This window comes from Sinocyclocheilus grahami, unplaced genomic scaffold (assembly GCF_001515645.1).
Source record: "Sinocyclocheilus grahami isolate Dianchi unplaced genomic scaffold, SAMN03320097.WGS_v1.1 scaffold455.1, whole genome shotgun sequence".
In the NCBI taxonomy this organism is placed as follows: Eukaryota; Metazoa; Chordata; class Actinopteri; order Cypriniformes; family Cyprinidae; genus Sinocyclocheilus; species Sinocyclocheilus grahami.
The window spans coordinates 431,069-495,741 of NW_015505634.1; the positions used below are offsets into that span (position 1 = coordinate 431,069).

At 38.6% G+C, this 64,673-nt stretch overlaps 1 protein-coding gene and 1 long non-coding RNA gene across 2 annotated transcripts; both read left to right on the forward strand.

Annotated features, from left to right (window-relative positions):
• Positions 1–214: 214 nt before the first annotated feature.
• On the forward strand, positions 215–664 carry LOC107552660 (uncharacterized). The gene is made up of 3 exons (XR_001604882.1): positions 215–277; positions 364–417; positions 588–664. It is a non-coding gene; the product is annotated as an uncharacterized lncRNA (long non-coding RNA).
• A 14,259-nt stretch (positions 665–14,923) lies between these two features.
• LOC107552658 (chorion-specific transcription factor GCMb-like) lies at positions 14,924–22,727 on the forward strand. The gene is made up of 5 exons (XM_016234594.1): positions 14,924–15,019; positions 15,261–15,513; positions 16,060–16,172; positions 16,555–16,680; positions 21,807–22,727. The coding sequence occupies exons 1-5, from the start codon at positions 14,924–14,926 to the stop codon at positions 22,710–22,712; spliced, it is 1,494 nt and encodes a 497-aa protein (XP_016090080.1). The 3' UTR covers positions 22,713–22,727.
• The last annotated feature ends 41,946 nt before the right edge of the window (positions 22,728–64,673 follow it).

Consider the following 64,673-nt stretch of genomic DNA (forward strand, 5'->3'; position numbering starts at 1 on the left):
TTATTGGTGTGATTATTTAGTTGTTAAATAAGGAACAAGGAAGGTTTTTTGTGCCATTTACAGGGAGAATATTCTTATTTTTGTACATCTTGTCTTGGGAGCACCTTTTGATTTTGCATCTGTAAGTAGTTATCAGTTAAAGTAATTTACCTTTATGATGTTGTAGCAGTTGATATTTAAATTTGTATCTGTGTTTGTGTATCCAGTGTGACATTCCAATCATACGGAGATGGTGGACTCTTATTCTTCTGGAGAACTGTGGAGTTTTCTCTGAAAGGTACTGGACATTTCCTCCAGTCTACCATTACATTTGCACCCCCTTCTGACCAATTTGAAATGAACCAAGATACACGTATATTACAGTGCAGAAACCCTACAAGAAGCCCTTCCAATTGGATAACAGGCTACGCTTGTGAGGTATGTCTCAAATCTATCTATCTATCTATCTATCTATCTATCTATCTACGTGTGTGTCTGTCTATCTATATCTATTTTATATATATATATATATATATATATACACACACACACACACATTAATAAGAAATATTGAAGTTACATGTGCCTTTTAATATTCTGTAATGAAGGAGATCCCAGTAATCCCAGACAGAAGTTGTGAAATGGCTCCATTACAACAGACATCTGCTCAGGGGGCCAGTGGAAGAGCCTTTTTTCCTTATAATGGAGGAAGAGGACAAGGAAAAGGCCCTCAACAATCTCCTGGAACAATCAGAAGCTTCCAGAGTGCCCTTCTTATTTTATCTTGTGTTCAGGGGAGTTATTTTTGTAGGATTGTCATAACAAAATGGGCCTAAGAGTGAAGTGTTCATTTGATTGTAATGCTCTCTTGGCGGGCCTTCCCGCATGTACTGTCAAGCCTCTGCAACTGATCCAGAATGCAGCAGCGAGAGTGGTCTTCAATGAGCCAAAAAAAGCTAATGTTACTCCTCTCTTAATCAGGTTACACTGGCTACCAGTAGCCGCTCGCATCAAATTCAAGGTACTGATGCTTGCTTACAAGACAACCACTGGCACTGCACCGATATACCTAAACTCGCTAGTTCAAACTTATGCGCCCTCCAGAAGCTTCCGTTCTGCAAGTGAACGGTGTCTTGTGGTGCCATCCCAAAGAGGCTCAAAATCACTCTCAAGGACCTTTTCCTGGACTGTGCCCAGCTGGTGGAATGACCTCCCGATCTCAATTCGAACAGCTGAGTCTTTAGCCATTTTCAAAAAACAACTAAAAACATATATAAAAACTAAATTTTTTCGCCATCACCTGACCAACTAATACTAGCACTTACCTATTCTATTCTGTTCTGTTCTATTCCATTCTATTATTTAAAGGGGTCATATGATGCGATTTCAATTTTTCCTTTCTCTTTGAAGTGTTACAAGCTCTTGGTGCATGAAGAAGATCTGTAAAGTTGCAAAGACTAAAGTCTCAAATCCAAAGAGATATTCTTTATAAAAGTTAAGAGTCAGCCATGCCCTACCTAAAACGGCTCATTCGAACACGCCCCCACATGTCTATGTTATGATGTGGGAAGATTTGCATAACGCCGCCCAAATGTTCACGCTCTCAATTCGAACAGCTGAGTCTTTAGCCATTTTCAAAAAACAACTAAAAACATATATAAAAACTAAATTTTTTCGCCATCACCTGACCAACTAATACTAGCACTTACCTATTCTATTCTGTTCTGTTCTATTCCATTCTATTATTTAAAGGGGTCATATGATGCGATTTCAATTTTTCCTTTCTCTTTGAAGTGTTACAAGCTCTTGGTGCATGAAGAAGATCTGTAAAGTTGCAAAGACTAAAGTCTCAAATCCAAAGAGATATTCTTTATAAAAGTTAAGAGTCAGCCATGCCCTACCTAAAACGGCTCATTCGAACACGCCCCCACATGTCTATGTTATGATGTGGGAAGATTTGCATAACGCCGCCCAAATGTTCACGCAAATGTAGCACACCCGCCGTGCTGCAGTAAGTTTTCTGTTTAAATAAACAAAGAGAGACACAGACCTAAAACGGCTCATTCGAACACGCCCCCACATGTCTATGTTATGATGTGGGAAGATTTGCATAACGCCGCCCAAATGTTCACGCAAATGTAGCACACCCGCCGTGCTGCAGTAAGTTTTCTGTTTAAATAAACAAAGAGAGACACAGTTGTGCTGCTTTCAGTCATGGAGTCGCTCTTATAATGCTTTATTACAATAATTCAAAGATTGTATAATTAAATCACAATGTCTTATGTCACCTTACATGTGACTCACTTAAACCAAACACTAATAAACATGTTGCATAACTCTTGTAAGAGTTTTCTTACACTCAATCTGTATTTCTGTCATCTAACTCAATACCTTTTTCCTTTACATCACAATATATTACAGTCTCTCTCGTATGTGCAAATGACCACTGTATAATCAATCACTGTATAACTGAATACTTGAGCGAACCATTGGTTACACAATATGAACATTTAAACTGAATTACTATATACAGCGAATATACTTAATCAGAAGAAAGATCATTAAAACATATTATAATATCCAAACATCAACAGTATATACTATTCAAAAATGATATAGGCAATATATATATATATATTTATACATAGAGATCTTAACACACATGGCGATTGCTCAATACATCGCTCTTAATGCTATAAACACAATAAACATTACATTACTTTGGGTATTCAGTGTGTTGGAGCCTCTAACCATTTGGATTGTATTATTTTAATACCAGGCATGACGCGGAATGTTCGCGAATGAAACGACATTTTCATAAACACAAACACTGTCCCTTTTAAACATTTTAACTCGACTCAGGAAATGTATATTACCCTCCTGAAATAACATACACACGAAATCGACATATTTTGTTATGTTTTATGTCCTAGGTGATCGATTTCACCCACCTTTAAATAAACAAAGAAGTCATGGAGTCGTTCTGGTAATGGCCTCTTCTCCGGGACTCACTGTTAACCACACAGTCCTTAATCAGCACAGCGTCACCCCCTACTGTCCACTGAGATTACTACACATCACCATTAAGCAATATCAGCAAACACATTGGGATACATCAATCAAATACATGGGAAAAAACAAATTATTCCTGTGACTACACATACAGGGTGTCACACAAAGAAAGAAGGCGTAACTTTTATTCTCGCTGTAGTATTGTTTTTGCCGCCATGTCGTAAATACACTGTGTGTGTTCGTTGTGAAAGTGAAACTACTTTGTTTGGCCTTCCAAAAGAGGACGATATCCGCTTCGAATCCGTCGAATCCACCGGCCGCACCGTTCTCAAGCCCGCCTCAAGTTCCTCACTCTAGCCCGTGTGTGTGATGCTGTGTGTTTCGTTGTGAAAGTGAAACTAATTTGTTTGGCCTTCCAAAAGAGGACACAACTAGAAATCAGTGGTTAAGTTGTATTTACAACAACGTTCCAGAACAGTTCAACCCAAATATTCAGATGTGTGCAGCCCATTTTATGGAGGACTGTTTCCTGATCCTGGAAGAGTGGACTACAATGCCGGCTGTTCTGACTCACAGTCTGTAAGTAAGTTTTCATATTTAAAGAATTTGCCACTGACGATTCAAACGTGAGTTTTGAGGAGTGTAGAGTAGCGCTTGTTGTTTGTCGTTTCTCCGATCACAAATACAGACATGGTTATATGTTTACGCGGCACAATGCAATGTGTAAAAAGACAGTATAAGTCATTATAATCCATAATTATGTCCCCACTGGATGCAACAAATGCCTCGTTTATAATGGGTTTTAATGTTTTTGTCTCGTCGCTCTGGCTGGACAGGGCATCACAGTATGGTAAGGGGCATAACATTTCCGTCACACGCTTGAGGTATTCGGTCAATCACAACGCACTGGATAGCTGGCCAATCAGAGCACACCTCGCTTTTCAGACCGATGAGCTTTGTAAAAATCGACGCATTTCAGAACGACAATAATGTACAGTATGTGGAAAATAATGTGTTTTTTTAACCTTAAACCGCATAAACACATTTCATTACACCAAATACACAAAATAATATTCTTTTTAGCAAAAGCATATGACCCCTTTAAAAAAAATAACCCTAGTTACGTGTACTGTGCTAGACTAACTGAGATTTGTCATGGCACTTGTATACTGTTGTTGTTCTCTTGTTGGTCTGATTGCTTCTATTGTCCTCATTTGTAAGTTGCTTTGGATAAAAGCGTCTGCTAAATGATTAAATGTCAATATTTGATACATTTTCATTTGAATTTAGGCAAGATTGTCATGACAAAATGTGCCCTAAAGTGAAGTGTTCATTTTGTAAATTTTCATGCAGGATTGTGATGAAAAAATGGGCTTAATAGTGAATTGTTCATTTTATAAACTTCAGTTTAATTATTGTGTACATTTTGATTGTTACTTTTAAAATTATGCTGCTGTGTGTGTTTTACTGAAATGTTTTAGTTTTCATATAGAAAAATGTATGATGCACGTGTTCTTGACTTTGGAGTAAACATTTATTTTGAATCTTGTGATTAAAGTATATTTCATATAAAATGCCCTGAAGTTTCAAACATTATTTTTAATATCACAAACAGGAAATAACTCGCATAATACACTGAACAAAATTATAAATGCAACACTTTTGTTTTTGTCCCCATTTTTCATGAGCTGAACTCAAAGATCTAAGACTTTTTCTATGTACACAAAAGGCCTATTTCTCTCAAATATTGTTCACAGTCCATAACATACGCCTGCCCATAACATAACCCCACTGCCACCATGGGCCACTCGATCGACAACGTTGACATCAGCAAACCGCTCACCCACACATACACGCTGCCTGCCATCTGCCCTGTACAGTGAACACCGGGATTCATACGTGAAGAGAACACCTCTCCAAAGTGCCAGACGCCATCTAATGTGAGCATTTGCCCACTCAAGTCGGTTACGATGACGAACTCCAATCAGGTCTTAGATCTTTGAGTTCAGCTCATGAAAAATGGGGGCAAAAACAAAAGTGTTGCGTTTATAATTTTGTTCAGTGTACAATGAAACTGTATAGGCCTACAAATAAATTACACAAGATTAATGTTTATATAATGCTTAATATATCATTATAAAATGTATACATACATAAAAAATGACATATCGTGTGTGTAATAAAAACAAATTACCCCTTAAAAAGCGTAAGGTGGTGCTACTCTGTTAAGAACGTAAGCTCCGCCCCTCACTTCCGGTTCTGTGGCTGCGGTTCTGAAACTGCTGGTGCTGCAGGTCTGCAGCTGGATACTATAATGTTCTTATAATAAATCCAATCCAGATATGTCAGAACAACTCAACTTTTATTTCGTCTCTCCAACAAACCCCCCAATCTTACCAACTCCTCTTTGCTGTTATCCTTTTCTTTAGTTCCTCACCCCTGTCCTTGCCTGCCCCCTAGTGTTCTTTAAAGAGTTTTAAACATTACAATCCTCTTCACCTTCAGATATTTTCATATAAATCAACTACGCACATATTAACAGTGAACAGTAAACATTCCACTCTGTAACCAAAAAATTTGTCAAAGTTTATATACGTTGTATTTCATAATCTGCTAATCTCCTTGGAGGTCCTCTGTTCTCTCTCTCCGGATATCTTCTGATCTCTGAAGTAGGTGGCTGTGCACCAGCTGCTTGGGATGGTGGTGTTACCGTTTTGGTTTGACCTGGGGTGTTAAGTTCCCAACCATCATCCATTGTATTTCCGAATGCTTTTTTTTCTGTGTGACTTTTTGAGGAACACAGCACCTTGAAGTGTGATGAATTTCTTGTGACCTTATGAGTGCCAGACAATGCTGTGATCATTGGCGCTTTTATAGAGATCACCTTGTACGGTTGAGGCTCAAAAGCTGAACAGAGCTTTCCACTCTTCTGTTGTCGACACAGAACAATGTCATCCACCTTTAGGCTTGAAGATTTAGCACGATCTGAATGCCATTTCATTTTTGTTTTTGCTGCAGCATCTGCATGGCGAAGTGTGTCATCACAGCTTGGTTGTTTTGGATAAAACTCTGGAAGCTTGGTGCGTAAAGGCCTTCCAAATAAAACTTCAGCAGGTGACTTTTTTGATGAACAATGTGGGGTGGCACGATAATTGCGAAGGAAAGTATACAGAACTTGCTTCCATGGTAAATTATCCACATGGGCTGCTTGAATGGCTTTCTCCAACATCCTCATAAACCGTTCTGCTTCTGCATTTGCTTGTGGGGTGATTTTTCTGTGTTTGAAACCTAAATATGAGGAAAAATCAGCAAAATCATGTCCATTAAAGGGTGGGCCATTGTCTGTCTTGACCTCTGAAGGCACGCTAAAAGATGAGAAAATCGTATCTTACTTCGGAATGGTGCTTTGTGCTGATGTGGACTGAACAATCTCAACCTCGGGGTACCTGGAATATTCATCAGTCACAACAAGGAGGTAATCTCCTGCGGGAAATGGGCCACAAAAATCAACTCCAACTTTATCTCATGGTTTGAATGACAGCTCCGACATTTCCAATGGTTCTCTGTTATTAGTAGGCACAGTAGCTTGACATGGAATGCAGGTTTCTATCCTTCTCTCAACCACTCGATCAATACCAGGAAACCGCACTTTTTCGCGGATTAATTGTTTTGTTTTCACGATCCCTTGATGTCCTTCGTGTGCAAGGGAGACCGCTTTTTCCTGCAATGACAGTGGCACTATTATCTTAGTCCCTCTCAGCACCACATGTCCTGCTGTTGTAACAGATAACTCCTGTTGTATCTTGTACAACGAGATCAGTGTATGTCTGTCAATATTATCGTCCACTGACTTTTTTACAGCATCTTCCCACCCACCTTGTTTAATGAGATCCGCAACTTTTGACAGGGTTGCATCATTTTTCGTGGCAATATGTATGTCTTGCAGTGTCATGGCTTTAGGTACAGCGCTGGCAGTAAGGAAATTGTCATAATCCTCAGTACACTTTGCTGCATTTGACTGTGATGTAGAAGAATATAGTAGGGGGTGGCGAGACATGTAGTCTGCTGGATTGTCTTTTCCTGACTTGTACTGAACAGTGAAATTGTAGAACTGTAAGCGTAGACCCCACCGTTCTATTCTTGCGGGTGGCTTTGACTTTGGGTTGTTGAATATCCATTCAAGGGGTTTATGATCAGTTACCAGGGTAAACTGTGATCCATAGAGATACATATGAAAATGTTCAGATCCCCACACAATGGCCAATGCCTCACGTTCAGTTTGAGAATACTTTTGTTCTGTATCAGAAAGCGCCTGTATCATGTGCTTTCCTGTCAGTTCACGGAGTGGCTGTGTGATGGAAGCAAAGTCTTTGATGAAAAATCCAGCGATGTCTGCCTATACACACACTTTGCCTTGTTCAGCGTTAAGTTTTTTTTCCTTTAGTCTCTGGAATGTGTTTCTCAAAGCTTCATCATGCTCCTGCAATGTTTTGCCAAACACCAGGATGTCATCGCTCAAATTGATTACCTCTGGGATACCATCCTAGTCGCCAGTGTAATGTTCTTATAATAAATCCAATCCAGATATGTCAGAACAACTCAACTTTTATTTCGTCTCTACAACAAAACCCCCCAAATTTACTAACTCCTCTTTGCGGTTATTATGCTTTTCTTTAGTTCCTCACCCCCATCCTTGCCTGCCCCCTAGTGTTCATTAAACAGTATTAAACATTACAGATACTATTGTGAACAACTGAAATGCTTCTCTGCAAACTGTGCGTTCATCATTAGTTGCTGGACAGACACATTGAAAACTTTCTCATTCAGCCCTACATCTGGAGAGTCTTGTGTTCAAAGAGAAAATGTGAGCTCCTATGTTTTAAACCACACAGGTTTGTTTACCGTGCGCTGCGCTCGTGTGAAAGGGCTTTAACGGCGCATATTTATTCTGCATTAGCATGAAGCTGCAGTTTCACAATACTTCACAATCACAATCATTTTTTCTTACGCTTAAAACGCGTTTTATACTTTTACAAAGCTTCGCTTGCGCATGCCAATTTTATTTACGCTTACAGTCTTATGTACACTTCCACAACTCTTACCCTGCGTATGCAAATCTGTTAAATAATTAACATTAATTAAATTACCTTCATACAAATTCCTTTTAAGACAAGTAATGTCACTCGGCGGCCATCTTTGAAACGCCTCTCGTGCCTGCAAGTGCAGCTCCCTCTTTGAATGAGGAAACATCAAATTAAACTGTTCACTAAGCTTACAATTAAATTTCATATTTTAAATCACCAAAGAAATCTGACAACAACTGTGTCATAAATGTTGTTACTTTTGTTCAAATAGCATTATAAAAAGCTTATTTTTCAGGTTAGATCAGCCAGTTGCGCATGTCCTAAGAGCACGTCTCAGAACGCTGACTGTTTCTATAGCAACCAGGTCTTCTAAGGGCAGCTGCAGTGACACGCTGACTTTACCGATTAGCGATTGGCTCTTTCATTCAGAAGGCGGGGCTTCCTGCAATTGAGCGGCCATATTGAGCGTTGCATTTTTCCATATTCAAAACTATAGGAGTGACACGTCTTAGGTATTCTATAGTCTTTGCTAATACTTCTTATGAAATTGATTTCATTATAATTGCTATTAGTATTATAAACAGTGCAAAATACTTATTTGTATATTCAAATATGTGTTGGCCTTTGTAAAATACGGGACAAATCGCGTCCAGTATTGATTTGATATGGGACACATCATTTTACCTTTAAATACGGGACGATTCTGTATTTTAAGGGACGGGTGGCAACCCTAAATTCACCACTCACCTCCACACCAAAACAAACAGTGGAAAGGGAGCGCGGGCTTCACTTCTGTGGCTCTAGGGGCTACATTTACATGCAACCAAATAAACCATTTGTAATCGGATTGACGGCTCAATCGGACTGAAAAACCTTCATGTAAACACCTTAATCGATCCGATTGAGCTCGATCGGAATGAAATTTCGATTGGCTTGAAGGGGGTGGTTTATTCCTTTTCTAATATGATTGAGAGTGCATGTAAACACTCGATCGGATTGAACCCCGAAACTAAAAGAACTGCGCAATGTGCAATGACGCAGGAATGGCGTAATGACGTGCAGAACCAGCGGTTCTTCTTTTTGAATAAAGTGTTGTATAAATGCGTGTCCTGTCATTATAAAACTCTCATTTCACTCGGCAACTGTGAAGTGGAGCAGGACAACCTCCCACCAGTCCTTGTTTTGTTTTCTCATCCACAGACAACCCTTTTTGGGCCCGGGGAGGGGCATTTTTACTGTGTGATAAATATGAGCAGCACGGCACAGCGGTTTATATGTATAGCTTATTTATCCATAAATTAATAAATATTAATTCTGCTGTTAAAAAACAAACACATTTTTGTAGGAGAGTGGTTATGTGCAAACAGTGAGAAACTCTATATTTGTGCAGTGTGCGCATGTAAAAAAAAAAATCAATTCCGATTTGAAGCTTGTGACATATAAACACGCACATCAACCCTATCACTTTCTTTAGCGTTCATATAAACACTACATTCAGATTCATAAATCGGAATGAATCCAGTCTGATTGAACCAAAAATTGTGCATGTAAACGTAGCTGATGTGCATGTGCCGATCATGTGTGCTACACACTGTTGTACTGCGTGGAGGTGAGAAAGTCTCAACATTTCCCGACCCGACCTAATATTTAGATTTTTTTATTTGTTTGACAGGGAAAGCTGTGCACAAACAGAAACACACACACACACACACACACACGCGCGCGCGCGCACGCATATATACATACTGTATATTCAGTTATTAAAAAAAAAAAAAAAACTCCCCAGAAAAAAGAGCACTTTTCCTACCCCCTTAGCCTGACCACACACACACACACACACACACAAACACACACACAGCATTCCTACGAATCTGAATTATCCTTAAATTGAAAGATGTCTTGGCCTTGAGTTCCTTTGACTCTTCACTCACCAAAGAAAGAAAAGCATAAAACCACTTAGTTTTTTCTATCAGAGTACATGTACATATCTGCTTGGTCCACTCAAAGGGGAACGCTGAAAATATGACTGGAAGTTGGTGAAACTGGGTGCCCATACAACCTCTTTAATTTGCTATCTGGATTATATTTACCTGATGGATGACTTTGGGTTCTGCAGCAGATGGACTACAAAAGAAAAGAAAAGAAAAGAAAAGAAAAGAAAAACATTTCCATGAGAGAATCAGATACTAATCTGTCTTATCAAATGAAATGCAGAAATCAAGATGCGTGCTGCTCTCTCAATGCAAACACTGAGATTTACAGAAATTTTACACAGTTAGGTAAACATGCCTGGTAAAAGTCTGTGGCACGGATGTTTGTTCATGCTGGTTTCCTGTATAAGACAATATTTCATATTTATAAATAAGGAGCAATGTACTATAAATGAACTTCAACAAAGCATATTTGTTAGAGAGTGTAAGGTGTGTGTGCCTTCTATCTTGGTGAAGCAATCCCCTAATTACAGAGCTTAGTAATAAAAAAGGACATGTAATTTATAACCACTGGTATGTATGTGATATATTTAAACATGACCATGCTTCTTTAAAAACTGGGAAACAGTCCATGCCAACACCTTTGAAACTGAGGAAGACTGTGGTGGAAACACTTTTGTCATGGCTGTTTGGATGTTGTGCTCTGCACTAAAGATGATTTTGACAATTTTGCCAGTGATCTCTCCATGGGAGAGTGGGGTACTCCTGTAAACTTCCAATATCTTCCGATCATCACGCTCTAAAGCAATAAGATAAAATAGACATTTGAAGAAATAAGATTAATGAACTGTGAGATTTAAAAGCAATTCCAAATCACATTTAATCTACTTCAGGTTTGTACTTAGTTTTAATACTAATAAGGAAAGCCATGATAAACATTTTATGAACTAAAGAAATGCTAGTGGTCATTGCCATTTGTGATTAATCCCACCTTGAAGATCATACATGTTGACAACATCTTTAGGCAGGAGAAACAACTCCCACAGTGTGTTCTACCACAAATGGAAGCTAAGTTTAGTTACACTACTGATTGAAAAAAAAGTACATTTTTGTACATTAAAACATATTTTGGGCACACCTTTGGGTTATTTACAAAGAAACTAATGGTTGATGTTCCAATGTTGAATCCACTCATTTAGAAACTCATCTTCAGGCTTGAACAGCTAAAAAGAATCAAACACTGGTTGGTGGGAGAAATCGCAGTGTACAAGTAGCTTATTGGGGGGGAAAAACACCTTGTAGAAAAATGTTTCATGCTTATCTCAGCTGAATCAAGAAATGCCTGAATATAAGGGAAATAGAAGACTCTAGGACAGAGGGACAAGATCATGCAAACATGTCAAAACTTTACGGACAACGCTGACAGGATAAAGCCTGCTTGTAAAAAAAATAAACAAAACTCAAATATACCCTCTTGAGTTGCCAACATAACAGTTGAGTTCATTCAGAAATGTCCTACAGTCCTTTAAAAAAAATAACAATAGAAGAACTCCAATACCTGAAAAATATGGTTTAAAACCAAAACATGCTTGGCGATTCTAGTACTTTGAACAGTGAAAAATAAATGCCTAAACATAGTTTAAAAATCTTTGTCATGAATTGAAGTAAAAGCTGAAGCAAAGCTTCTGAAATGGAACCAGCAAAGTCTTCTCTTGGTTTCCTTGGTGTCATCCTACAGAGTGCTTCAGAAATGGCCACCTGCATTTCATAATCTGGTGACAGCATCAAATATTACAAAATGAACATTGTATCAAACACAAAGTCCCTATTATTCTTTACAAATAGACTGTCTGTCAGCGCTTTTGCAAAGTCCACTCTGTAAGAAATGACAACGCAAAAGTGTTTGCCACGAAATTCTCCCTTTTCCTAATGTGAACTCGGTCTGCTTGTGTTGTACAGAAATCTGTTGTCCACTAGAGCGCAGCCTTGCTTGCAATGGGATGGGAGCGTCGCTCATTTGAAGTGTAGTGTAACCACCGTACTCTGTAATGGCAATTAATGTATGCTTACAAGAGCCCGACATGGTCATCTTACTGGGAGAGTTTCTTCCTTATATCTTTGGGACTGCTGTCTAACATAGAATTTATGGTTCTGATGGCCTGTGTACAAATAATGTCAAATTATTTCAAAGGGTAAAGGTTTTAGGCATATATATATATATATATATATATATATATATATATATATATATATATATATATATATATATATATGGCTTTATTTATTTTTTATTTTTTTGCATTTTTAACAGCTTCATGGCAATTACCTCTTGACGCAGACAGAAAGGCACTTCATAATCCAAAACAACAGCCCCAAACCGCAGCAAAAAAATTGATCAAAAGTTCTCTGTTGCGAAAATGTAGGCTATTACAGAAAAATGTATTACCATGGCAACCTCGTAGAAAACTTCAGTGAGATTCATGGCGTCCTTGGGTGGTTTGTGCTGTTCTTTGAGATGCTCTGACGAAATCTCAAACCAATTCAGCATTTAAAAAGCGAGCAGATTATAAATTGTCATACTGACCATCAATTTAGAGGTTTAGCCTATATCAGAATTATATCAGAATTAGAAGGCCTACGTAAATTCACGTCATTTGCGCTGTGCATGGACTTGCCTAAAACGCCGACTTGGCATCGAGTTAAAATACCAGTGGAAAATACTATTTCTCTACATATAAAACACATATAAATGTGTATGTGTGTGTGTGTGTGTGTGTGTATGTATGCATGTATGCATTTATCTATTCATTTATACATGCATGCAACATTTGCTTTCATGGTTACAGGCGTCTGTGCCCGGTAATTGACTAATATGATGTGCTATGAAATTACAGTCTATTCCTGAAATGCTTCAGGCGATTCTATGAAGGTACATTTTAGGTAGATGTATACACTTTCATTGTTGCGTTTATTGAAAATACAGGAACATTGCGCACCACAATTTCAGACACTTTCATGAAATCAGACGTTAATGGTGGTAAAGTAAAAAGTAAAAATAAAATCAAGTGAGACTAAAATAATCCTTTCTGAATTTGTGTGTACGCGTGCGCAAATTACATCTACAACGTTTTACATTTGCCAACTGTACTACTTTGTAATATATATATATATATATATATATATATATATATATATATATATATATATATATATATATATATATATATCGGTGACGACAAAAAGTAATTTAGTGATCAAAACAGCAATGATAAGTGATCAGTGCACTGTTGCTCTGTTCTTCTTAGAATGACAAAATAGTAATGCAAATCCAAAGGAACGGCAATAATACAAAGAAAAGAATGAACAAACGATAGGCTGCAATAGCTTTATAAAATGAAATAATAGGCCTAATAATAATAATAATGACGATAATAATAATGACGACGACAACAACAATAATAATAATAATTGCAACCACGAATGCGTAACCGGTACTCGTACTTGAGTGATAAGTGTCTCGTTAATATTACGGCAAATTTATAAAATAAAACAGCTTGCCTTCATATGTATGTATGAATGAGTATCATTATCGTCTTAAGAAAAACGCATTATTGTTTGTGAAAAATTAGGACATTTTCTGCAAAAAGAAGATTCCAACTAAAAAAAATACGTATGCATTTATACTTGCACTGTAAATATATTTTTAGACTGAACAACCACAATGGATAAAAAAAAACACACGATTAGCTTACATTTGCACCGTGCAGCCCAAAAGGTACATTTAACTAAATTAAAAACACATTAATGTAGCTTACAGTACGCCTATCATTTAGTATATGGTATCTTGAATTCTTGTATAGATAGACTGTCATTTTTCAGACGTCAGACACTGTATGTATTTTAGCAGGAGACTCGCTTGCTTTTCAAGATACCAGTTACATTTGTTTAATGATGAATTTTGGAATATTTGAAATGAGATTACTTTGAGACTCTAGATGACAGATAATAGATTACCTAATTACAAGGGTATTGCAGTCTGTTATTATTATTATTATTATTATTATTATTATTTGAATCCTTATGTTACAAACGAAAAAAAAACAAAAAAAACAACGCCATTCATTTAAACTTCGTGTCCAGGGTGGATGCATCACCTGAAAATCACTTGCATTTGTAATTTTCAATCAATGATCATCGGTGATCGCAAAGATACATAAAAGGTGCGTATTTATGAGCTGCGTTGTGTTTGTTGTGTTAACGACCGGTCCGTGTTGTGTCAGCAGTGCGGCTTTTCGTTTACACACAACAACTAATGACCTGCAGTAGATCGCATTACCTTACCAATTGGACCAGTCCTGTTGTGTGACCATCAGCCTCGGCTCAGTCCCAGTGAAAGTCGCTCGCATAAATTTCGCTGACTACTCATGAAATACCACACCGTCGGGTTCACTTTTAAAAGAGGCTGTACTTTTCACCTTAAAACTGTTAACGCAAAGATAAAATCTGGAATGTGTAAGGAAAATGTATTTAACACAAACTGTGCCACTTCCACCCTGTAGTCAAATATCGAGCTTTCGTTATTGAGAAGCGCAAGGATCATTTAAAGTGAAGGAACTCAGTGTTTGAGGTACTGCGTGCGTGTGTGTGTGTGTGTGTGTGTGTGTGTGTAAGTCCAGCCTTCTTCTTTACATATATACAGCAGCATTTACCTGAGACCATTACCTGTGTGAAGCGCACCTGGACGGACTGGATTTTTACAAGAGAAAATAAAGACGCTTTCTGGAAGTAAAAAACTAAAAGACGTGACTTAGAGATGTACGATATATATTTTTTAATTATCTAAACTCCGAGCAGAATTTTGTCTTCAAGCTGATTTTTAATTCTTATGGTTGCTATGATCCGGAGTTGACTCGCATCATGTCCAAATCCTCAGATCAGTTTGACAGCTCAGATTGCGTTTGTTCATTCGGGATGAAGCTGACTTGGGATATAAACGACCCCAAGCTTCCACAGGTAAATATTTAATATTTTTCCGCATTTGTAGGCAAAGCGGAACAGAATATTTCCTTTTATTTTGGTATAGCTACTATTCATTCTTGTTTCAGTGTTTAATTTGTACAAAGTATGCTACACAAAAATAATTTTATAGTTTCTATATGTCTGTCCAAATTTTTTAATTGCATAATGATTAGATGTCCTCTCGCAAAATAAACATCTGAATATGGTAATAATAATGAAAACATTATTTTTCCAGGACACGAAGCAGTATGATACGTTCCAGGAGTGGACGGATGGATATGTACGTTATATCTACAGCAGTGAAGATAAGAACGCACAAAGACACCTGAGCGGATGGGCCATGAGAAACACCAACAACCATAACTGTCAGATCCTGAAGAAGTCCTGTCTTGGTGTGGTGGTGTGTTCACGAAACTGCTCTCTCCCAGACGGGTTTAAACTTCAGCTGAGACCGGCCATCTGTGACAAAGCACGACAGAAACAACAAAGTACGCTCAGGAAATTTTTCTCCTAACAACCAGCATCTACCAAACGAGTTGGTCGTGTTAGAAACGAATCTGATAAGAACGAACAAACATATTTTACACTACAGGCTTGTTGTAGCGCGTAGTGTGAAGAAACTAGAACGAAAGAAAAAAAAAGATTATTTTGCAGCATTAAGCTGTGAATTATTTTAGGAACATTTATTTCTAAGAGTGTAGGCTTTGCAGTGACTCATGTTAATCAGTCTTAATAGATTTTCCAGTGAGAATGCTCAATAGACTGACAGACCCTGGCAGACACTATTATGTCAGTATAGCCTGACCCTCTCACTCATGACCTTGACTGTTTGGCTCAGTCAAAACACTTGTTGTACACTTGTCAAAACACTGAGTCAAAACCTCTTGTGTTCAGTTGATAAAGCTACACATGAGCATTCCATTAAAATATAAAAATAAAATCGGTAATTGTTTGCATATCTGTAAAATGCACAGTAAGAAATATTTATTCATACAAAATAGTTTTAGTAATACTGTTTATTCATACATTTGCAGAAAAGCTATGTCCAAACTGTAACTCAGCTCTCGAGTTGATTCCGTGCCGAGGTCACAGTGGCTATCCAGTAACCAATTTTTGGAGAGTAGATGGGAAGGCAATTTTTTTCCAGGTGAGTTTAATTGATTTTATTTTTTTGGCAAACGTCATTTTAGAAATGTTTTGTCAAATAACCAAAAAATGACATATTTTTTTACTTATTCAAGACCTTGGGGGGCTGGAGCCTAAAGTCAAAAATATAATTTAATATTACTGAATAAACTTTTATACTTGGAGTACACCAAGTCATTTTTGATGAATCAGAGAAGGTAGAAATAAACATCAAGTAGACATAGGTAAACAACTAATTTGACAGTTTACTAAGTATTAAATACTTTAGAAAAACCATAAGCTTTAAATGCACATATTGATCTCACTGTAAATAGTTATGATTTATGAATATAAATGTGAGATTTTCCCCTATTCCCAATTCACTCCACGCTGTTTGTTTTAAGGCTAAAGGAGCACATGACCACCCCAGACCAGAGAGTAAGTCTGAAACAGAGGCAAGAAGGAGTGCAGTGAAGAGAAGGATGTCTTCACCTCACTTTTCACAGAAAAGAAGACTGGTGGAGCCAGAGGTAACACACACATATTCAAGTTTTTTTTTAAATCATATAATAAATAAAAAGAAAACAGACAGAATAGAAAAAGAATAGAGCAAGCTAGTGTTAGACGCCTTTTTTGCTTTTGTTAATTGTATAATAAATAAAAAGAAAACAAATAGATATAATACAAAAAGATTAGAGAAGCAAGTCTTAGTTTTTTTTAAGAAAACAGGCAGTTAGTAAATAAATAGAATGCAAGTCTAAAAGGTGCAATTTTTTGTTGTAAAGAATAGAATTAGAATAGAGAGTGCTAGAGTTAGAGGGTCAAATAAAGATGGAGCATTTCATTATTATGTAGCAATTAGAAAACATTTTTCAGACACACAACTATACCTTCTTTGTAGCCATTTTATTATGCATTAGAAGGGCATTCTTAAGACATTATAACATATTAACCTACTCACCTTGTGGTTACAACTTTAAGAGTATGATGATTTCTAACACACAACGAACACAATATATCCTGTTAAGGGATTTGTATAATGCTTCTATAGTGTTTTATATGTTGCATATATTGACATTGTTTAAGATCTGCACAGTATCTTTCTATATCTTATGAGTGGCTTTTTACTGTAACATTACAAAAATATTCTTGTAAACATCAAAAAGGCTTTATAATGTGGCCATAATATTTATAAGTGTTCTTTGTCTGCTTCAGGTAAAGAAACATAAATTAAGTTTTCTTTAAACAACCATAAGATATCATGAATGAGTAACAAAACCATATCGCATTGTTCCAGCTGTAAAAGGGTTACCACTGAAATTATAGGAAACACTCAGTATGAAAAACTTCCCCTAACACTTATAAGATGTAGCAAGAGACTGTGCAGATCTTAAATAATGTCAATATTTGAGACTTATATATGACCAATATCACTCCTTTAGCAGTGTGATATGGCTGTATATCAGCACAACTGTGATTTGGCCGTAGACAAGCCATATACAACCATATCACACTGTTACGAGTGAGATATTGCATTTATACAACAGTTCGATGGCAAGGGTGTGTAAACACTTAAGAAACAACAATGGTTAAGTTGTTGTTTTAAAAACCCTCTTTTGTGCAGAACTACTTCCTTCCGCCACTGATTCAAATCTCAAGTTGACCGTTTAATAGCTGAGCCCAAGCCTCGGTTACTCATTAGAAAACGTCACTTTAGAACTAGTAATGAAGGAATGTTGTGTTGCTTCATTGAACACTTATTGTATTACTGTATTAAAAGCTCACTGTATTTTGTAGAGTATTATGAGAGAGAGCGAGGGACTGAGGGAGTGTGATTACCTGCATCTGATTTATTCTTCAGCTCAATCTCATATTCACAATAAAACATTAGTTTGAATGTCCTCTGAGGAAAGCGATATCTTTCATCTGTTAAGGGTGATTTCCGATGACAGCGCTGCTCAGTGCATTTGTTGGCTTCGTCTTACAAGCTGTTGTTGAAAAGTAAAAATAACTTATTTGTTTAAAACCCTGTTTCAGTCTCTTTCAATATAAAAGTCTTTGCTTATAAAATTCAGCACTCACTCATAAAACAGTCTCTTGTCGCCATCTAATGGTGGAATACTGTAACTAAAATCACCATCACGAACACATACAACATTTCTCAATAGTAAATACTATTTTTAAATACTACTTTTATTTATATAAATAATATTTATTGAACAATAATATTTAATATTCAACAAAAACAGTCATTATAAAAGTTTCTAGGCAATTCAGTCAAAAGTGCGCTCTGATATACAGCATTAATGTTATATAAAATATAACGTGATGAGATTTTGCCTAAAGCCAAAACTATTTGCTCTGGAACAAATAATAGATTAATGAGACTAAAGACTCCCTGTTATATTTACCCAATGCAAATTATATCTCATGTTTTGCCACTATAGAAATATCAGAGCCAGCGGCTCCAGAAGAGGTGAGGCTGCTCTCTGTGGGTTCATGAGCGTTGAACGCCCGCAGACGCCCTGGAGCTTACATCTCCGAAACCGTTTAAGCAAATTTTCAAATAGACGTTATCTTTATTAACAAACTGTATATTTGAAGTCTAAATGAATACATTTTCACCTACATTTTTTTAAAACTACATTCCGGGACACAAAAACAGTATCATTTTTTAAATTATAGTGGATTAGGGCTTCCGCCATTACACTCGCTGTGAGAAACACAGCAAGTGGAGTGATAGAAATGGTGAAACGGTTGGAGTTCACTAGAATATCACACTCTTATCAGCCAATCAGATTCGAGGACCAGAAAGAACTGTTGTACCATGATCTGTCTGAACACTTGATTCTGACTGGCTGGCAGGTATGCATTGTTTAATGCACAGGTATTTCGAAGTCAGTTTAATCACTGTTCTATATTAATGTGCTGCTTTAAAGTGCCCCTATTATGGGAGTAATGAAAGGTTCATATTTTGGTTTTGGGAGTCCCCAACAACAAGTTGACATGCATGCAAGGTCAAAAAACACTTTCATTGTCTTATAATATGCATTTATTTTTACCTTACTTGCTCAACAACTCCCAAACGATTCGCTCAATGATTCATTTTTCCAAACCCCTCCTTTGCGTGATGCTAATCTGCTCTGATTGGTCCAATTGGTCTCATTTTCATTTCATCATGCCTGTAATGCCTGATAAAGCAGCTTTTGTGAGCACAGTGCTGCTTTGTGTACAGCGTTACCGGGGAAACGCTATTTTTACAGCTCCAAAAGCCACACCTAGTGGCAAAGAATGAATTTGCATTTTCATTCAGTTCAACCTGAAAAGACCAACAAGTGGGCGGGCAGTATGCTAATGTTTCATGTTGACGTCAACATGAAACAGCTTGTGATTCGTTTTAAAAACTATTTGTTTCAATGATTCAGAGTCAACTCTTTCTTTTGAGAGACAATAACTTTATACACGGTGCACTTTCAGATTTAAAACTTTGCAGGATGTTTTCATTCACTTAGAGCTGTGTTACACACTGCATGAAAGGTAATTTTCAAGAATCCATAATAAGGGCACTTTAAGTGATGCACACAAATCCACATACATCACTCGCACACAAACACACATGTTGGTATTGGTGGTTTACAGGGACTCTTCAAAGACATGTAACCGGAATGAGCTTGCTATGCCTTTAAGGGGTAGGTGACGCGATAGGACAGGTGACGTTTAAAGTCTCTCGGGCTTCAATGAAATGGCGTTTGTTCTCGTTCTCCGCTCGATGAACGAGTGTGGGTGTGGTTTGCTCTCCTGTATTGACGCGTTGGAAGAACTGCTCGTGCGTGTGATTGCTGTTCTCGACAATTTAGCGATTATTTTCGTGCTGGTGACCTGTTGATCCGAGAACGCGGTGTGCGTGCAACTCCGCGGGGTTTCAGCTACCTAATGTGAGTGCATGGCCAAGTTCATTGACAAGTGAAAATGATATGAAATGCGGTGCCATAAATTTAGGATGTGTTATTTTAGGTTCGCTCTTGTGTTCATACTCGGCTGAGCTGCGAGTGTCCATTTGTACAGAATATACTGCATTGCAACCCACTTCTGCCTTTAGTGAGACCGTTATGTCCAGTCATCAAAGTGAGTCATAGCGCAATGTTGGAAGGTACGTGAGTATTTTGTTTGTTTTAAGGTCCGTTTAAAGCGGGGTTTCAGCTACTAATGTTCGCTCTTGTGTTCATACTCGGCTGCGAGTGTCCATTTGTACAGAATATACTGCATTGCAACCCACTTCTGCCTTTAGTGAGACCGTTATGTCCAGTCATCAAAGTGAGTCATAGCGCAATGTTGGAAGGTACGTGAGTATTTTGTTTGTTTTAAGGTGAAATATGGGGGTTTTATGTCTAATAAAAATGTCAATTGGTTTTAATTGCAGGGTTTAAATCCTCTCTCGGATTTAGCGGCCACCGTTTCTTTCCCACTAAAATTTTAGATTTGTTTATTAGTTGTGGTGTTTGCTTTATATTTAGTTTATTGGGTTTTCATGGTATTATAACTTTTGTGATTTTATGATATTCATTTTGTTGTAAATTGTGTTTTATTGATTGGTGTACCACGGTATGGGAGGTCTTGTTTTTGGTTTGTGATTTTGTTTGTTTCAGGTATGGTTTGAGTGGTTTTTAATAATTTTGGGTTTCTGTTTCCTCCCATGTGTTGTGTTATCCAGTTTATGATTCAGGGTTGATTCGCCTTATCTTGGGTATCATATATATAATTGGTTTTATACAATGCAATTTAATAGTTTAATTTAAGTTGGTTTACTTTATTTCAGTTTTGTATTTGCATCCTTTTTGGAACATTTGTCAACCCGGTTATTTTAATAATATTATCCATGGAAAAGGATTATATCGGTTATTCTAATAAAGTATTAACCTTTTGTACTCTGGCTTCTAGTTCATTTATTTGAACTACCTGTGTTAAAGATATCATTGTTAGGGTCCCTCACCCTAGAAAGTAGGGGTGGCGTAGTAAATTTGGCCGACATTCCTAACAGCCATATATTTGAGGTCACAGACATAATGGTTTTTATACTGTACAAACTGTATTTTCTATCACCCTACACCAACTCTACACCTAAACCTACCCCTTATAGAAAACTTTGTGCATTTTTATATTTTCAGAAAAAAGCCTTTTGAATTATGGGGATATAGGCAGTGTCCTCATAAACCACCTTTACATTGTAATACCTCTGTCATACCCATGTCATTATACCAATTTTTGTCCCCATAAACCACCCAAACCAGTGCGCACGCACGCACGCACGCACACACACACACACAGAGAGCGAGAGATCAGGAGGTTGCAGATTGCACTGCTCATACACTGAAACTTGTCAACGCTGTCCCATGACTTTTATTAATAAAATAGTCTAGAATGGATACTAGATCGCTACATATTCCTCAGCAATGAGGTGGTAAAATAGCTGTTTTTGAAGTAAGAGTAAGTAAGTAGGGAATCAAAAACCTATACATTTTTGTATACAGAACTAAAAATTTGCTGTTTACAATGATATGATGATTTTTGAGTGGATTAGGTATTTAGCATTTTTGGCAGTTCTCCATATGAGGCGCCATTTGCAGAAAACTTATCTTCGATTTTCTGTTTTCACTAGCCTGGACGTTACAATGACATGGCCTTTCCAAATATCCACCAGCTCACCATGGAGGGCCCAGAGCGCTTCAGCATCATTGCAGAGTCCAACTTCCCAATACAGACCCAACACTATCCTCCTTTCCAGAACACAGAGCCCTACAAGTTCCCTTATGACACACACACAGCAGCGGCCATGGCGGATGCTCCGAGCTCACTGCAGAAGCCTGCCAACCACCGTTTGTATATGACCCGCCCTCCTTGTGGGTATGACTTTGCAGTCCCAGGGTACCTTGGCTCAGGGCCTTATCCACCAGCACTGTATAAGGATCCTTCTAGCCCACAAGCTGAGACAGAACCCTGTAAGTCGGGGAGCAGTCTGAGTGGCATGCCTCATGGCACGAGTCCATTAGGCAGCCATGAGCGGAGCTATGCAGAAACTACAGGAAAGCATCATGGTTGGAAGCAAATTCTTAGTAAAGGTGCCTATGGGGATAGAGGAGACTACTCTCAACTGGCAACCAACACCAACCACCACTACTACAACAGTGACTACCCATGTAGGTACACAGGATCTGCCCCTGCCACCCCAGCAGCATTGCAGACTATAATAACCACAACCACAAAAGTGTCCTACCAGCCATGCCCCAAGCCATCTGTTGTCAAATATGGAGAGAATATCTATGATGTGAAAGGCCTGTCTAACTGTAACTCAATCTTGGAAGAAGCCTCTTCCAACTCCTACTCGGACCTGAAGATTCCAGAGGATTCGGGGGTGATCAAATCTGCCCTCTCGTACCAGGACACGCTCCCAGCTAAAATCGAGAGGTCTGAAAACTTTGAGGGCTATCGCTACAGCAGTTACAGCTCAAACAGTTACCCTGAACGAATGTCACATCCTTTTAGGTACGATAGCGGAGAATACTGAGGGACTGCAGAAAAACCAAACGGCATAAAAAACAAACATTAAAAAACAAAGTACAAAGAAACGTGTTATTTATATTCAGTATTTGAGCTGTTTTAATGTCTTTAGTTTTAAAGTGATTGTAGATAACTGGTGGATTTTTATGTAAACTTTTGATTCATATTGATCAAGACAGACTGACATCAGTGTTGAGTACATTTCCATATATTCAAATAATGTGATTAAAGCCATGATTGCTAATTAGCTGTTGTATTTGAAATAAAGTAATAAAAAAGTGTCAAGGAAGGCAGGAAGGTTTTTTATTTATTTTTATATTTGATGTTCATTAAAATGGTCTCTAACAAAACTGAGGGCATGTACAGCGTGATACTTTTTAGAATAAACATATGTTCATCTACAACAAAAAAAGACACTAATTATATTAGTCAAATGTATCTCGTTAAGAGGAAACTCAAAGAATCATAGAAAAAAAATCAATACATGTCATCACATTTGGGATTGTAAAACAGGAAAAGCCTAATACCTTTTTAGCTTTCACTCACAGGATAATTTCTTAAAAATACCAATGTTTGTTCAGCATGTCCATATAGGAAGTCTAAAACATGACGTAATAACATATAATCATGGGCTTTGTGACTGAAAGCTTTTAAGGCATCTGAGAGAAAGCGAACACACTCTTCATAAGCCATCTGAATCCAGCGAAGAATATTCCACTGTCAGAAAGGGATCAAGGATAATCACAAACAATTAATCGGCTGCTTTGAAATGAGAGAGGTGCCCAGACAGGCTACATACCTCCAACCATTCCACTTGACATAGAAAAAGAGATACAATTAAACAGACAGATAAAATATCTGACAGTCCAGCAAAAAGAGAACACAGAAATATAAAGGCAAGGAGACTGTTAACAGGCAATAAGTGCAAGCCAAAGAAGCTGTAATACCCGCTGCTGACAGCATCTCTCCTCACAGCCACTTTGTAACAGACAAACATGCAGGAATGAACTAACACACACTTAAGCTATGTTTTCAGATGTTCTATTTAGCCTACACAAATGCTGTATTTATTAGTGTAATGTCAGTCACCAGTCATGATTTTGTTTGTGAATAATTGTGTGATTGATTGGCATTAGCCAGACGTTGTGATTGTTCTTGACCTGCAGCTAGTTGAAAAATACAAACTTTCATTTCTCATCACCACATTTCTCATCTTGATGATACTTTTGCAATTCAGGTCAAAGACATGCAAACTGTCAACAAGGGTCATTCCTGTTATGCTGTAACCTTTGAACTGTGTAACTTTTTACATCAGTATTTTTGCAGTATAAAGTAAGGAGTATTTCATTACAAAGATAGGTCAATCAGACTTAATTATGTAAATGTCTCAGATTGTAAATGTCTCAGATTTGTTACACAATTTAAGAAAATTAAACTTGAAATTTAAGAAACCAATTTAATTATTTGTAATTGTATTAACATGAATTTTATTAACATTTCTAATATATATAATATTCTAATAGGTAAATCTTATTATGAAACTCCTGGAATATTTTTAGTAAACAGATTTTGTTTTAATAGTAGAAGTTAGTTTACATAACCTGGGGACATGGCAAAAATGGCAACATTTACCCAAACCAAAGTAGTGCGATGACATTCAGCCATATTTAATGTCATAAGTATGTTTAGGAAACCAAAAGTTTTTATTCTCCATAGCCCCATCAAATGGAATTGAATAAATGTCTGCTTTCAGATAGGTTTCTACCTAAACCGTTCCATAGGTATCAACCTGTAAATATAGTTAATGTATCATCCTGATTAATTATATTATCCTGTCAATGTAGTAGGTGATGGAGTCTTCACTGTCATCAACCCAGTGTGAATAGGGTTGACCATTTTGTCCTCCCACACAACTGTAATATCACATGTAAACAATATTTTAATTTCAGAGCGTTTCCTGGTGGTGCAGCACCACCTAAAAGAAAAATCACCCTTTAAAGCCAAATTAAATATTGTACTTTTTACGTGTACTGATCAATTTGAAGATTTTTGGTTATTTGATCTCCATTACATGACTAGTGGAAAGAAAAGTAACAATTACAATATGTTTCTATAAAGGCTTTTTCAAAAAAAAAATTCTCAAGCTCTGAGCCAATCATTCCCACTTCAGTAGCACTTACATACACCAGAATTTCCATTTGTTTTACAGAGAGGTTTGTTCATACGTCAATCCCATTTATTTATATTTCATTTTGTTCCTAATAATTTTTTATGGCTGTTACAGCATTTTCTGATTTATGATAAAAAAGTGAAAGGAGGTGTCCAAAACCTCCTCTGTGAAAGCTTCAACACTAATGTTTCTTCTGTTGTCATCATTTGTAAGTTGCTTTGGATAAAAGTGTATGCTAAATGACTACATGTAAATGTAATGACTTATACAGCTATTTCTGCATATTAGGTTAAAAGAATGGAGAGGAGTATTTTTATCATTAAACAGTAGTCTCTGTGTTTTTGTAACACAAGCAGTTTCACTGGAGATTGGCTCATGTCATACATTATCCTGTAATCAACAAAACAACAGGCAAGCCATTTTTAAAGGACACATTTTTAAATGAAAATATGACTGATGTTACTCTATATCTCTTTAACCCATATTTCACGAGTTCACACTAACATAATTGAATTGAGCAATTGGTAAGCATATTTGGCGTGCTGTCCAGAAGGAGGGCTCCGAGCTCAGGAGAGAGCCTGAACCCAGAGAACTCCCCCATCCCTAAATTGGGATGAGAAATAGAATAAGAGTGAGGAGTTGGGGTGGAGGAGGGATGCTGGAAAACTGTCGTGGGACAGAGGTAAGTTGGCTGTATATATATGCGTATTGCTAGTTAAGGTGTTTAACAAACAAGCTCCACCTGTGCCGAACTGATTGATTATCTGATCGTGCTCCTCCCGAACCTTGTTAATGAAACATCATATTTCTGCTGTAGGCTGGTAGCCATAATAATCTGCTGCTAACTTGAAGCGGTGATGTTTACAAACAGTGAACAGGAGATAGGCCAGACTCAAAGACTGCATGATATTCTCTGGAACCACAGAGCCCTTCAAAGACACATTCACGAGTGGCACCACATCCCTGTGATCAAAGACACACTGAGCTTTGGACTTCACTGCATATGACCCCATATCATCTTCGGTATTTTTGAGATACACAAGCCATTAGTAAATGTTTAAAACTTAAGACTGGAGTTGGACTTCTAGAGAACTGACTCTAAAAGAGATATTTCCCATCTTGTGTTAAATGCAGCTAAACTGCAAGAGTGTCATGCTGGCAATGTTGAAGGCATGGGGTTGTTTATCAGAAAACACACATATTGATTAAATGTTTACCTAAATACTGCTTTAGAAAAAAAATACTGGTAAGCTACAGCTCCATCAATAATATGATTATCCTGTGAATGCAATCACATTTATTGTTAGATGCAGGCAAATACCACTCTCATTCCATGGTCAGATTTGACCTTTTAACCATCATTATTATTTTTCTAAGAAACAATAAAAATAAAAAAACACTTCAATGTAATAACTTTGTAAAGTAATAATACCACTTATTACTTGTGCTTTTCTTTATTACACCATTTATTAAAAAAAACACACATTTTATATTACTTTCACATCAATTGAATCAATATCCTATTAATTTACCATGAAGTCTGACAGTCACAGTAGTCTCTCTCTGTTTCTCTCTCTCTCTGTGTGTGTGTAAAGCATTAACAGGAGAGAGCGCAGGTGGTGTGTGCTATGACAGTCTGAGTAATGACCTCTTACTGTCTCTATTGTTCCTTTATATCAGCCATTAGGTCTCATGCTCCTCACACTCTCCACCTGCAGTCTGGTGCACACAAACTCATAAGAGCATGCATCAACTCTTTTTGTTCTTTGTGTCTCAACCTCTTTCGTCTCAATCAGGTCAGCATCTGAAGTGCTATGTGATGTAAAGCCCTTTGAAAGCACATGCATGCTTTTTTGACCAGTGAAGTGAAGAGTTTTAAAATCTTTTCACAAGTTTCTAACACAAGAGTGCATTTAAAAAGCATTTGTCAAATACTCAATATGTACATGGAAGGGTTTATTTTGAAGATTTTAAAAGTTATCTATAGAAACATTTCTCTGATACATTTCTCTGATACAGTAGATTTAAAATCCTCCATATATTCAATTTACTCTTAGTTGTATTTGTATTCCAGTCAGTAATCAAGGATTATGATGATATTTTACATTATAAGAAAACATTTGTTTCTCCAAATTCACAAATACACAGAACTTGTCAATTGGAGGATCACATGAATAGGACAAACAGGATGTGTGAGATTTTTCACACTGCACATCTGATCTGACACATAGGTTTCAGAGGAAGCAGTCTTACTGATGGATACTGTTGTTTTGTCCTTATCCATGAACCATAGCAAGAATGCTAGCAAATGGAATGCCAGCCCAAAGAAACTGTTTGATTGTTATGAACGACTGCATAACAACAGGTTAGTCTTTATTCCATAGCACAAGATATTGGCTACTGATTGGTGCTGGAATGTGTGCGATTGGAAGAAGAGGAACTTAACATAAATCAAGTGTAACTGTTGCAAAGGTCAAAGAATGCCTATGTCCATGGTTATATTTTAACCTTGAAACTAAAAACATTGATATTTTGGCAAATAAAGTTATGGGCCGTTACATACATATTCCCAATATTTTATTAAGTTGTAAGCTTTAGCCTATATTACACCTCAAATGACAACGGAATGTCAATAGTTAGCAGGTCCCCTTTATAGTTATTTATATCTAATTTGCTGCCTTATCTGTTTAAAAACCCTAATGTCTTTGATTTTAAACACATAATTTTATTAAATTAGTATAAATAACAAGAAAATCTTCGACAAAACATTATCACAATGATCAGCACATTAAAAGACTAAAAATTAAATCTCTCTCCATCATAGTACAAACCCCCCCATTAAAACACCAATGTAATACAAAGGCTTCCAAATCGTACTTAGCTTTATAATAAATTCAGCTGAGATCCTAGACCTAATAAAAGCCTTAGGGTGTGTTCACACTTGTAGTTCAGTTCGTTTGGTTCATTTGGTCTGGACCAAAAAGGAAAATTATATATTTAGTCCTGGTCTGCTTAGCGTTCACATTGGCATTTTTAATACAGAACCTAAAGCTCTAAAACCAAAGGTTATAGAGATACATTCACAACATGATTGGTCGGTTTCTGTGACATACATTTCGTGACGGAATTCACTATCCGAGACGATGCTGCATGCTGGATTAATTGCGTTCATAGTGTGTGTCACGGTATTCTGCTGGTGTGCCCTAAGTGGCCACCAGAGGACAATGTGTTTTTTGTGTGCACATGGCTTGTTGTGTGTTTGTTGGTGCCATGTGCTCTCCTGTCTCATTGCCTGACCTCACCCTTCTTGTTATCTCATTATTGTTTCAGTTGTCCCACCTGTTGTCCCTCATTATCTGCCCTATATATTCTCCTTTTGTTTGCAGTCCTGTGTTGGTTTGTTAACGTTCATGTCATTGTTTGTGGTTCATGTGTGTCAGTTAAGTTTTGCCCTGCTTTGTTTTATTTTTTGTGTCTTTGTTTAATAAAAGTATTTTTTTGTGCTAGCCTGGCTGTCTTGCATTTGGGTTCTGTCTGCTACTCGGGACAGAACGAACCAACCAGTTTGGAACCCAGCAGTCAGCCAGTGCTTGTATGGGTATATTTTTGTACCCAGCTCCTGCCATGCAGGAAGCAGCTTCTCAAGACCTATCCCTGGCAAGAAGACAGCAATTATGCCACCAGTACAATTGTCCTTTTGGGATATTTGGTCAAGGCCTCCTTGATGCTGTCGAGGGATTGGGTTTTAAGGAGGTTACCATCATCTGCTGCTTCCTGTCTGGACTGGATGACCCTTTTGATTGGGAGGAGCTGGGGGATTTAGAAACCTGTACTTATTGGGAGGTGGTCAACTACTGTTGCCAGCGAATGGAGAGGCAACTGCTGCAGGAGTAGTGGCTTCCTCTCCCTGTTGGTGATCTCAAGTCCGGTGGCCCTGGTGGACCCGACTCTGGTGGTCCTGGAGGACATGACTATGGTTGTCCCAAGTCCGGTGGTCCTGGAGGACCCCACTCTGGTGGTCCCTAGTCCGGTGGTCCTGGAGGACCCGACACTGGTGGTCCCTAGTCCGGTGGTCCTGGAGGACCTGACTCTGGTGGTCCCTAGTCCGGTGGTCCTGGAGGACCCGACTCTGGTGGTCCCAAGTCCGGTGGTCCTGGAGGATCCGACTCTGATGATCCCAAGTCCCATGGTCCTGTAGGACCTGACTCCTGTGATTCCAAGTCCCATGGTCCTGTAGGACCTGACTTCTGTGATTCCAAGTCCGGTGGTCCTGGAGGACCCGACTCTGGTAGTCCCTAGTCTGGTGGTCCAGGAGGACCTGACTCTGGTGGTCCCAGAGATTACTGAGCAGCCCACTCTTCTTGTCTCACTCTTGATCCTGGCCATGCCGGCTCCACCCATGATCTTGGCCGTGCCGGCTCCACCCATGATCCTGGCCATGCCGGCTCAAACCAAGCTCCTGGCCGTGCCGGCTCAAACCAAGCTCCTTGCCCTGCCAGCCCCACCTAAGCTGTCTGCTTTGCCGGCCACACTTAAGCTTCCTGCCTTGTTGGCCCAGGAGCCTGCCTCGGAGCCAACTCCAGTCCAGGAGCTCTCAGAGGTCACTCATGAACCCGCTCCAGTCCGGGTACCTTCAGAGTCCAGGTTCTTCTGGTTGTGGCTCTCCTGGCTGTTCATGTGTGCCAGTTAAGTTTTGCCCTGCTTTTTTATATTTTGTCTGTTTAATAAAAGTCCTTTTTTAAAATTTTTTTTTTTGTGCTAGCCTCAAGTCACGAGGAGCTCATAAAATGTTCAAAACAGCAACAGGATTTCCTCTGTTGTATGCAGAAATTAAAATCTGCTGCAAGGAGACGTGTTTCTGACATCTTTTCTGACTAATGGGCAACATATGTCTGTTGATGAGATGAACCAGATATGCTTGAGCATTCTATCATTGAAGAGAGTCACGATCAGAATTGCATTTGTTTAATTACTGTGTAATCAATATTTTCATGATTCCCCTGTGCTTATAGCTGTTTTTTGTAATAATATTATCTGGGTAATTTCATGTAAAATCAACCAAATTTCTAAATTTTGCTGCAAATTTTTTCTGAATGTAGCACAGGTGATTAAGTCACACAGAAAGAGTTGGAAATTAATTAAACAAAACACACAATACATAACAGTGATTTATTTCATTTTATTACAATTTTTTTTCTTTAAATTCATAAAAGAAAGTGAAGTGTTTTCTTTTGGGTGAAAATAATGTTTTCATTTGATTTTCATTTATTTGAGTCTTCGTATTCAATTGCAACATGTATGTGAAAAAAAGGGGTTCTGGCCCTTTAAGTCTGCTCTCCCGATAACGTGCTCCCCTGCAGAGGGAGAGTTGAATCCTCCATTTTGTAAAACAGAGACAGAGTAGAGCTGACGCAGATTAGCGTTACTGAAGATCACCATTTGTCACTATTCATAAAATCATTGATTGACATGGATTTGGTGAGTGTTTAATGCTTTTGGTATGATTTTATCGAAGTTTGTCGAATGCTAATCTGATAACGATCAGTAAACAAGTTTCTATGCAGTTATGGGATAAAACCTCTTTGTATGTTTTATGTAGAATCTTGAGTTTATACTAATGTATTTATGGTTTAATATGGGTTTTGTCCTAATTTATATTCTGTCAACGTTGTATTTGAGTTTAATTTGATTTATATTGATAATTTTGTGAGAATGTTATTTGAGTTTGATTTGAGTTAACTGCTTTGAGAAGAAAATTCTTAATTGTTACATCTCTTTGCAAATTAAACATGAAAATATTCCTGTTATTGTTTGGCCTAAAATACAGGTCAGGTTTTTGTTGCGGTGGAACGGAAAGTTCTAGAAATCAGTTGATGGCGAGCCCCCCACGGATCTGGACACTCAGTAGACTGAATAAGCTTCTCATCGTGAAACTACGGTTTTCTGCTATACGAGGTGGGATCTCAGCTTACTTGTTATAGTTATTTTATTTTTTCCATCTTCACGGTTGAAAGTACGGGGAAATTTTCTTCCTGGACTGTCTAAGGGACCTATTTTTTTATGCCCAACTACGTGGAGCAGATTTAACGTTTAACTGTTTTTTTCCCACTGACCGTTGGAAAAGAAAACAAACTGATTTTTTTATTTAAAGAGACTAAAGAAAGGAACTATTTGATTTGACAATTTGACTGTGGAAGAAAACGAGATTTCATTAGATTGTGTCTTTATTGACTATGAAACTTAATTGATTTACATTGTGATTTTTGTGAGTTACAAATTTCATGTATGGGTAAGAATTACCAAACTGATCTTACCTACTTGTAGATATATTTAGTGTGTTTACGAGGTGCATCCATAGAGTTTTGTATTTGTTGTACAATCTGACATTTGTACACTGTGATACCGGTATACTGTTTTTTTTTCTGTTACACAACTGTGTATATATATTTTTTTCTCTCCTTCAACATTGGCCATTTCTCATAGTAAATAACCAGCTGGTGTATACATATAAAAAGAAAACACTGAATACTGTATTTGCTCTAGCCTTTATTTACATTATTTACAGGCTCCATAGTCGAACCTAACTGGTCCAAATAACATCCATAGTTGCACTTACGAAAAATTAGGAAAAACAACACAAATAATAACTAAACATTTTTATTGGTGAAACGGGTGTTACAGAAAACTTGGCGAGCCAGCCAGGAGCCTGTCGTACAGATAGTTCAGAATAAACTTGATAGGGGTATTTAAGCTAATTTAGAAATGGAAGTAGTGCACACTGAAGGTGTTTGCGTCCGCAACGCTGTGATAATCAGTGGTCTCACTCACACTGAGAGAGATGATGAAGTACACCTGGCAGATTATGGCTCAATTGAACGATACATCCGTATTGATGACCCTAAGACAGAGTTTCACAGACAAGTCATCGTTGAATTCAGGCATGACTCAGCGATGCAATCAATAGAACCTTCTCTTCCCAGTACCTTTCAGAGCCCTACCTCATCTGATGTTACTTACAGTATTAAGTCCCTTACCAGTGTGTATACACCGGCAGCCAGCAGCAGTGCAACCCATACTTTCATTGAAGGGCTACGAGAAATTTCAAAAGTAACAGGCAAGCCGATGGAGGAGCTTTTGCAGCACGAGTTGGCTAAACTTACAGCCTCTGTTGTATCTCTCCCACATATTGAATCTGAGTTTCTGGCAACTGAGCCTGATTACGTAGGCTCCCAGAAAATAGTAGGGCGGACTACGATGGTAAACCCACACAGTGATGTCACACCCTCTAATGAGTCAATCATCTTTCAGCCAAAGTCTAACAATTCTTTGCCACAGTTTAGTACATCACCTTCAAGGTCTAATGCTGATGTGAGCACATCACTGAAAGTAACTGTGAGTGATGTGACTCCAGCTGAAGTGCAGCGATTAGTTGTTGAGTATATTGTGAGAAGTGAAGATACTCCTTCACATTCCATTGCTTCAATGTGCTTGAGACCTTTCTCAGGAAAGCCCTCATACTCCGCTAATGAGTTGGACTATGATACTTGGCGCACAAACGTTGAATTCCTCTTGACTGACTCCACCCTCTCGGATGTGCAATGCTCACAACGTATTTTGGACAGTCTCCTCCCACCTGCAGCTGATATTGTGAAACACTTAAGTCCTCATTCCCCTCCAAGTGATTATCTTGAGCTCCTAGACTCAGCTTTCGGTGTGGTGGAGGATGGAGATGAGCTCTTTGCAAAGTTTATGAGTACATTCCAAAATGCTGGTGAGAAACCTTCACAGTTCTTGCACAGATTGCAAAAGGTCCTGGGCGCAGCCATTAAAAGAGTTTCTGCAACTGAACGTGATTGGCACTTGCTAAAACAATTTTGCCGGGGGTGCTGGGACAATGCTTTAATAACTGAGCTTCAGCTAGAGCAGAAAAGAAATAATCCACCTGCATTCTCCGATTTGCTACTGCTGTTGCGATCAGAAGAGGATAAGCAAGCTATAAAATCTGTGCGAATGAACCAACATTTGGGCACTGCCAAGCACTCTTCCGGATCCCCAAGGCGTGTTGTGTCAAACCTCCACTCTATTAGTGCTGTGTTTTCTGCTGAGAAGTGTGATGAAGTGGAGGAATTAAAGTGACAGGTGGTTGAGCTACAAAATCAAATTGCCTCAATGAAACAATCTAAAAAATTTAAAAAGTCTAAGCCAAAGGAGCGAAGCGCACCGTCAAGGTCAGCCAAGACATTCTCTCCCAAGCTAAACAAAGGTACCAATCCCCAACCTAACAAGCCAGCTAAGCCACGATCCTGGTATTGTTTTAATTGTGGGGAGGATGGCCATATAGCCTCTCACTGTGAGGGTAGTCCCAATCCTTCCTTGGTTGGTACTAAGAACCGCCAGCTAAAAGAAAAGCACTTACAGTGGGAGAGATGTAACAAAGCTCCAGATTCCAAAGATTTAAACTAACTTCAGTTCCTTTTGTGGGACAAAGAGGAACTGGAGAAATCAGTCAAGTCCCACAGACAATTTTGCGATATCTACTCCTGCTAATGAGGATTTCACTCCTGAACACAAATATTTAAGACTCCCATCTGGTCTTGTTGGAACTAAATGTACTGCAACAGTGGTGATTGCTAATAAAGAGATTAATTGTCTTATTGACACTGGGTCACAGGTGACCACCTTTCCTTTAACATTTTATCTGGATGTTTTTATAAATCAAGCCATACAACCCTTGCACCACTTGCTTGAGATTGAAGGTGCAAATGGCTGTCAAATTCCTTACTTGGGTTATATTGAAATGTCAATAACCTTTCCAAAGGAGTTTGTGGGATCAGATATAGATGTGCAGACCCTCACATTAATTGTCCCAGATAGCAGACCTAATGCTCAAGTGCTCATAGGCACTAACACCCTGAACTCCCTGTATTCTGAGTATACATCTTCCAAGCCTCTGAATCACCGGCCTATTCTCCAGGGTTACCGGGGAGTTATGCAGGTTCTCGAATTCGTGCACAGGGAGGGTGTGGAAGATAATCTGGGATGGGTGAGCTTGAACTGTCAAGTCCCTGAAACTATTCCTGCTGGAAAACCAGTAGTTCTTGAAGGGTCAGTCCGAATGTCCAACCCAGTGATTGACAGATGGGTTATTGTGGAAACCCCACACGCATCATCCTTGCCTGGGGGGATATTGGTGTCAAGTTGTTTGATTTCTCTTCCTGCCAAAGGTAAGTGCTTACCCATTGTGCTGAAGAATGGGACAGAGCACGATGTGGTCCTTCCACCAAGAATTCTGCTGGCTGAAGTAAATTCTATTCAAAGTGTCATGCCCAAGGATCAGAATGCTGTGTTGACATCATTTTCTGTTAACCGGACAAAGTCTCCAGAAGACTCCAAAATTGATTTCAATTTTGATGACTCACCGTTGACTCCTGAATGGAAGGAGAGAGTGACAAGGAAGCTTAATTCAATGCATAAAGTCTTTGCATGCCATGATCTTGACTTTGGTCACACCACCAAGACCAAACACCATATCCGATTACACGATGAGACACCGTTTAAACACAAAGCCAGACCCATTCACCCTAAAGATATTCAAGCTGTTCGAAAACATCTGCAGGAACTGCTGGATGCTGGGATAATTAAGGAGTCAGAGTCTCCATTTTCCTCCCCAATTGTCATTGTGAGGAAGAAGAATGGGGAGGTAAGGCTTTGTATTGATTATCGAAAGCTGAACCTCCAAACTATTAAAGATGCTTATGCTCTACCTAATCTGGAAGAGACGTTCTCTGCCTTGACTGGGTCTAGGTGGTTTTCGGTCTTAGACCTCAAGTCCAGGTATTATCAGATTGAGGTAGAGGAGACTGTTAAGCAAAAGACTGCTTTTGTTTGTCCCCTGGGGTTCTGGGAATTTAATCGGATGCCCCAGGGTGTCACAAATGCCCCCAGCACGTTCCAGCGTCTGATAGAACGTTGCATGGGGGACATCAATCTGAAAGAGGTTCTAGTTTTTATAGATGATCTCATAGTCTTTCCAGCAACATTAGAAGAGCACGAGGATAGGCTCTTGCGAGTTCTTCAACGACTGAAAGACTACGGTCTCAAGTTGTCACCGGCAAAATGTACATTTTCCCAGACATCTGTGAGGTATCTAGGGCACATTGTGTCTGCAGACTGTGTTGAGACAGATCCTGATAAGATCCAGGCCCTAAAAACCTGGCCAAGTCCGACAAACTTAAAGGAACTCCGGTCCTTCCTTGGTTTTGCGGGGTATTACAGGAGATTTATCAAAGACTTTTCCAAAATAGTAAAACCCCTTAACAATCTCACATCTGGCTACCCTCCGCTTTGCAAATCGAGGAAGACTCAAGAGATGAAAAGTCAATACTTAAACCCAAGAGAGCCATTCAAACAGCGTTGGACAGCTACTTGTCAGCAAACTTTTGATGAAATCATTGACAAACTTACCTCTGCTCCTACTTTAGGTTTTGCAAATCCTAAACTCCCGTATGTTTTGCACACGGATGCAAGCATTACGGGTTTAGGAGCTGCACTATACCAACAACAGGAAGGAAAGATGAGGGCAATTGCTTTTGCCAGTAGGGGTTTGTCATTCAGTGAGAGTCGCTATCCAGCGCACAAACTCTAATTTCTTGCTTTAAAGTGGGCTGTGACTGAAAAGTTACACGATTACCTTTATGGAAGTCAGTTCACAGTTGTAACAGACAGTAACCCACTTACATATGTTCTAACTACTGCAAAGCTGGACGCAACCAGCTATTGTTGGCTTTCTGCTCTTTCTACTTACTCCTTTTCCTTGAAGTATCGGGCAGGAAATCTTAATCTTGATGCTGATGGCTTATCTAGGTGTCCTCATGATGTGACCACAGATGTTGTCTCAAGAAAGGAACAAGAGAGGATTGATAAGTTCTTGACCTTACATCTTGAAAATCCAGGAACGACAAGTCTTTCACAGGATGAGGTTGAAGCCATCTGTGATAAGCATATGATTTGTTCAATGCCTGAAGATGTTGAGGAAGGTGCAAGTAATCAAGCAGTGCTAGTCCAGTCTCTTGCTATGAGTTTGAGTGCCGTGCCAAGCAGCTATGAGGAAGAAGAACTTGGAATTTCACTCATACCTTGCCTGTCAGTTCAGGATCTAATTGAAAAGCAGAGTGCTGACTCAACTATCTCTCAGATTATTTCTCACTTGAACTCAGGAGAGAAACCTTCTCCCACCATGAGGAGTGAACTTCCTGAGCTTTCTCTTATGATAAGAGAGTGGACTCGTTTTGTACTTCTAGATGGGGTGCTGTATCGGAAGAGACAGGATGGAGAGGTTCTAACTTACCAGTTAGTCTTACCTAAAGAGTTCAGAGCAGCTGTTCTGAAAAGTCTTCACGACGAGATGGGCCACATGGGGATAGATCGTACCCTTGACTTGGTAAGGTCCAGATTTTACTGGCCAAAAATGGCACGGGACGTGGAGCAAAAGATTAAGACTTGTCCTCGTTGTTTAGTCCACAGAGCTCCTCCAGAGAAAGCAGCTCCACTTGTCAACATATGAACAACTCGACCTTTAGAGTTGTTGTGTATGGATTTTCTTTCTTTGGAGCCGGATCGAAGCAATTTCAGAGACATACTTGTGATAACAGATCACTTTACCAAGTATGCAGTGGCAATACCAACTGCCAATCAGAAGTCTCGAACCGTTGCCCAGGTTCTATGGGACAATTTCATCATCCACTACGGATTCCCAGAAAGATTACACCGTGATCAAGGTCGTGATTTTGAGTCACATACTATAAAAGAACTGTGTGCTATCTCTGGAATCAAAAAGGGAAGAACCACACCCTATCATCCACGTGGAAATCCTGTGGAAAGATTTAACAAGATTTAAATGTCATGGTTGAATATTGACTGAGAAATACACTGTTTTGTAGAGGGGGGGGGTCAAAATGGCAATTTTTTACCTGAGATTCAGAGCCAAATTACAAGGGGGTAAAAATGACTTCAGAAAGATGGCAGCATCATAATGTTATATTTACACAAAGATTGGTATGTCTGTTAAGTAAAATCGGTTCACTTAAGCAATCTTTGTTGCATTATGTGCCAATGGTCACCATTCATAAATGGGGAAATTGCACTTTTCAAGTGTTTTTCTCCAAAGTTTGCATGCCTGTAACTCAAGTATTAAGGATATCTTAATGCCCTTTTAGATATTGGGTCTTAACAAACTTTCCTTTTGGCATCTTCATTTTTAAGGCCCTATATGGTTCGGTTCCAGAGGTATTGGAATTTCAATATGGCCCCAAGAGTAAATTGTTAAAATGTACATATTTTCAGTTGTCAAAAACCAAATGTGGGTCAATTTGCAAACAAATGACACGTCTATTCTTTTAAAGAGGAAAGTCTGAAGAACAAATAATGTTGAAACTAGAGATGTATCTCGTTTACTTCTGTCAAAGCAACTGCATTGAACATACCTGTCTGAGTGCCATAAATATTATTTTTCCGAAGTTTGCATGCCTATAACTCAAGAAGTATTAAATATATCGCAATATGATTTTAGATTATTGTTCTTAATAAACTTTTCTTTTGGAATCTTCATTTTAAAGGCCCTACATAATTCAGTTACAGCAGGGATGGGCAACTTTAATATCGATCCATCGATGCATCGCGATTCTCTCTCCAACGATTCTGGATCGATTCTAAGAATTTTAGAATCGATTCTCAGCTTAGTTTTTAACCAGATGTGCGATGACGCTGAGTTTGCTTTAGAAACACCCGTATTCTGCTTGTTTCCAATTCCTCACACACATACACCACTTGAACCTTCCGTAAAATACTCTTTCATAAAGTTCGGAAAGGTTGAAGCGAATTACACATTCGCGGGCTTCATTGCACAGGATGCGCTGTGATAGACGTGCGCTTCTTATGTTACACTTGACGTGTGCGGTCTCACCCGTCAGTATTTTCCTTACAAATGCTCTACGAAGTCATCATTTATGTGGTTTGGAATGCAGTGGACTTATATATTTTAAATGTGAACCTCATTAACAGAAGGCTGCTTTCAATTTCAAATGCTGACTCGTGCTTTGTTTGTGAAGACTGCTCGTGCATGCGGCTGTGCGCGACTCCGTGTAAGTGGTTTAATGCACTTGCGTCTCAAAATGGTTTTAAAATTAATGTAAACACAGCCAGTTATGTCTTAAGGGATTAAACGGACAGGACAAACCACATTACTTCTTATATTTCAAAAGAGATCCGTGCGTGAATGCAGCTTAATAGATCTCCCGTTGTCTATGATGTCATAGTAAAAAACAACGGTAAAAATGAAGAAAAATCACTCACAGTTCTTGAATGGAAAACGTTCAGATAATCTAAAATACTGAAAGCACTCTTTAGCCCTATTCGCACGGGATTAGTATTACCTGGTGACCTCCAGTCATTTGTAATAATTGTGGAGGTTGTCTGTGATCTTAATCCCGTGCGAATCGGCCATGTCTGTAATTTGTAAAGTAAAAATTCCCCCGCAAATGACCTACCATATTTCGCCGAAAACCGAGGTCCTGTAATAATATTGGTCCCTTGCGAATCGGCATCTCTGCGATTCGGCCAGCATTTGGCAGGTCGTATATAATTTTTCCAGGTTTTTGTTTGCTGTGCGCCTTATTTTTATCCATCTTTCGCGAAGAATGGAGCTGCGTTGGAGTGTTTGATAGTATTTTGGGTGCTGTCATCATATCGCTACACCATACAATTTGCAGAAAGAGCAGCTGAAAAGGTTTTGAGGTTAACGTGTTACAAATAAATCAAGCATAACGCTTAAGATATTATTTTAACCTGGTGAAATAGACCTATAAATGACACTGCGCACGAAACTATATTAGTTTTTTTTTTAAAAATACATCTGGACCATAAGGGACACTCAAAACCTTGACATCCGGGTATACGGTAGATAAATCGGTAAATTCGAGTAAAATCACAGGCTTCGCTTATCCCGTGCGAATGCACCACACGAAATTCAGAGGTGGGGGGTTAATTTCAAAATCACACAAGGTCCCCAGATAATACTAATCCCGTGCGAATAGGGCTAAAGTTTGTTGTTTGTAATATGTTTCTATGCTCCTCTTTATTATTTGCTACTTGCTTGTATGTTTTGAAGTTATGTTAGTTTACAATTCTTAACATACAACTGCTTTAATAATTTTTTTCAATTTGTAATTATATTAAAAAGTGCTTAATTACTTATGTAAATGTAAGGATTTTAAGATTCTCAAGTCGGTAATCTAATTAATAAGGAGGAAATGTAAATGTAAGGCTTTTAAGATTCTCAAGTCGATAAACTAATTAATTAATGAGGAAAAAAAGATCAAGATTCATTCTGGAATCGGATTGGAACGTGAGGTGACTAAAGATTCTCTCCCCTAACTAGGACCATGTTATCATTTGGCTTGTTGCCATAAGAAACATGTCTTGTAAACATGTCAGTTACAGCAGACAGAGAAAAACTAATGCTAGAACGTTAAGGGTCAAAAGCCCAACTAAAGCAAAAGTTTATCTCTACAACTGTGACTTTAAAAGAAACATCATCTATGCCTCTGTTCTCAATAATAACTTTTTAGACATAGACATAGAAAAATAAAGTCAAACTGGTTAGTAATGAGTGAAGCTGCAATGCTGTTTGGGTAGTTGTTTAATCATCCTCTAATGAGATCTTGAGATATTTATTGTGTTTTATCTCAGTTGATTTAATCTAAGGCTGTGACTGGAAGTCAGTTCACTGCAAAAAAAAGGGCTTATCTTACTTAGTATTTTTGTCTCGTTTCTAGTCAAAATATCTAGAAAGTCTTAAATCAAGATACTTTTACTAGATAAGCCAAGTTACTCTTGTTTGCAGGGGGAAAAAACTAAATTAAGTGCATTTTGCTTAAAACAAGTAAAATTATCTGCCAGCCACGGTGACGATGGAGGATGGCAGACCCGCGGAGCTCGCACCGTACCGATGGTGGGCTGAGGGCGAGCAGAGGGGCTGCCAGACGACAGCAGAGGAGGAGGCAGGAGCAGGCGGGAGGGCTGGAGGGCGGTCATTTGTGAGTCTCCGTGCTTTCAGGGCTTAACTCAGGAACGGGAGCCCTCTCTGGGCTGGACATGGAAACCGGAGCCCTCTCTCCTTCGGAGTTGCACAGTCCCAGATCCGTAATTAGCTCACCCTTAGCCACAGTGCAGGGGGCGGAGCTCCTCTCTGTGCTCTCACTGTCCACAGCTTTCTCCCTTGCGGCAGGCGTTGTAGCCGGCTGTCGCACCTGGTCTGATGATCCGAGAGGCTCTGGCTCCATGACAATCTTCAGCTCTGTCGCACTCCTTGGCGATGGCTTGTTGGTTGCGATGGGCTCAGGCTCGGGCTCTCCATCCTCAGTGGGCTCGGGCTTGCGCTCCGCGCAGCAGGGAGATGATGGTCTGGGCTCTGGGTCTGGCTGTGCTCTGGATCGGGGATAGACGCTCTCCAGACACCGGAACGGGGTAAACACACGTAATCCAACAAGTAGACCCAACAAAGACAGAACGCAAAGGCTGAGACTTAAATACATGGGGTAATTAGAACTTACCAACAAAAAACACCTGAATCAAATGAACCATCAACAAGAGGGAGAAACTGGGTCACGGAGCATATGTGGAGGGAAAACACAACAAAGACAATCCAGGGGCATGACACGCTCTAAGAATGTTCTGGGAACATAACATTTCTAGCAGGGAAGACCCTCCAAACTATGTAATTTCATTTACAATATCAAATTTCTCCTTTAATACATTATCTATCTTCTCACACAGTGTTGTAAAAGCATATATAACACTGGATCAAATTTCTCATTAAATATATGGCAAAGAAAATATTTTTGTCTAATTTGTTTGATTTGGGTTCTCTTTGTCTACTTTCGCAACACATCTCACTCCCAACTCTTCACATATTGATGCTGGGTCAGGACCCTTTGGTATCACATTTTGACGCACAGGGTACCCCTTTAGCGTAACTTTTCGATGTGCAGGGTTCTCCATTGCTTTAAATAAGAAACTCTTGCCGTCAATATGCCGACGCGAAAGGCACTGGGAATTTTGTCATCATGATTAAGTTATATATTGGGTAATAACATTGCCATTATTGCATATATGTTGCGGTGTGATTTTTCAATGTAAACAGTAACAACATTTTTATTTATATTACACTATTTACACATTTATGAGCATGTAACCCAACCCCTGCCCCTAAACCTACCATTTGTAAATAAAATTCAATTCAATTCAATTCAATTCAGGTTCATTTGTACAGCGCTTTTCACGATACAAATCATTGCAAAGCAACTTTACAGCAAATTAAGTTTCTACAATATTTAGTGGTAGCTTATCAGTGGTGACTGTGTCAGTTAATGTACATATGGCAGAAATGTACGGAAAAATCAATTAAAGACGTAATCAAACAGACGATGAACACTATTAAAAGCAATTATTATATGATGCAATCAAACTTATAGCAAAATGAGGTAGTTCTGTATGTTGTTTCAGGGTTGGCATCATCTGAGGTCCTCTGAGGGGTTGGCATCATCTCTTCTCAGGTGTTCTGGATCCAGACTGAAGCTTGTGTCAATCGCAGTAGAAACAGAGAAAAAAATAGAGACATAATTAGCGTAGCTGCTGTTCCAACCAAGCAAAATTGATTTGTTGATTAATTATTCTTGTGAATAAAACACAAGATATAACAGGCAGATACAACTACAGTCATAATTTATTCAAAAAGTATTAATATGCCAAGTCTTCCGAGGCAAAACGATTGATTTGTGAGAGGAATAAATGCGATCGCCGTCTCCGCTTCTTGTGTGTCTCGTGACCGATTGCGTCATGCTATGGTCGAGAGTATCTTTTTGAATGAGATGTGAACGCATTAAGAGCGGGATCATTTTGAGCGATTAAAACATTGTTTTACGCTCTTCTTCACATAACGATACCGTATGTCTTCAGAAGACTTGGAATGCAACACGACTTGTTTGTAATGCTTTTATGCTGCTTTGTTATGACAAGTTTTGCAATAAATACCTGTGACTGTACTTATATTTGCCTGTTACTTTTTTTATATTGTTCAGAAGTGGGTACGTTTAGGGTAAGGGTGGGGTTAGGTGCTCCAATGAAAGTATACATTTATATAAAATTATTTCTATTTTTTACAAATGCATGCAAACCATTAAATTAAGACAAACATCTGAAAACGATGGAGGACCCTGTGCATTGAAAAAATGACGCTAAAGGGGTACCTTGAGCATCAAAAAGCGACGCCAAGGGGTCCTGACCAAGCGTCAATATGCGACGAGTTGGGAGTGAGAACGAGTTGACTTTCAGGACTTATTTGAGAATCTGATGATGTTTTGGGTTATATTTATGCAGAAATATAGACAATTCTATAAAGGGTCACAAACTTTCAAGCAGCATTGTACACAGTTTTATATATATATGTGTGTGTGTATATATTTTTTCTGAGCCATTTTGTTATTCTGGTTTTTACACTCTGGCATCCAGAAGACGGCAGTCCAGGAAATGTCATCTTGTATCCTCCGGATGACGTGTCCAAGCTATTTACATCACCTTTTCATGATGATGGTGTAGTTGATGATTAGAGATGGTTTTGGGCCAGAGGATTTGCAGGATTCTCCGGAGGTTCTTTGTATGGAAGGTTGAGAATTTGGTAAGGTTACGGTCATTTTCCAACATTCAGAGCCGTAAAGTAGGGTGGAAAGGACGCAGCTCTGACACAGTCTCATTTTAGTGTGGGTGCTATATAGTGAGGACCTCCAGACATTGTTCAACATTCTGAAGATGTCTCTGGCCTTGGTGAGACAATTGTTCACGTCACTGCCTACTCCTCCATCCCGCTGAACTACGGCTGCCGTTATTACAAGTTATTACAATTACTCAGGGCACCTTTTCACTCTGTTGGCTGCTTCTTCTGTTTGGCTTGAGAGATTGTCCATTATTTAGCTTGCGAATTTGTCCATTGTCCATATGGCCATGCTCTCAACAGTACTGTAGTTTGTATTTCTCTTGCAACCTCTGTGAATTGCCTCCATTAGATTCTTCTTCATGGTTCTCCTGTTTTCGATGGCTTTTCAGGTTTCTGCTGCTCCCACTTTATCTACATTGTGCCCCAGAGCTTGGAATCTGTTCTTCAGCTTTGAAATAAAAGCATTCTTCACTCTGGAATCACCTAGTTTGTCTACATCAAACTGTTGATGTCCTGCTCTTTTTTTGTCTTGTTCTCAGTTTCAATCGCTGCAGACATCAGCACCGCTCTTCACTCTGATGTCCAGAAGCAACCATCTCCACATGCCATTTATCATCTGGTGGTCTATCTGGTTACTGTCTCTTCCATTGGGGAGCACCAGGTCAACTTGTGGATGTTGCGATGTTGTCATTATGAACCTTTGCATTCAAGTCCTCCATTACAATCTTCAAATCATGTTGTGTAATTGGTTGTAAAAAGTGTCCTTAATTTCTTCATTTTTCATTGGTTGGAGCATAACACTGGATGATAGGGGTGTTGAAATGCCTTCATCACATTCTAATCTTCAAGAGTCTGCTGTTGATAGGGTGTCCGGTGCTGGATGAATATACGGATATTATTATCTATGGGCAAGATAAATATTTTACTGTAGTCTATAGACATTCTCACTAAATATTTGAGGGACAAGTGCTGGTGGAACCTTTTGGGCTAATTTGCTACACAAGCCAACAGTTAGTAATCAGCCTCAATTCTTGCCCTCTTCTGAGTATTGCGAGGCCCCTTCTGATTTGGGCAGACCAGTCAATTCGAGCTTACCAAGGCCCAGGGCGTTTGAACTATGGGGTTGATATGTTGTCGAGACAGGGCATGTCCCATTCAAGTCAAGTCAACTCCAGTCACCTTTATTTATACAGCACTTTATACAGTACAGATTTCAAAGCAATTTAACAGTGACAAACAGGAGAGCACACAAGTATGTGTTCCCTTCTGTGAAAATCTTGCATCAGGTTCTATGCAAGATCAGGAAAAGAAGAGTCAGTGCTGTTGGTTGTAACGAGATGGCCCATGACGCCCTGGTTCTCGGACCTTCTAGAGATGCTGGTGGGTCAGCCTGGCCCATCACGCTGAGGAGGGACCTCCTCTCACAGGCGAGGGACTCAATCTGATATTCCAAAGAAGATCTGTGGAGCTTGCACATCTGGCTGCTCAGCAGTGTCCACCACTAGTGGTTACACTTCCACAAGGAGTGTTAGACAAGATTACTCAAGCGAGAGTTAAAAAAAGTGCTGTGCAATTAAACTTGACATCTGAATAAACTTGACATTTTGAAGTAGAAAGATTTGTTTTATTTACTACTTCAAAATATATTTTTTACAGTGTACATTGTAATGGATTATATAAAAAAATATATGTATGTGGTTTGTTTTTAAAATTACAGAAAATTGTCTTTATACATGCACTTTCTGTCTATGGCAGTTACCATTCTTCTAACTTTTTAAAATATCAGCAATAACCTTTTCTAATTAAATGATTCTCATTAAATAGGGGGGAAATTAAATAAAGAATTGCATAGTATAGAAATTGCATAAATTGCATGCTTTCTGTAGAATGACCCTTATCATCTTGAAGGGCAGGTCTCCAGCCCTTGCAGGTGTAGCCAAAGTCAATCTAAATACTGGCTGAAAAGTAACAGGGTATGTAAACAATACCCTCAGTTCCAAATGACTAAACTAATCCCTAATCCCCACCAATGTTTCAGATTCTGTGTTTACTAAATGGACCTGATTCCCCATTCCAAAAATATCAGTGTTCATCCTCGATGTCATCTACTGAAGTGTGTAGCATTTTAGATAACAATAGAAAAGCAAAGACTGTACAGACTTTCACAGTCTACTTGACAAATGCAACACCTTAAACTCAATTTCTGTAAGGACCTATGTGAAAATTGATTAGCAACAAAAACAACAATAATTATTATAATTATGGGGGGGGGGGGGGGTTGCATGTTCTCCCAGTGTTAGTACTAATTTCTCGTCTTGAATAAGGACATGACGGAATATCTTTCCATATCTAAGTATCATGTACACACATAGGCAGAGGGTGAACCAACTCCAGGGTAAGGCTAAAAGCAGCCAAATGTATTTAATATAATCAAATGTATTAAACGGTCTTTTTAGGCAAGAACAAGATGTGGTTGTCATGTAGGTAAAAAATTTTTTTAATGCGACTGAATTTGTATTTAACGTGATTACAATTTAATAAAAACGTTAGAAATTGATAATTATATAACGTTTCTTTTCCACGGTTATTCAAACAGCGAATAAATTATATATAGACAGTGACATTATCACTAACATTGATCTATCGTGAGTTTAAGCACTCTCAAAAAAAAAAACTATCGTTATAATCACTGAAGCTGTATACACTGTTAAATTAATCTCTTACTTACATTGAATATCTTTCCATATCTAAGTATCATGTACACACATAGGCAGAGGGTGAACCAACTCCAGGGTAAGGCTAAAAGCAGCCAAATGTATTTAATATAATCAAATGTATTAAACGGTCTTTTTAGGCAAGAACAAGATGTGGGTGTCATGTAGGTAAAATTTTTTTTTAATGCGACTGAATTTGTATTTAACGTGATTACAATTTAATAAAAACGTTAGAAATTGATAATTATATAACGTTTCTTTTCCACGGTTATTCAAACAGCGAATAAATTATATATAGACAGTGACATTATCACTAACATTGATCTATCGTGAGTTTAAGCACTCTCAAAAAAAAAAACTATCGTTATAATCACTGAAGCTGTATACACTGTTAAATTAATCTCTTACTTACATTGTACATACAGCTGTGCTTTGTTGTTTATGATGAGAGAATTCGCAAGAGTCCGGAATTCAGTCAGCGAATGCGCGCGCACTCAACAAAACTGATCTGTTTCAACAATGACTCATCTGAACTCCTCTGATTGGCCATTGCATTCCTAAGCTCAACAGAATTGTGTGTGATTGGTTCAAATGTGCAACACTGTAAAAACGCCTAAAATGAAATACGGTGCAACATGAGCAAATCTTAATTTAATGCTGCAATCGACACTATTCGTATTCACTTTGTTAGCAACAGACGTAATATATTTAATTTATTTGTGCAGGGGCATTTTTGTCCAATTTAGTGCCATTTTTGCCCCAAGTCTCCGTGGCCAGGGGAAGGCTTACACACGCTCCGCCTATGTATACACATGATCTGCTCTATTTTACATATGTGTAGCAAGAGCAGTCATCACATGGTATCACCAAGTTCAGGATGATCCATAATTACTGTGGAAGTGAGGCATGAATCAGCGCAGCAGCCACAAACTGAAGCATTTCATCTCATCAGTCAAACTGAAGTGACTCTTCTTTTACCTCTTCAAGAAAAGTAAACTTGTTCACATCTACATAACTGGTTATATACCTGTAAAATTGTGTGTGGGGGGGGCTGTTGGCTGTTTTTCAGTGAGAAGTTGAACTATGTTCTGGACAATAACACCATCATGACAAAGGTCTCTTAAAAAGCCACCACACATTATTTTGCTTTAAATATTAGTCATATCTTTAAGTATTATTCAACCTGACAGTTGATACAGCTAAAAATGTTTTTAAAATTACCCCCAGAATACTGGCATAAGTTACTTTGCCCTTGACCCAGGTCAAACTACTGTTGAGTGCTTTCAAAATTGTGCCCTTTGATATTCATATGAAGAGTTTACAGTAGCTACACTGTCATGTCAGGGTGAAGCTCAGACTTCCTAACAGATGTGTTTTGGTGCTGTGGTAACAGAGCACATTATATATGGAAATATGCATGCTGTAAGAATTCATTTTAAGCATTATAAAATATTTTAATTCATGACTTTAAATGTCAAATGGCAGTTTAAAAACTGAACAAAACCGAACCTGAACTTTTGCACATATACAGTAGCAGATAGCAGAATATGTAAACAACACACTATTATGATTGTATTGTAATGTGATCTTTTTGGACATCGTTACACTAGCTGTCACCTTTGTCTCAGACGGCACATGTTCACAAGCATCGTTAGCTATGGTCCCAAGTTCCATCGTTACTAACATAGTTCAACAATTCTGTGTTTCCCGAAACCATAGTTCAAACGAACATTCGCAATCAGCTTCACAAACTTAAGTGGTTGGAACTACAGCTCTCGACCTCTGGTTAGAAGCATAGTTTCTTGTTAGTAAGACACATGGGCTTAAATAAATTATGCCCTTGGTACAATAAGCAAGCAAACATGCAGTACAATCTATATCTTAAGTTCTATCTAGATATAAATACATTTTAATACTTAATGTATACATGTAAATACTTTTTTGAAGAGTGCGCATGTGCATAAATGCCTAAGGTAACCCCAGAGTATGACGTAAGAGGGAACCCGCGATAAGTCAAACATAAAATATAGCAAAATGACAGGAAACAAAAACAGTAAATTAGTCATCGTGCCATGTTTAATACAGCAGCATTTTAGAGATGTCTAATCAGTTAAAAAGCAGAAGTTATTACTCCACTACATGCGTTTGACGTCATTAACAATGGCCCTATATTGTTGAACTATTGTGGGTCAAAACGACGGAGATGCAATCGTGTTCAAGAAACAGTAGTGACTAGTTAGTTTGTTTCTACAACAATGCATCTTACAGTACTATGGTGGTTAATCAGTGAGTTACGTCGTTGTACAGGAAACGCACCCCTGATGGATTAGTTGAAGAGATGGTTCACCCAAAAACAAAAACAAAATATTTTTCATTTACGAATTAATTTACTCACTCTTAATTTGTCCCAAACCTGTTTAAATGTATTTCTTCAGTTGAACACATTAGAAAATATTTTGAAGAATGTAGATGACCAAACAGGTAGTCTTTGACTTCTGGTATTTTTTCAGTTATTCAATGGCTACCATCAACTGTTTGTTTACCCACATTATTCAAAATATTTTCTTTCTGTGTTTAGCTGAAGAAAGAAATGCATATTTGTTTGTAACAACTTCAGTGGGAGTAAATGATAACAGAATTTTCATTTATTGTTTGAACTGTTTATATAGTTGCATTTACAGGACTGCTGCAGTGAATGAAGAATAATGGTTGTTGCTTGCTTTAAAAAATGAGACTACTGTGCCATTCTGTCATTGTTGTTTTTTTTTTAACAATACAAAACGCATACCTTATATCATTCAATATACCCAATGATAAATCTTACCTGATTTAATCATTAGTAATGTAACAAGTTCCGTATGATGTTGCTGATAAAAAAAGATGACTGATAGACACCTTTCAGAATTAAGCTGGAATGTGTTTCTGAAGCCTGTGCAAACTTTTCAGCACTTCAGCTCTCTCAGCGCATACACAGTGATTACTTGTACACGACCCCTGAGAGAACTGAACCTTACAAAGTCAGCAGGTTACCAACATTACTTTGGTAAAATGAGAAGCCAAGCAGGTGTGCGTCTCAAATACTTCCCTCTCCCCTAAAGTTTAGGGGTTTTTTTCCTGTTACCTTTCTCTTTTTTCCTATCATTCTTATTGTTCTTTAAGCCATATATATAGTAGCTTTCTGGTTCATGGAGAGAGCATAGTACATAGGCCGTGTTTTGTCTGAGTGATAGAACATTGTGCATAAAGATTTTTGTGCAGCAAATACTTTACTCAATTAAATTTACTCAAGTACCACATTTTACTCAAGTAACCAAGTCCACATTTATTTGATCACTGAAATATAAGTAAAAACAGTCATATTGAGTAATATTATTAACATTTGATATACATATTTTCAACTTAATTTCAAAAAGTATTTTACTGTGAAAGCAAAGCTGAATTTTCAGCAGCACTATTTCAGTCTTCGATGTCACTTGATCCTTTAGAAATCATTCTAATATTCTGATAATTCAGCTTTGCCATTACAGGAATAAATTAAATTTTAAAATCTTTAAAAAGTAATTTAAAAGTTTCATAATATTTCACAATATTTCAGTTTTTCCTGTATTCTTAATCAAATAAATGCAGCCTGGATGGGCTTAAGAGGCTTATTTTAAAACCTTAAAAATCTTAATTATTTCAAACTTTTGACCAGTAGTGTACATGAATATTGTATACAATATTAAATCACCCATAGGGGCAGACCAATGCAGAGAAAACATGTGCACTTCTGTACTTTAACTGACAGCACCATATACCATATTCACATAAATGCCACAGTGGCAACAGCTTATTGAGAATGTCAAGGTTTAGGAAATATTTTATCTACTACATATGCAACAAACATAAGGCATACATACATTTACAAAGTGCGATACTACCAAAAAAAACAAACAGTAAAATATTACAGTGAGTGCGATATCATTCTATTTGCCTTGTTAGAAAAAAGAAACATGTAGTATGTTGTGTTTAAAAAATAAAAGTTAGCTTTTTTGTTACTGGTGTTTCTAATATTATAACGTTAAATTGTCTGTGCAGTATTTTTGTTTACGTAGTGTTGGACAATCTAACATAAGAAAAAATAAGTGCATTTTAGCATACTTTTATAAAGTTTAGTTATTGTACAAGTAATATACATTAAAGAATACACTTACGTATGAATTAAATGTAATGTATATGATATGTAATTGATTTAAAATATATTATAGTTTAAATTGATATGAAATGCAATTAGTTGAATTTAAGAGTGATTTTTTTTTGACCAACATAATTGGGACTTTAACTTTAATAATTTAGTAGTCTGATTAAAATTAAATGTAAATAAATTTAAATGAAATAAATTTTGTTTAAATGACCATGTCAACTACGAGCCCCAGAGAGAGATCCCCTCTGAAGACCTTGTCACCTAGACGGCCATCGGGACAAGACCACGGGAACCAGATGAGTCCTCTGCACTGTCTGACTTTGTTGCAGCCTAGAATTGCTGGTTTTGGAATGCTGGTTTTATCTGGCCAGAGGAGAACAGCACACAATTTTCAACACACTGTTTCCCTGTTTCATACTGTAAAGCTGCTTTGACACAATCTGCATTGTAAAAAGTGCTAAATAAATAAATAAATAATGATGACAGTGGCTAAATTAATGAAAAATAAAGCATCAGCATGCGCAGACATTTTCCAACAGTACAGCAGTAATGACTTTATGAACTTCTTTTCTCCCAAGATCGATACTTTTAAAGATAAAATTACAACCATGCAGCCGTCAGCTACAGTATTGCATCAGATACTGCACTATAGATACCCTGAGGAACAATTCCACTCATTCTCTGGTATAGGACAGGAAGAAGTCTGTTAAATCATCTAAACCAACAACGTGTAAATAATACCAATTTGCAAAACTAACATAATTCATAGCTGATATTTTAAAAAAACTGGATGACTAGTAATTTCCTACTGCTAAATTCTGATTAACAAAAAAACAGGTGTTAATTATTGGACTAAAAACCTCTGCATATAATAATCTAGAAAACTGTCTAAGACTCTATGGCTGTGCTGTCAATTCTTCATAATCAGTTAGGAACCTACTGTAGGTGTGCTATTTTAATAACAATTTTACCTTTGGAAGTCATGTTTCTAGCATTTTTCCATATTACAAATACATCTAAATTACGAGCTATGCTCTCAATGTCAAATGCAGAAACGTTAATTCATGCGTTCATGACCTCAGTGTTAAATTATTGTAATGCCTATTGGGTGGTTGCTTTCTGTGGTTGAGTTCTTACTAGAACTAGGAATTGTGTCCATATTAGCCCAGTTCTGTCAAAAGGGCACTGGCTCCCTATCAAACATCTAATTACATATAAAACGTCTCGGTTACGTATGGTAACCCTCGTTCCCTGAAGGAGGGAACGGAGACTCATATGGACTGAGTCGGATGACTGACGAAATTGGGATCTCGCTTAGAGGGACCAATCGACTTAGAGTGTAAACTAAACGAGCCAAGGCACATTGGCATGCGATTATTGCATCCAGCTGCTGCTGATCACAGCGTGAGTATAAGTAGGCAGCAGATGCAGCGCATATTCAGGTTTTCGCTGATGAGCTGAGCCGGTGACCCGGCCGCTCAGCGGTGGTACAGGAGCTGTGGCGACGGGACGTGACGTCTCCGTTCCCTCCTTCAGGGAACGAGTGTTACCATACGTAACCGAGACATTCCCTTTCAGTCGGTCACTCCCGAGGAAATTGGGATCCTACCAAAAGGCCACAGCTACTGCCCCTTCCAGTGTCCTGTGGAAGCCACCTGCGCCCCTATTTTTTGGGGCAGGCCAGGGCCTGCACAAGAGGACCAGTTACTGCTATCCAGGGACCGGACATGAAGTTTCCAGAGGTCTGGACGCGGGTGCCAAAGGGAGCGACGAGAGCGCAGACCACCTTGTCGGTTGATGTACGCAACGTCATGATGTCGCTGTGTTGTCCGTGTGAACTAGTACATGCTTGCCTCGTAAGCGCCCTTTGAGACGGCCCCGGGCAAGGTGCATTGCCAGCAACTCGAAGCAGCCAGTGCATTTGGGGCCCCGTCCAAACCCCTGACACTGCAAGCCCGTTGTACGTGGTCCCCCAGCTGGTGGTTGAGGCATCCGTGCAAACCACAGAATGCCTGGAGACCTGCTCCAGGGGCACTCCTGCCCAGAGGAATGCAAGGTCTGACCACGGGGTGAAGGTTTGGCGGCAGGCCTGTGTAACTTGGACCTGGAAGGTGCCGCGTTGCCACGCCCACCTTGGGACTCGGCCATGGAGCCAGTGCTGCAGCGGTCTCATATGGAGAAGCCCCAGCGGCGTGACTGCCGCCGTAGCTGCCATATGCCCCAGGAGCCTCTGAAACTGTTTCAGAGGGACCGCGGGGCACTGAGAACCAGCGCGGACCACCCCGAGAACCAATCGTGCAACCTTGAGAGCTCAGGACACGGTGAAAGTTTTCACTTGAGCCCTACCCCTACGGCAGCTCGGGAAAGCATAGCCATTATTTCTGGATCCGATCCAGGCATTGCTACGGTCCCGGAGGAGAGCAGCGCAGCCGAATCTTCCTCTCCAGAAAGCTCTGGCTCACCCTCCGATGCTTCAATCGACATCCGATCATCGGGGGGAGCCTCGGAAGAAACAGGTGGTACCCCCCGGGAGGGTCCAGCCTGCTCTTTTTGAGACCTCCGCTGGTTTCAAAGTGCTGGCGGGCTTGGGCATCCCCGGAGGGGAATTCCTCACCGTGACCGTAAGACCAGTCCGCCCACCGCCAGAAAAAGGATGCCCCCTCTAGGCAGTGGCATGGGCACTCCGCCCCCTTGCAGGTAACGGAGTCCGGTCCGCAACTCCGAGATGGTCATACCCCTGCAATGGGAGCATGAGCCATCCACGAAAGCCACCTCAGCGTGCTTCATGCCCAGGCACGAGAGGCAGTGATCGTGACCATCACCCAGCGCCAGGTAACGACCGCATCCAGGACGCCCGGGTGATACGTTGTCTATAGCAATACCCACATCGTCTTTACAAAGACGTAACGTCAAGCTTGCCAAGCACCCGAAATTGCTCTTTTAGCGTGCCGAGGCGCACAGGGGAGATGATCATCTGCAATACAAACAGGGGGTAGTGCAGTCTGTGCGAGTGTGCAACCCACTCGACATGGGAAACCACCACCGCTGAAGCTGGAAGAGCTCTCCAAGAGCACGCTGAACTCGTTCAGTCTTCTCTCAGTAGAGTAGTCAGGAGCAGAACGATGTGATCGCTCGGCTCCGAAGCGAAAAAGCTGAATATGCGCTAAAATGCACACAGCCTGCATAAAGTAGCTGTGATTTTTCACGAACCGTTGTGACTTCCGTAAAAAGTTGACGTCAGAACTACACAGTCACCGCCTTCAGTCACCACCCCGAGCACCGCCCACCGTCCCACTATCCTTTTGCCAAACCCCCAGACAACATCGCATCCATGCCATTGCTGAGCAACGACAACATCGAAACATGTCGAAAAGGTTAACTTTAACCACGAAACCAGATCGGCCGGCCGACCTGTAATGTTGCACTCTCACTCAAAGGATGGACGATCTGACAGGATTGTTACTATGAGGTGGATCACATCTAACCTGTATAGTAAAGACAAACTCACCGTGTCTATCTAGTCATAATGAAGATGTATATACATTTAAATTTCAGCAGGCAATTATTTTTACAGCTACATTATTGTTCCAGCCACAATTAATCACAACAATGTATATACAATTACAAATGATTATATATAAGTCATCAGGTTGTTGTTTTACACACATGCACAAAGACATTATTTTATACACGACATAGTCGTGAGATGCAAGAAACATAGACATATGGCAAGAAATCTGTAGCCCATAACAACAAAAGACAATACTTTATTTAACCTTTTCTGATAAGAATTGTGCGCTGCAAACGCGAGCATTTTTGACGATCGTTTCTTTCCAGTCTGCTCGTTTTATCGCATTTAACCACAGCTGTATTCGGTTTTTGTCTCGCAGTGGCAGCAGATATGCAATCAAATTTCTAATTTGAGGCTGTATTATGTCGATTCTGGCACCCAACCTCACAACAAGATGATATTTTAAGCTCCTTATGTAGCCGAATCTGCGCTGGTTTGAATGGGCCGCCTCCAGTTTCTCCTTTGTTTTGCTGCCTCGAGCTAGCGCTGTGACGTCGGCTGACCCTAGTTACCTGTGGTTGGCCTGGCCATGCGTCACTCAGAACACAACAAGCCAATCAGAAGAGAGGTTCATGAATATTAATTAGACAGGCCAAAATCGACCTATTTTCATCAGAGCTCCTAAGAGAGGAGCTGTAAAAAATATATTGAGATGGTTTTTGGTACTTATACCGTAAATATATATTCTTAAGGACATCAAAACCTAAAATAAAACTTCAGAAAGGTGTACAATATGTGACCTTTAAGTTAAATAATTTAATGTACACCTTTTAGAATTAGTCTGATTCAAAGGATAATCAGAAGGCTGAATCCTGACTGACAGAGGAGGATCTGGGGATGGAGGAGGGTAATTAGCTATTGAGCAATGCGAAAACTGCTGATAATACTGAGGGACCTTATATATGAATGCTTAGATAGGTGTTGTATTCTTATAGGTAGATGGGGATCAGCTGAGAGTCAGCTGATGCGAGCTTGACTAACGTGACCTGCCAGAACTAACGCTATGCTTGATTTCTATAATTCAAATCCATTAAAGGATTGTTAGGCTGCATTATAGGTCAGCAGGAACATGGAACATATCCCAAGACACCCAATGTACTTGTTACATCGTAAGAATGGCATCGATGCTAATATTAGTCCATTTCATTCTTATTCCGAGGTCACCAGGATTAGTTCTCCACTGACTTAAATAAATGTACAGACAAAAGGTTTTTCAATGCTGTAAGCAAAACAAATTTATTTGGTGGCGACACTAATGAAGCTTAAAATATAGGTTTGAACATAGTTTCCATTTGTCATTTCATGGTTTTAATGACTTCTTATCCTACTAAAAATTGGTAAATGCTAATAACAAATGAGTAGGTGCATCCCATGTTTTGAATGGTAGTGCAACGGGAAACTAACTTCAATATAATGAAAAAAATTTTTTTTTGATACCTTTATATTATTTAAAACACTTTTTTAAATAGTACATAGAAGAAATAGAATACATTTTGAGCTTCAGAATCAACTATAGATATTGGCGACATGTACACAGGAGAAATTGTAATGTTTCCCAGTAATAGGGAACCCAACCCCTGCTGAAAGAGGCTTTGAGTGAGGAGACTGTAAGTTGCACAGAGAGACAGAAAGAACAAGTATGACAGTGTATTTTACTATATGCCTATAGACTTTTTGGGGGTGAAACGACAGTCAGTGCACACTTAGGAGGTGCTGTGCTGGCAAAGACTCATATTAAGAGGGATATGACAACAGTACAAGGAAATCCCTATATTAGCATCAGTCATGCGCTTATGGAGTAATGCAGAAATACCATTCTTGTGGCTCTGGTGTGTAGCACTCACACAATTTAGTCTGTGAAACACTGGTGGTCAATTCAATTAATCCTATGGCTTAAATGATAATAAAACCTACATACTGTATATACATCTATAGTAAACTAGTAAACTAGTAAAAGGTATCTTTGAAAGACTGTTTTGTTAGCGGCATTTAGTAGCAACTAAATTAGATATTGATGAGCAGAATTGTATATTTCAATATGTTTTCTGAGTTATGTCACTGAAATAATTGGTCCTTAATTATTTTAAATGCAAAGTCTACACACATTTTATTTTTATTTTTAGTACAGCATACTTTGTACAGTATACAGTGTAGCGAATCAGCTCATGGGGAAATATGAATAATTAACCATAACTAGTTATAATTAACTATTCATATTTTAGATCCACTGTAGATATTTAGCTGACCACTCAGGGTCAACCGTCTTGTCAATTCTAAGAACGTTAATTTCCTGGTTAAAGGAAATAACTTTCTTACTGTACAATTCTATAAGTTTGTAACATAAATCTGCATGATTATTGACTCCGGTTATGAGTAAACAATGAACACGTCAAGTGTGATACAAGTAAGGTTTTATTAACTACATAAACACTTAAACTAGTCCAACATACTACATAAACACATTAAGCCGGTCCAACATACACATACACACACACACACACACAAACAGTTGGTATAGGAAAGGGTTAAAGTTTAATTCACCCGAGCCAATGTAGTAAAAAATGTGATTGGTTGTATGGATAAGCAATATATTGTGTTTATGCTGATGTTGGTCTTTTTTTTTTTTATCCAGCTGCACCGTGATCTCGTATTGTGATTGTGCCTTTATTTATTAAGCCTTTATTCGGCAATCTTTATCTCCATCCTGAGCAGCAAATGCAGTGACCGTAAACAGCAAAGTCCTGAATGACGCGCTCTTTTACAAAAAAACTTGTTGCCTCTTCAAACCAAACAGGTTTTACGGCCGTATAATCGAACGCTCATTGGCTCTCGCCTACAACATAAATTCACCTCACACAAACCTACTGTATTCTGCCAGAGAGAACTGCGGCTGCAACGCATCGTCATTTGGATTACTTTTGGTACTGCTTTTGACATTTTTGCAATAAATAAATTATTGTAATTGCATTTATCGGTCTGTCATTTTTTCTTATACTGTACAGAAATAGTTATGTTTAGGTTTAGAGGTAGGAGTGGGATTAGCGACTTTAAAAATATATTGTTAAAATTGTTATTTTCCTGCATATTTCGGTCAATTGCGTTTTATATCCTTTTATATTCTCTATAAAATAGGTAGGTTAAGGTTTGGGGGTAGGTTAAGGGGTCTAAAAATCTAAATTGCTTATTAATAAAATGATAACAATGCATATTCTCTATAAAATGGGTAGGTTAAGGGGTCTAAAATCTAAATCGCTTATTGATAAAATGATAAAAATGCATATCTGTTATAAAATGGGTAGGTTTAGGTTTGGGGTAGGTTAAGGGGTCTAAAAATTGTAACGAATCAGCTCATGGGAAATATGAATAGTTAATCATAACTAGTTATAATTAATTATGAATATTTTAGATCCGCTGTTTTGAGGTACCATGAAAGTGGCTTGGCTTTTAGCTGCGTTCATTGCCATAGTAATTTACACGCCACGGCTAACCTGCTCCAGGGCAGGTTATGTTCTAAGTTAGAGATCTCAAACTGAAATTGGACCAATCAGATGTGAGCAAAGTGACACATGTCTGACACAAAAAAGTCACTCCCCCAGTTTATCTTGCTCCAAATTAAAGTTCACTAGTACTAAAAAAAATGTCTGGCTTTAATGATAATTACTTAGTTATTTTATATGATTTATATAATTATATGATTTATATTATTATTAATCCATTACACACAAACAATTTTAGTTTATCAGTTATTATAAATCATTTATTTTAAATGAATGTTAATATATACAGATGGTATGTAATATAAATAAGCTGTATAATCAATAGATAATGATGTAAATGACTACGTGACCTTAAAATGCTTTAAAAATGACTACGTGAGTCTCTATCGCGGTATATAACAAGTTTCACTTGTGACTGCACTGATAAAGCAAGATAATTCATTTTATTTGTCCTCTTTCATGAACAAGTATTTTTTCCTTGTAAATGCATCATATTCTTCAATCTCTTAACCTTTAGCAAAACCTTTAACCTTTAACCAAGGCTAGTGATTAGCTGTTCACCAGTGATGTCATACATTCATGTGCATGTGCTCCACAAACTCAGGATCAAAGCCTGAGTTGACAAAGAAAGTTGATGATCAGCATCATGGTACCAACAAAGCCTGATTGGAGTGGTTTGGTTTTGTCAACTCGAAACTAATCCTGTAACTCTGAATTTGTTCATCTACCATCATGGTACAGGCCCCAGGCTGGTATCTGATAAATAAAGCTGGGTGATATATGCATTATCATGATGTGTTTCATATGAAATTTTAAAAATATTTTATTTTAAGAAATGTATAGATATATTAGGTGAATTACCTTTAGGTCCAAAGTTGAAAGCAGAGATTAAACACACACACATTCATATATAGCATATTTTAAAAACTTGGTAACACTTTATTTTAAGGTCCAGCTCTCAGTTGCTTATTAGCATGCATATTACTTGCGTATTGGATGTTTATATGTACTTATTAGGCACAAATTATTGACTTATTCTGTATAACCATGTTCTAGATCCCTTAACCCAACCTAAACTTAACAACTATCTTACCAACTATTAATAAGCTGCAAATTAGGAGTTTATTGGGGGAAAGCTGCTAGTTAATTGTGAATATGTGTTCCCTATTCTTAAGTGTTACCAAACTTAATTATACACTATTTGTTTGCAAGAAGTATATTAACAGTAATAATGAAATTCTTATTTTAAGGACAACTAATGGGGTGATGGACACTGCGCTGTTTTGTCATGGTAACAAAATGATGAGGAAATTATTTTGTCTTTCATTGCCATCTTTTCTCTTTGCGAAGTGCATTCCAAACAGTGCCAACTGCCAAGGTCCCGACTTAAAGGGCTCTGCCCTTCAGAGGGAATATAGGGAGCACATTAATGCTAACTTCTGTTTGGAATTGCCCTTACATACTCCCAGAACAGACATTATTAGAAGTTCTGTCATGGCAACTCTCAGAGAGATTAGCATGCTAATATACATGGCAATGCTAGTGTATTTGGTCTGAATAGATCTGCTACGCAGCTGCGGCAGAGCAAGTACAGAGACCTGCTACTGCCAACTTGTCCACAGACATGCTGCTGTGAGCATGTAAGACATACTGCTGCTGCACACATAACATACATGAAATTACACATAGCAGATCTATACAGGTGGAGCTGGGAAAGGTGGAGGGTTTCTGAAAGCACGCTGCAAACTGCTACAGTGAACACTGGCCGAGTATTAGCATGTTGAGCAGCAAGTACATTGGCTGCTGATGCAACAGAAACCAATCAGCTGCACTGTGTAGATTACGATGTATGCTTACTAGTAGATTGAGTTACCTAGTGGACCTATGTTGAAACTGATATTTTAAGGTAAAAACAAACAAACAAACAATCAAAAAACACATATATGTTTGCTTTAAGTCACCTGCTTCTCATATTTTCTCCTCACATTTGTATCTCCTCCAAAGCTGCATAAACTTGCATGTTAGGTGGTTTTCCATAGAAAAGCCTTCTTATGGGGGAGTGTGTTGCCGAAGTACAGAGGGATCATTATTCATCACACTGCATCACATGACGACATTGCATCACAGAAGTTGCAGTATGGACCAGACTTTGTCAAAAGCCAAAAGCCTTTCTGTGCTACACCAGAGGAACAGTAAAAAAACATGGCATGATCAGATACTAATGACTGCTGCTTGGGTACAAGCACACATCAATGGTCTATATCCCTCATACCTGCGCTAAACCAACACATTACATGTAAATATACCACTAACAACATGCAGTTATCAACTAAGTTTCAATAAACAACCTAACACCTGATTCTGAATAAAAATGAAAAGATAAGAGCAGCAACAGTTACTGTAATACAGAGAACAATTGATTCATGCTAGGAAGATGTTTGTGTCTGACTGGAATTGGTCTGATGACATATTGCATGTGACCGTATTCATAATCAAAATATAAAAACTGACAGAAAGGCGTCTCCTAATGTCACCCATGCATAGGTGTAGCTGATAGCTGAAAAGCAACCACTGTGAAATCTTCATGCATGCATTCTTACTCTGCCTAAGAAAAGTTTGCATGACCTTGCCTTTGAACCACACACATTCTGCTTTTAATCTCCATATCTGAACCAAACATGACCTTATATAGCATATTACTTCAGGTGACATTTGGGCTGAAGTCATCAAAGAGCTATTATGGGAAACTCAAGAGTTTTTGATAAAGAGTTCTGATAAGTTTTCCAGTAGGATTCAAAACCAACCAGAAAGACTAAACCTGTTTTTACATTTGAAAGGTAGAGGCAGCTAGATGACTGTTTGTTGAACTGATACGAATGAATGAATGAATGAATGAAAAATATGCTGTAGTCTGTCCTAACCAGTTTTGATACAACAGTATTTCAGTGGCAGGCATTTAGTCTGTTCAACACTGAATGGTGGGTTAGGACAAAAACTCTGATACCTTTTATTGCTTGTCAGTTTATAGTGTCTGGTAAGGACACAATGTTGAGGAACTAGAAAATACAAAACAAATGTTTACTAGTACCAAGAGTTATTACACAGCTCTCTCGTTGGAGGCATTGTGCAGTCAAATATTTTTGTAACTTTACAAATGTAATTTTTTACAGATAAGTTATTCCCTACATACAGTAGCTGAGCTAGTTTAATCTCCTATCACTCCACACTTCTTCACCACCTAATCAAACAATTTCATACATCATGTGTATGATTTGTAAGTATCCATGTATTAATGGGTAATGTAGGCTAAATTACCCTTTACTTAGTGGCAATTTTGAAAGTTTTTTGTTGATTTGGTGTTTTGGGTGGGGCAAAATAGAGATGATTTGGTTACATGCCATTTTAAGGTGTCCTTCTTACAGTGTAATTACACAAATAAATACTTAGTGATATTAATTAACAATATGTACTGTACTTACTGTAGTTTATGGTTTAGTGTTAGTTGCTTGTAATTGTGTATTGTTGTAATTCGGCACGCATCTACATATGATTAAGTAGATGTATGCATAACAAGGACTAAATTTGCTTTCATTTAGTCTGTCAAGTAAAAAACAGGTAATTTTTTTCTTTCATCTATTGTATTGATGTTGTATTGATGTTGACCTATTGTATTGATCAGATGGAACATTTCTCATAATACAGCTATACTGCACAATTGTTTGAGAAATTGTTTGAATTTCCTAACAGACCTTTGGAGACCTGTTGGTGAACACTAAGAAAGCAGTGATAAAAATCAAGGGATGGTATCCACCAGACATATGACATACAAGACAATTCCTTCAAATATGTAAACTTGAAAGAAATTCTGCTATGCCGACAGAGTACGCTTGTTTACTCTTTGGTGGATTGCACAATTCCAATTCTGACATGCTTTAGTGCTGGCATATTAATCATTCTTGGTTACTTGCACTGTGTACAACGTTTGTCATCAGCATCTTGAACAACAGAAGAAACTGGCTGCATTCCAGACAGACAGCAATTCGACCTTAAAATTGTGTCAAAACATCCCACCAGTCTCTTTGTAACCCAATCCCAGATGAACGGATAGAGCACAATACTTAGAACATCTGTTGAGGTGTACCATGCAAAATTACAAGCACAGCTTTACAAAGATGAGCAAAACGGCTGCCGTTGCATTTTAAGCCTTCCTAGTTTATGTGTTTGGTCCTTGTATACAGTTACATTCTTTGAATCTCCAGACATCACTGATTCACAAAACAAGCTCTCTTGTTTAGATGATGTGGAAATGCTGATACTTTATCAAAGCTACCTGCATGGACAGGAGTTTTCTTGGATGCATATTGGCATGTAGCCCATAAGCGTCAGTAATGTCTACGTGCAGACCAGAGATCTTGAGTGTGAACTGGCAATGGTTTTCGGCCTTGTCGGGAAGATTAAAGACATTTCATTGAGTCTAACCTGAACAGTTCGGCATCAGCGACTCATGCATTCATAGTAAACATTTGTGAGCATATCCCTTCATGCACATACCCTTTCAGAGTGCAATGATCAATGAACTGAGTGTCGGCTGGGAATGGTGTTAAATTTGTTCATAAAAAAAATAAAACTCAAGATAATCTATAGATAGACAATAAATCATATTTTTCAATTATGTGATTAATATATTTTTAATAATTATAATAGATTTTTAAAAAATAATTATGTGACCAATATCTTTAATACATTTGAATGGATTTTTAGTTTATTAAACAAAACGGTTAAAACCTTTCTAAGAATAGGGTGCAATACAGGGTCTGAAAGTCTTTTTTTTTTAACAAATGATTACTGAAAGGAGAAAAATGTGGGACACACCTTACATTATGTTTTTGGAAGTTACAATGAGTACATTTTGGCTTTTTTTCCCTGGCTGAGATTAAATATAGCTCTGTACCAAGTGTACCAACAAAAAGGCACTATTGACAGTGTAATTTTAGCCATTGCATGATTTTGTTATTATGCAGGTAACTGCCCTCATGAATAAAGAGGTAGCACCACAAGGCTGTGTTTTGAACCCATATGCTTAAGGCTTACATGGGTTTCTTGAAAGGATGTATGATGTGGTGGTGGCAGCCTAGTGGTTTTTGAATGTTGGCGCAATGATTGTAGGTTCAGTGGCAGATAGAGGTGACATGGGATTGTGTCCTGTCAATGTGCCCTTGACTTGCTACACCTCCTTTGTAAAAAATGACGACCTATATGAGACACTGTCGGATGCAATGCCAAACTTTTTAATTTATTTATTTCCTAAAATATTTTTAATTTATAAATATTACCATAAACTCTGTGAGGCTGTACTGTAGTTATTTTAGTGGTAAGAGGTGGTCTTGATATCCTGTCATGCTTAAAATCCCCTTAACCCTGGTAAAGTGAATGCAACCCACAGCCACATGTGGCTTGTTGCTTTTATAACATGACTGCAACAACATTACAGCTCTATATTTCTTATTATATACATACTACTAGTCAAAAATATTTGAACAGTAAGATTTTTTAAATGTTTTTTAAGAAGTCTTCTGCTCACCAAGCCTGCATTTATTTGATCCAAAGTACAGCAAAAACAGTAACATTTTAAAATATTTTTACTATTTAAAATAACTGTTTTCTATTTGAATATATTTTAAAATGTAGTGTATTCCTGTGATTTCAAAGCTGATTCACACAATCCTTAAGAAATCATTATAATATTCTGATTTACTGCTCAAAAAATATTTCTTACTATTATGTTGAAAACAGCTGAGTAGAATTTTTTCAGGTTTCTTTGATGAACAGAAAGTTCAGAAGAACAGCATTTATCTGAAATAGAAATCTTTTGTAACATTGTAAATGTCTTTATCATCACTTTTGATCAATTTAAAGCATCCTTGCTAAATAAAAGTATTAATATCTGTAATTTCTTTCCCAAAATATTATACACACATACACACACACACAAACACATGTATATATACTGTATATATGTGTATGTGTACAAATGTTGACTACTGTATATATGTCACGCTTTGCTTACGGGAGGAACAAGGAGACATGGAGATTTCACAAAACGAGAGTCTTTAATAATCCAACAGGGAGATAAAGAGCACAAGGAAGATGTACAAGACCCGACAAGGAAACGTGAGGCAGACTACACATTTATACTAAACTTAACGAGGGACTGACAGGTGCGGGGAATCAACTAATAATGAGACAACGAGAACAGGAACATGACCAAATAAGGGAGCACTGAAACAGAAACAGGGGCAAAACAGGTACATAATCCTGACATATCACCCCCCCTCCCGGAAGGCACGTCCTCTTGCTGTAGAACAACAGAACGGGTGGGAACTAAGGAGGAGGTTCGGGTGGAGGACAGGCACCCGGGAGGGGGCCGGCAGACAGATACCAGGGAGGCGACGAAGGAGGGAGGAGCCTGGAGGGGCCCGGAGCAGGAGGAGCTCAGCAGGACCCAGGCCACAGCCATAATGGTGGCCCACGGTGGAGTCGACGGAGGGAGGAGCCATGGAGGAGGAATGGCCGTCGACTCCAGGGGGCTGACCAACGGCAGCGGAACAGGTGGTGGAGGAGCCTGAAGCAGAGATGGAGAGCCGATGAGCCAGGGCGATGGGGAGGATCCGGAGGTCCTAGGCAGAGCAGATGGCGCCGGCGACTGATGCAAAGGCATGAATCCAGGAGGCCACAGTGGAGCCAGAGGACTGAGGAGGAGCCATGGGAATGAAGGAACCTGATGGAGCCGGAGGCATGAAGGGATGAGGCAGAGTCCGGAGCCCAGAGGCTGGAGGCGGAGTCAAGGGATACTCCGACCACGGCAACCCTGGAGGATGGCAGACCCGCGGAGCTTGCACCGCATAATTGGTGGGCTGAGGGCGAGCAGAGGGGCTGCCAGACGACAGCAGAGGAGGAGGCAGGAGCGGGTGGGCATTTGTGAGCCTCCGGGCTTTCAGGACAGGACTTAGGAACAGGAGCCCTCTCCTCTTCGGTGTGGCACAGTCGCTGCACCATACACAGCTCACCCTCAGCTGCGGTGCAGGGGGCGGAGCTCCTCTCCGCGCTCACACCGTCCGCGGCTTTCTCCCTCGTGGCGGGCGTTGTTGCCGGCTCACAAACCTTGACTGACATCAAATGCGCAACACTAAGAAACTCAGCATTCTGAGGTAAAAATTCAAAATGGAAAGTTTTTATTTTTAAAATGCAGTTAGTTAGGCAACATCAAACAGCGTTTTCATATATATATATATATATATATATATATATATATATATCTTGTGTGTGTTGATATCTGTGTTTACCTGACACCTCAAAATGATGTTAATACATAACACAATATTACAATAGCAACTAAACCTACTGTAATGCACCAATTAAAAAATACCTAGACAGAATTTCACATTTAAAGGGTTAGTTCACCCAAAAATGAAAATTAGCCTGTTTTACTCTCCCTCAAAGCATCTTATGATAGAGCTGTAGTCAAGTCCAGCTTTGTCGAGTCCAAGACAAGTCCAAGACCAGGACTAGTCGAGTCCAAGTCAAGACCGAGTCCAAATGAGAGAAAAAAAGGATCCTCTTCAAGACCACATACTTAACTATTCATAATGTATGTGATGCGAGAGACAGCATATCTCCTATTCTAAGAAAATAATTTTACATTATTATTTGTAATGATCAAAAAGCATGTGCAAAGTAACAACTCTGTAGGACTGGGGTCTCCTAACTAGATCCTGGAGGGCCAATGCCCTGCAGAGTTTAGCTCCAACTGGCCTTAACACACCTATCCTATTATAGCAGACATATCCACTGATTTGCATTGATTTTGCCTTTCTAATAGTCCTGCACGATATGAGGAAATTCTGCTATGTGTGATAACAGTGGAGTTTTTTTTTTTTGCAATGATGATTACTTGTGATAAATAAATGAATAATTAACTCTGCATATTAGGGCCAACAAATAAAAAAAAAAAAAATGTTGTTTGTTTTTACAGCGGTGAGCATTACAACCAATAACATACGATTCCA

Excerpts from the sequence above, each read along its gene's own strand:
- LOC107552658 (XM_016234594.1), top strand. The coding sequence starts at position 14,924 with ATGTCCAAATCCTCAGATCAGTTTGACAGCTCAGATTGCGTTTGTTCA. Across the intron at positions 15,020-15,260 it reads ACGACCCCAAGCTTCCACAG|GACACGAAGCAGTATGATAC; the intron begins GTAAATATTTAA and ends TTATTTTTCCAG. Across the intron at positions 16,173-16,554 it reads GGAAGGCAATTTTTTTCCAG|GCTAAAGGAGCACATGACCA; the intron begins GTGAGTTTAATT and ends GTTTGTTTTAAG.